This window comes from Macaca nemestrina, chromosome 8 (genome assembly GCF_043159975.1).
Source record: "Macaca nemestrina isolate mMacNem1 chromosome 8, mMacNem.hap1, whole genome shotgun sequence".
Lineage (NCBI taxonomy): Eukaryota > Metazoa > Chordata > Mammalia > Primates > Cercopithecidae > Macaca > Macaca nemestrina.
The window spans coordinates 119486909-119558997 of record NC_092132.1 but is presented as its reverse complement, the minus strand read 5'-3'; the positions used below and the strand labels follow the sequence as shown (position 1 = coordinate 119558997).

The following is a 72089-nucleotide window of genomic DNA, read 5'->3' as shown; positions in this document are numbered from 1 at the left end:
AGAATACCAGGAATCCCTGGAAACCAAAAGGAACAATAAAGTATTCCTGCCTAGAGCCTTCAGAGGGAGCGTAGTCCTACCAACAGTGATTTTGGAGTTCAGACCTAAAAAGTGTGAGAATAGAAATGTCCTCTGTCTCCAATTAGTAAGTGGTGGTTTGTTGGGGCAGCCCAAGGAACTCCCTACCTGCTGTAATAGAGATAGAAGCAAAATATGTGGGGAAACAGTGTAGAACCAAGCTCTCTGTGGGGCAATGTGGTTTTACAAGGGACATGATATCAGACCCAGAACTTTAAAAAAGAGTTAGTATTTTCCAGGTGAAGTTAGTTTAGGGCCAATCTACCATTTCATTCCTGTTGGCAGAGCTTAATTTGGTCATGCTGGTGATGTTTGGGAATGATAAGCTCACTATGCAGTTGACCTTTGAACAAAACAGATTTGAACTACAAGGGCCCACTTACACAGATTGTCTTCTTCTTCTGCCACTTCTGAAACAGCAAGACCATCCCCTCCCCTTCCTCCTCCTCCTCAGCCTACTCAACCTTCATCACAAGAATGAAGACCTTTATGATGATCCACTTCCAGTTAATAAATAGTAAATATATTTTCTCTACTTTATGATTTTCTTAATAGCATTCTGCTATTCTCTAGCTTACTTTACTGTAAGAATATAGGATATAATACATATATAAAATATGTGTCAATTGACTGTTCATGTAATCAATAAGGTTTCCAGTCAACAATAGACTATTAGTAGTTAAGTGTTTGAGGAGTCAAAAGTTATATGCAGATTTTTGACTGCACAGGGTGTGGGGTTCAGCAACCCTGACCTTGTTGTTGTTCAAGGATCAACTGTGGTTATCTTAAACTACGTAGAGTTCATTTTAAGGATAGACATGTAGATAAGTAAACAAGGATTTCAGCCATATGCACAGATTTCAAGGGAAGCCAGGCAAAGCAAAGCATCCAAGCTAAGAAGGAGCAGAAACAGTAGCAAAACTAGTCTCTGAGCTTGGACAAGTCAGTCGTTTGAATCCTAAACAGCTCTAGAAATATCTGCAGCAAAGCTTCTCAATTTTTATTCTCTTTACTATTAATTCAAATCTATCTCTATATCTGTCCACTTACTTTTCTGTTAACAATTTGATGATTCCCCTCCAGATTTCCTAACACAAACTCCAGGGAAAGAATCATATTGACTCACCTAGTAATCTACCAAGCCCTGTCAGAGGCTACCGTCCCTCCTATTCCACTTTTCAAAGCCTGTCAAAGATGACAAAGATGACAAACAAGTGGTAAGACTCTAGAAAAGGCTACAGTTGTGAAGGGCCTTAAATGTCTATCTGAACAATTTTAATTTTATTCTTTGTTTTGAGGTAATTAAAATATTCTTTCGTATGGGGAAATGCCATGATTAACTTTGCTTTTTAGGAAGACACCTATACAACTAAAAACTAAAATGCAATGAGACTCATGGTAAAGGTGTTAGCGAGAAGCTTTTCTAGTGTTCAAACCAGATGAGGGCTGAGATAGAACTGGAATCCAATGTTTTTCTGCCATCTACTCCTTAGTAGTTTGATGTAGAAAGCTGTCTAAAATATGAAGCACACAGATCTCTTGAGATTTTCTGCTTTGATCTTTGCTTTTTTATTTAGCTTCATTTAGCACCAGTGAATCACTGGAAAAGGGGATTTGATGACTTCAGGTTCGTAGATGGCGATGTACCATGCTTCCACACCGGAGGGAGGCAAAACCTCAAAACCTTGGCATTTCTATCCATGATTTTAACAGCTTGAGTTATATAAATGCTTTTTGCTGTAGAAGAAAAAAAAAAAAAGCCAGGCATCAACCAAAACACCTTCCACAAAATGACTAGGTAATAAAGATTAAGTATAGAGTAAATCCATTTCACTTTAGGTAAAAGACAACCCCAGATATTTATTATTGCTGTCTTTTTTAATGTTTTCCTTTTCTTTCTCTTTCAATTAAGATACAACTTTGAGTACTAAGCATTCCAATCGTGTCATTATCCAGACACTTTGGAGAGGGGAGGAGGGAGGGTTGGCAAGATTTATACATATACAGTGCACGCAGGTACAATAGGCACAGAGTAGAAAACAAAGGCTCGTGTCAACCAGTCATTTTCCATCTTACATTTCAAACTGTCATTTTAAACAAGCAAATACAAACATTCCTGAGCAATGAGAAGAAGCAAAGCAGGCTGTTATTATTATTTTTTTTTTGAAGGGGTTTCTTTTATTTGGTTCCACTTTTTATCTTTCAGTGAGTTTCCTAATAATGCCTTTGACAAGTAACATGTTTTTTCCATTTGCAATAAAACTCACTAAAGAACAGGCGGCTCTCCCTTCCTTTATCAGCTTCCTTTGTTGCTGCTGCCCCAGGAGGGTTTTTTTTTTTTTTTTTCTCCAAATAAGGCCTCAACCAAGAGGGAGATGTTTTATAATGAGTAATTACACCAAGATCATTTCATTAACCCTTTATTGTCCTCAAATCTGATTTAATCTGCTGAAAAAAAAAGAACATAATTGAAAATATAGGAAATCCATAACAATAAATGACAGAGCTGGAAGAGATATGCTTGCATGGTGTGTGATGGAAAAATGCACCTTCAGGGACACTGCCTGACCTTTTCAAGAAACCAGCAGTCATAAGTGCGTCCTAGAAGCACACTGAGTTTTCAAAGATACCAAATGAAGAAGAGAACAACATATTACAGTTAAATGCACTTACACTCCGTTTACACTGAGTATTATGTGCAGTTGGGAAGAGCATGGGCTCTGTAGTCAGATAGAAAGTGTGGATCTAAATTTCCCACCAGGCAAGATACCTAACCCATGATATATCTTCCTGAGATAATGGAGATTATGTTGGTTCCTAACTCATGGAAGATTGCAAAGAAGAAATGCAACACTGTATATAAAGCTCTAAGCATGAGGTCTGCTATATAGTAGTTCCCGGAAAAATGTTAGGTGTTCAAGATAAGGTAGACAACAGCATCTTTATACTCTACATTAAGTGACTGCCCTTGCACTAAAAGAATTTGTCATCTAATATAGAGCATAAAGAGTCCAGAGATATTACTGTTTTCTCTGATGAATTTGGTAGGTTGGTTTTAATTCTAGGTCTATTTGGAAGTGTTCATGTCCTCAATCACTCTTCAATTTGTTGTAATATCACACAATTATTCTTGGCCTCTGTTGTCTATCTAAAGCAGGAATATTTTATTACTATTGTCTGTACCATAAGTAAAAGAGATGACATAGAGCCCATCTAATCTTAGAATTAAATAACCAAGGAAAGATTTAGCAGTGTAGTATATTGAAAATACCTGTTCATAGTAGTAGTCAAATAAACTTGGATCCAGCATCTCATTTGTTTAGCAATCTTAATGTTGGTGCTTTCTCTTTGGGTTAGTTTTTTCATTTATGAAGTGGGGGTAGTAATATCTACATAATAGTTTTAATGAGAGGATGAAGTATAGAATTTTTTAGAATTTTATTTTGAAATAATATTAGACTTACTAGAGAGTTGTAAAAGTAACACAAATTTTCTTCATCCAGCTTCTCCTGATGTTAACACCTTCTATAGCCATACTACAATTACCAAAACCTGGAAGCTGGCATTGATATCATTCAAATTTAGAGATTGTTAACTAATGTATGTGTATTATACAAATTTCATCAATTTTCTCATTAATGTCCTTTTTTCTGGTCCAAGATACAATTCCAAATTTGGTAGTGCATTTAGTTTTCAAGTCTGTTTAGTGATTTCCAGTCTGTGGTAGTTTCTCAGTCTTTCTTTGTCATTCATGACCTTAACACTTTTGTCTTGTATAGTACTAACAATTTATCTTTTAGACTCTCCTTCCATTTGGACTTGGCTGATTTATTTTTATAATTAGGTTAAGATTACACATTTCTGTCAAGAATGCAGCCCAATGTGTAGCATTGTGATGATTGTGTGATGAGTCCTCCTCAGTACAACAAAGCAGTGAGAACATGATGTTATGGCTTGTTATTAGTGATATTAATTTTGATCACTTGATGAAGATAGGCCTGCCAGATTTTATCACTGTAAGGCAACCATTTATTCCTTGTAATGAATGTCTTATGGTGAGATATTTTGTGACCATACAAGTGTCCCTTTTCTCATACTTCTGTTTACTAATTTTATTATCTACCCATGATTCCTACCTGCAATCCATATGTGTTGATTACCTAATGGTCACTTGTTATTCATTATTCCTGCAAATTAATTGGAATTTTACTGTAAAGAAGAGCTATCTCTTTTTCCCTATCTATTTATTTAATTGTTTACTTCCATCAATATGGACTCATATATATCTATTTTATTGTATGGGTTATAATCTCTTTCCATCAGTGTATATTCTTTGCTTGACTCTTCCTAGATTTGACCATTGAGAGGTATGTCAAATTAGACTCTGAGTTGTTTGAACATGGTCCCATCATTTTCTGAGTAGTTGTTGACTTTCTGGAACCACAAAAATTCCATGCTTAACTTGTACTTTTCCTGCTCAACTTTGGAATCAACTATTTCTCCAAGGAGTCCTAGTTTCTTTATTGGGAAATTGCATTTAGAAATCAATATCTAGATGCTAGGTGAGCTGATGCCTACTAAGATATTATTGCTTTTAGGTGCTTGCAATAAATACTCTTAGGAAATATGTGTATAATACAAACACATACATATGCACATGCACATATACACATGGCTATATATATACACACACACACACATATACACACACATATGGTTATATGATTTCTCCAGCAATGAGTAAATTTCATTCATTCATTTTTTGATATGTTCTACAAGTCAAAGCTATAACAAAAGTTGTACTCAGCAAAGTATGACTCCTGCCAATCCTTTTATCCCATTTTCATTTACTCATCCTTTTTACCTTAATGTCATCTTCCCCACCTAGGTAAGTTATGTCATTAGTCTCTGGTTTATCTTTCCTGTATTTATTTTTGCATATATTATCAGGTATCAGGTATATGTATATTTTCTTGTATTCCTCTGTCTTAAGTAGAAGTAGCATACCGTAGATATTTATATGTGTTTTGATTTTTTTTACTTAACAATACATCCAAGAAATTCATCCATCTTACTTAATAAGATATCTTCTTATTTTTTTTTATTGCTTCATACTTCTCTATTGTGTGGCTATACTTTAGTTTATTCAAACACTCTTCTATGTATGGCACTTGGGTAGTTTCTAATATTTTGCATTTACAAAGAATGCTGCAGTGAATAACCTTGTGCCTATGTACTTTTGTATTGGTATAAGTATCATAACATTTTTAAAGTGTTGGTACATAGCAAAAGTAGTCACTAATCCTTCCAAATTTGTAGAGCGCCTAGGTTGATATCCAGAAGTGTTTGAGGTATCAGTGTTAGGAGGAGGTTATTATTGACTGTACATGTCTGGTATACAAAGAGGAAGAAAAAGCCTCTGACTGATAACGCTTGAAAATCAGGAGATGGTTGAAAGCACCAAGTGTATTGGGAAGAAAGAGCTGGACAAAACTTGACCTGACATAAGGGATCTGCACAGTCAGCTAATCAAGAAGTTTTGGAAGAGGAAAATCAGAGTCAGAAGAGAGGGCCTGAGGCCACCAGGAACAGGACTGTTTTCTTTTTTTTTTTTTTTTTTTGAGACGGAGTCTCGCTCTGTCGCCCAGGCTGGAGTGCAGTGGCCGGATCTCAGCTCACTGCAAGCCGCCTCCCGGGCTCACGCCATTCTCCTGCCTCAGCCTCCCAAGTAGCTGGGACCACAGGCGCCCGCCACCTCGCCCGGCTAGTTTTTTGTATTTTTTAGTAGAGACGGAGTTTCACCGGGTTAGCCAGGATGGTCTCGATCTCCTGACCTCATGATCCGCCCGTCTCGGCCTCCCAAAGTGCTGGGATTACAGGCTTGAGCCATCGCGCCCGGCCAGGATTGTTTTCAGTGCATGGAGAGCAACAGGATTGTTTTCAGTGTTAAAGATGTAACGAGGGAAGCAAATGACTCTCCTTGCAGAAAGCCTGGCAAGTGTGGCTACTTTTTAAAAAAATATAAATTTCTTCAAACTGTTATTAATGAAAATGTAGTAAACAGAGGCTATAGGAAGTAAATGACAGTTTTTTCTCAGTCTTACATTTCTTATAAATGCATGTAGGGTTTCCTGACCCACATCCCTCCATTTGAGAATTATTTCCTAAGACAATTTTCTAACTTTCATAACTTCAAATCAAAACATATTAAAAAGAACAATTTCTGATTGTGTGACTGTTCCTTTTAATTTTATCCTGGTTTGCCTGAAGTCAAAAAGTTATTAAGATTCTATTAATGTAGCAAAAGAAAACAGAAAATCGTTGAAATTATCTTTATGGTATTGTCTTTGTTCATTTTGTGTTTCTGTAAAGGAATACCACAGACTTTGTTCTTTCATAATCAGCATTAATCTCTGCATGAGGGTAGATCCCTCAGGACCTAAATGCCCATCAGGCCACACCTCCCAACACTGTTGCACTGGGGATGAAGTTTCCAGCACCTGAACTCTGGAGGACACATTTAAATCATAACAGGTATCTAAACATTCCTTCCACAAGGTGAAAGAGGTGTTGTGGTATCAAGAAATACATCCATCCTCCTTTTCCAAATTCCAAAATCACTGAGAGAAGGAGACACCAGAGAGATAGAGAACAAAATAGTAGCTTCATTACTACAAAACAGTGCAAATCTGGAGAAAGTGATGTAATATCTGTGATACACTGATCTTGTTCATGCTTCATTCCCATGACAGGAAAAACAGGAAAATCAAAGTTCACTTGTGAGGAACTGTCTATCAGAAAATGGAAGTTTCTTGTTGACAAGATCAGCCCCAAAGTGGAGAGCAGGAAGAGCAGAACCAAGAACACTCAAGCACTTCTTCCAAATTCATCAATTAAGAAAGTTACATCTCTTCCCATTGGGTAGGGGTGGTTATATGGTTATATATAGGAGGAGAGGCTAGAGTTCCTCTGTACACATAAGTTGACAGAAGGGAAATTTTTTTTTTTTTTTTTTTTTTTGAGATTGAGTCTTGCTCTGTCACCCAGGCTGGATGGAGTACAGGGGCACAATCACAACTCACTGCAGCTGCGAACTCCTGGCCTCAAGTGATGCTCCCACCTCAGCCTCCCAAAACACTGGGATTACAGGCATGAGCCACCGTACCCAGCCAGGATATAGTTGACTTTTTTTTATTTTTTAAATTTTTTTGAGATAGAGTTTTGCTCCTGTTGCCTAGGCTAGAGTGCAGTGATGTGATCTCGGCTCACTGCAACCTCTACGTCCCAGGTTCCAGCGATTCTCCTGCCGAAGCCTCCTGAGTAGCTGGGATTACAGGCATGTGCCACCATGCTCGACTAATTTTGTATTTTTAGTAGAGATTGGGTTTCACCATGTTGGTCAGGCTGGTCTTGAACCCCCAACTTCAGGTGATCTGCCAACCTCAGTCTCCTAAAGTGCTGGGATTACAGGTGTGAGCCACCACCCACCCTCACCATTGAGAACTCCCAACCTACACACTTCCAAAGATGAGATTGGAGAGCTACTTTAATACTCTGGATGCACTCATTTCCAAAGGCATACTTTCACCTTCTGATGTGGCCCTCTGTTAGCACCCTCAGGTTTATTGTATACATTTGGTGGATCAGGACATGCTAAGTCCTGACCTCAGAGGCATGCTTGGTGGCAAAATTCTTAGCAAGGGTGCTATTTAATGAAAATTAAGCACTCCAGAATCCTCCTGCTTCCGTCTCTCTCTCTTTTTTTTTTTTTTAATCTGACGCTGCTTTTACATCTGAATTAATTATTCTTCCAAAGCTCCTTGATTTGTTTGTATCATGCAGGGAGAGACAGGTAGGAGAGTTAATTAAATATCTTCTTGTCAGACAGCTGACGAAACCTTCAGTGACACTAGTCTTGGAGTGTGTTATGTATATATGTGTTTGTGTGTGGTTGTTCTTAACTTATTTTTCTGTGAAGAGATTGAAAGTCAGTAATGGTCTCCTTATTTATTTTAATGGCTGGGTGGACTTTGCTTTGAAAAAGATCAGACTACAGCAGCACAGAAGCCAAGTGGCAGTAGGGGTCTAACTGGGTGATTTATCGGACAGTGCTCATAAGCAACTAGGGCCGTGTCATAGTCAAAACCTCTTTCCTGGGCTTTGCACTACGTGGTACCTCAAGATCTATTTCACTGTATCCTTTGTGTTAATAGGGATGGACACAGCCCATTGCCTATAAGGATATAGGAGGTTGTTGGAGAGAACTGTGTTGCTGTAAGAAGAACAAGACTATTACGAGAGCAAATATCTGGGTGAGGAACAGGGAGTGAGTGATTGGGGTGCTCGCGGGCTTAAATATCATCTGGGAGAAGAGAGTACCATTTTTGGTAACAAAGAATAATTTCCAGGACTTTTGCATCTACAGTCACAGCTATTTTTTTTTTTATTTTAGACAGTTAGTTTGTTTATATATTCAAAAATAGTGTGTATCTTGTCGTTGAGGAGACAATAATTGGGAAGAAGAAACATTGGATTTAAGATTCTTTGAGATTATCTCTTCTATTATTTAAGCAAAAATCTCCTGTCCAAGGGAAGTAAAGCATGGTTTATTATAGGTAGCCAAGTATTTGATTATATGCTATACATAAGCTATGTGAATATGCTCCTTTTACAGAAGAATATAATTTATTTTTGCTTTTTTTTTTTTTTGAAAGAGAATCTCACTCTGTCACCCAGGCTGGAGTACAGTGGCCGGATCTTGGTTCACTGCAACCTCTGCCTCTCGGGTTCAAGCAATTCTCTTTCCTCAGCCTCCCAGATAGATGGGATTACAGGTGCCCACTACCACGCCCAGCTAATTTTTCTTTCCTGTTTTTTTTTTTTTTTAAATATATATTTTAGTAGAGACAGGGTTTCACCATGTTGCCCAAATTATTTTGAACTCCTGAACTCAGGCAATCTGCCTACCTCGGCCTCCCAAAGTGCTGGGATTACAGGTGTGAACCACTGTGCCCTGCCAACGGGTTGTTTTGTTGTTGTTATTGTGTTTGTTGTTGTTGTTGTTGTTATTTCGAGACAGAGTCTTACTCTGTCCCCCAGGCTGGAGTACAGTGGCGCGTTCTCCGCTCACTGTAACCTCTGCCTCCTGGGTTCAAGTGATTCTCCCGCCTCAGCCTCCTGAGTAGCTGGGATTACAGGTGCACACCATCACGCCTGGCTAATTTTTGTATTTTTAGTAGAGTCAGGGTTTCACCATGTTGGCCAGGCTGATCTTGAACTCCTGACCTCAGGTGATTCACCTGCCTTGGCCTACCAAAGTGCTGGAATTACAGGCATGAGTCACCGTGCCAGGCAATATAATTATTTAAAATAAGTTATTTATTTACTGTTTTCAAATCTAAGAAAAACTGCCTTGAATTTCTTAGTTTGAATGATGGGAAATATTTTTGCCACATAATGAAAGAAATAATAAAATTCTTTGGAGGGCCTTGGCTGCGTCACCTGGTCTCTGTTCCATCATTCTTGGATGGCAGCTTGGGGTTCATTTTCTATATGTCTTGAAAAATATTTGCCTATGCTTTAGCCTGAGTGGAATAGTCACCTAAAATCACCCTCAATCCCAGATCCTTTGTCAATTAAAGAATCACCTCAATCACAATGCTTTCCTTATTAATTGTAACTAGAAGTCATCTTCCCTTGACCTCTTCCAATCTGTGGCTCACCTTCACTTATAGTACTTCTTGCACTTGTCTTTCATACTTATTTAGGTGTATTCCCTATTTTCTTTACTACATATCTTTCTTAAGAGTAGGGACTATATCTTAAGTGCACTGTCACATAAATGTGAACATTAAACATAGTCTTGTTTTCCTGATGCATTTCTAATTGAAGGTAGGGGTAGAGAAAATAAAAAAAAAAGAAGCAAATAAAATAATAAGGTAAACATATTAACACTATAATCATTTTTAAAAGAAATAAAACAGTCATGTGGTAGAGAGTGACCAGGCAGTGGAGGTGGGGTGCATTGTTATGCATGAGGAGGTAGATAGTAGAGGAGTTGAATAATCAGAAAAAGCCTCTGGGATGTTCAAGCTGAGGCCTGAAGGAAAAGAAAGAACTGAAGATGCAAATATCTCTTACTAGAGTGTTTTATGGACAAGCAACAGAGAGCAAGTCTCTTTCTTAGATAGTTATGACCTTAGAAGGCACGGTAAAGAAAAAGTGGCTAGTATGTGGGTATGTGTTCTCGGTCAACATTAAGGGATGGATAGAAGTTGGGGAAACCATCATAAAGCTCTAGTGGGCTGTGAAAAGGAGCATCTTAAGCAGGTGGGTTTTATAGACTAAGTTTCATTGCTAAAGACCCTTCTGAATGTTGTGTAGAACAGGATTATAAGCGTGCCAGAATGGCAAGAGGAAGACCAGTTACAAGGAGGATGCATTAGTCCAGGTAAGAGTGAATGCATCTTGAATGAGGGTGGATTATATCATTTCACCCTGGGGTTGTTGAGGACAAAATATGTAGGCAATTAAATGAAACAAAGAGGAAGTCTTCCTGGAATGAGCATATGTCTTTATTTTGGCAACCTCTATTTGTAAATCAGGAAAATGTGGGGCAACATGAATTCCAATCCTTACCTAACCCAAACTCTAACCCTAACACAAGCTAACGGGATTATCAGGGGAAATTATACAGAGAAATGGCTTTATTCTCTTTTGGAAATTTTGATATAAGTTTGGTAAAGTTGTACTTTTTAAAGATGAACAAAGACTCTGGACTTCCTTCAGAGCAATAAATCTAAACTCTGTGTCTCAACTAGTATTCTTGCAAATGAGAGGTTCACCTCCTTCATTTGGATGAAGCAGAACTGAACCAAAGTGGGATTCTAAGTGGGCACAGTGTTAAGTAAATTAGGTCAAAATGTATAAGAATCAAGAAAATTTCTGTTTTTTATCCTATAATGTCCTTAATTATATCAGTTGTAGACTCTTAAAACGCCCATCTCATCTCAGTACTTCTGTAAAATCGATTTTTCTCTGATACCTGGAAATTTTGTGCCACCTAGAAAAATTATTTTCCTGTTTACCTACGAATTTTTCCTTCAAAAATGGAGTGATATCCTCAGGAAAGCACAGACTGGGTCTTATGATATCATTATACACTCAGTGCCAACAAAGTGATTCATATAGTTAGACTTCAGTAAGTATTTGGGGTGTTACTAATGACAAAATTGTTCACCATCCCTAAAATGACTATTCTGTGCCTTGACATGGGGACAAATTTCTTGATGAATACGTGCTTACTAGGTAATCTCTAGTCACACCCCAGGTCGGTAGTTCTTTTTATAGGATTGTAGAAAATTCTTCCTGCTCCTGATTCCAGATCCTTGTTGTTGATCTTGTTTACACTAAGCTTTCTTGACAACCTCTGCTCTGTCCAAGGGCAGTGACAGGTTGATATGCTAATAGCTGGTTTCTTCTTGTGTCTGCATTGCTCTTCATTGCGAAGAAGAAAGATGCCATGTCAGTAAAATACATTTTTATATCTTTTGCATTAGCCAGTGAGAATAAGATGAGCCAAGTCACTTAACTGCCTCAAAGCTGTGCTGTTCAGTGACCCTGACTGCTCCTTTAGCCTGGGCTGAATGTGAACAGTGACCCCAAGGTGAAAACTTTCATTGGCTCCTCCTAAATTCCTAACACTTCAATTCCCCTAGGATCTTGAATGTTTTGCTTTGCAAATAGAAATGTCGAAAGACCCATCTATAAATTTATATTTAGTGACCCAGTGAAAAATTCTGGCTAAGGATTTATTTACTTAGGGAATCGTTCTAAGCTGTGAATCAGCTGGAGGAGTGTGGATACCTGTGTGAAAGATGGCACTGGTTTCCTAAAAGGCCCTGCCCTCTGTCTTCTGTCTCACCTTGCTAGACATGCTGGGTAGTACCAAGAGCTGCAAGATAAGCAGCGTGGTTTACTCTGCCTTGGGACAGCATGATGAGAATCAGCTCAGAGACGGAGATTTTAAAAGATGTTTTATTAATGTGTCCCTTGACGGTTCATTTGCTAAGGGTTTACAAATGCTTTATCAATTTTTAATGGTCTTTATACCTGGATTTTAAAAAATCCTTAAAGTTGGGAAGGATATGGGCATTGAATAATTCACACTCACTGCTACTTCTACTAAACAAATGCCTTTTAACAGATAAAGTCAGGATAATCTGGAATAAGTTTGTTTATCTCTGGGTTTGTTTCCTTTTCATTCCTCGGTGAATGAAGATTGCACCTGGAAGAACAGGATACATCATCTAGTTATTAAAATTGGAACCTAGGAACCAGGACATTCATGGTTTCAAGCTAATGTTTCTCCTGACCTTGGATAACAGTTGGAAAGTCATTTAATAGGTCTCTCTTCTTGACATTTTCAGATTTCTCAGGCTCTATTCTGCTACTTATATCTAAATGAATTATTGAAGATGAATTTAGCCAGCCACCCATTAGTTTGCACTTTTCTCACTCTCCATAGATCATTTTTGGCCTGGCTTTTTTCTTGTAAAGATGCAAACTATGACTATCTCTGCATCCTGTACTCTCAGTAGATGCGTTTTCTGATTCCTCGATACTTCACACTTAGATTTTGTTGCTTTTAACCAAATGCAGTTTGAAATCAAAGGTCATTTTGCATTCCCTGAATGTGCACGCGTGTATAAATGTGTGGACGTTTCAAGGTCAAGAAACACAGTGAATTTTCAGACAGGCCAACTTCAAAATAGAAAGGAGTTAGAGTAGCAGAGCATTTAGAACGGGCAGCACTCAGTGAATCAAGGTGGAGCCTGTTGGTCAGAGTCCTTTTCTCTGAATTTTATGACATGGTTCTGAGACAATTAACCTGGCTATAGAGATTGGTCTACACAAGTACAGCTAGAAGGTCCTATACAATGAGTTTGTTCCAGGAGATTCAATTCTGATGAGAAAACATACCAATCTCAGATAGAAGGCAAGAATTTACAAAATAAAGCATGATGGTAAATTTTATGTGATAACTACTGGAACCAACGTGTACTCAGATTAAATATGTCTGTGTGTGTCTGTAAGGGTGTTTCTGGATGAGATTAATATTTGAATTAGTGATCTCCATAAGTAGATTGCCTTCCCCAATGTGAATGGCCATTATTTAACTCATTGAGGCCCCAAATAGAACAAAAGGCAAAGGAAGAAGGAATTACCCTCTTTTGTTTCTTGCCTGCCTGATTTAGATTAGACATTGATCTTCTTCTGCCCTTGAGTTAAGCTTTACACCATCAACACCCTTGGTTTCTAGATCTTTAGACTCAAACTAGAATTACACCCCTGGCTTTTCTGGATCTCTAGCTTCCAGATGACATCACTGGAACTTCAGCCTCCATAATCAGACAAACGTTTTCCTAAAAGAGTTTTTCTAAAAGAAAACTCTCTCTCTCTCTCTCTCTCTCTCTCTCCATATATATATACACATATATCCTATTGATTCTATTTCTCAGAACTCTGACTATATAGGAGTTGTTGCATTTTAGTTATTGGATGTTGTGATATAATAGGACTTCAACCAGTAGTTTAGAATACAAAGAATGAGGACTCAACACAGTGGGGTAGGGAAATAGAAGGGATTGGTATAGTGTCTGGTGGATACTATGGACTTAGATGGAATTTCTTCCAATGACCTGAAAGAATCTCAAGAAGACAGTTTCAGATATGTATACTTCAGTACCACACCCAAGGCAAGGCAGAAGCAGACCTATGGGTTAACTCAGATCCAGCAAAACAGACATGTTACATTGGACCTGAAATTCTTACACTCAGTACCCACTTCTTTCTGTCTTAGCACAAAAATTGCGCTCTTCTCTGATTCACCAGATCAAATTCCTCCTCATCTGGTGCTTGGCCTAAAACCGAAGTTGATCTATTTGTATTGATCCTTGGATTGCCAGTTGTATCTCTCAGAGATTTCATCTCTGCCTTCATTTCTCTGATACTATGCTAACTTTCTGATAACTCCTTCTCTTCAGAACTTCTTGAGAAATGTTTCCCAACATGCTGTGTGACTCAGAGAACTGTACAGTCAACATTGACTACTCTTTATTGTAAACTCCAACCTTACATTGCAGGACTAATCAATAATAAAACAAATGCTAAGATTCATAAGACATTGATTTTGAGCCTGCTGATGCCAGTTCTGTTCCTGTAGGGTTTATTCTGAGAGACCAAGTCTTCGTTAGCCTAGGTGTCAACAGGAAACTGATCAAACACTCAAATTAGGACATGTCAATAAGGATTCATTCCCAAAATATTACCTCCATAGATGGGGTAGGGAATCACAAGAAAGAGTTTGGTCATCCAGAGTTTATTTCTCATAAGCTCAAAAGTATGAGGTCAAAAAGGAGTGCATAAAACCAAAGAGGAAAAGAGTGCTATAGTATGTTGCTCATTTTGAGAAGAATAGTACTTCTGTGGAAGAACACAGTCACCCTGGGGTAGTCACAGGAAGGGAGTTAGAGGGCATAGAGAAAGAAGTACCCTGACCTCAATTCTCTTTTTTCTTTGATCTCTAACTAGGATCCATATTGGATGAACGTAACTGAAAGCTAGAGGATGTGGAAACCCAGTCATATAGTCCCCATGGGCTAGCATCCAACCTCACCACTCTCATCACGCCAACAGATGTGATTTCAGTCTGTGTTCCTGTCTGTGTTCCTGCCCAAATCTCATGTTGACTTGTAATCTTCAATGTCGGAGGAAGGGCCTGGTGGGAGGTGACTGGATCATGGGGGTGGATTTCCCCCTTGCTGTTCTCATGATAGTGAATGAGTTCTCATGAGATCTGATTGTTTAAAAGTGTGTAGCACCTCCCCCTTTTCTCTCTTTCTTCTGCACTGACTGTGTAAGATGTGACTGCTTCCCCTTCGTCTTCCACCATAATTGTAAGTTTCCTGAGACCTCCCCAGTCATGCTTCCTATACCTCCTGTGGAACTGTGAGCCAATTAAATATCTCTTCTTCATAAAATACTCAGTCTCAGGTATTTCTTTGTAGCAGTGTGAGAATAAACTGTTACCAAAAATTGACCAGAAGTGGAGTGTTGCTATAAAGGTACCTGAAAATTTGGAAGCAACTTCAGAACTGTGTAACAGGCAGAGGTTGGAGGGGTGTGGAGGGCTCAGAAGAAGACAAAAATGAGGGAAACTTTGGAACGTCCTAGAAACTTGTTAAGTTGTGTCCAAAATGCTCATAGTACTATGGACAATGAAGTCCAGTCTGAGGAGGTCTGAGATGGAAATGAAGAACTTGTTGGGAACACTTTTGCTTTATGTTACCAAAAACCTGGTGGCATTGTGCCACTGCTTAAGGGATCAGCGGAACTCTGAACTTGAGAAAGATGATTTAGGGTATCCAGTGGAAGAAATTTCTAAGCAGCAAAGCATTCAAGATGTGGTCTGGCTGCTTCTAAAACCTATGCTCATATGGGTGAACAAATAAATGACCTAAAACTGGAAGTTATATTTAGAAGGGAAGCAGAGTGTAAAAGTTTGGAAAATGTGCAGGCTGCTCATGTGGGAGAAAAGAAAAACCCCTTTTCAGGGGAGGAATTGAGGCAGGCTGCAGGAATTTGCACAACTGAATGAAAGTAAAGGAGCAATAATACCGAAGACAATGGGAAAAAGGCTATAAAGGCATTTCAGAGACTTTCAAAGCAGTCCCTCCCGTCACAGACCCGTAGGCCTAGAAGGGAAGAATGACTTTGTAGGCCAGGTCCAGGGCCCCATACAGTACCCTGTACAGCTTCAGGACACTTCTCCCTGCATCCCAGCTGCTCCAGCTCCATTCATGGCTCAAAGGGGCCCAGGTTTTCAGGTTGCTGCTCCAGAGGGTGCAAGCCCTAAGCCATGGTGGAATTAAGCCTGCAGGTAGGCAGAGTGCAAGAGTTGAGGCTTGGGAGCTTCTGCCTAGATATCAGAAGATGTATGGAAAACCCTGGATGTCCAGGCAGAAATCTGCTGCAGAGACAGAGCCCTCACGGAGAACATCTATTAGTTCAGTGCAGAGGGAAAATGTGGGGTTGCTGTCCCCACACAGAGTCCCCACTGGGTCACTGTCAAGTGGAGCTATGAGAAGTGGGCCACCATCCTCTATACCCCAGAATGGTAGATACACAGACAGCTTGCTGTATGCACCTGAAAAAGCCATAAGCACTCAATGCCAGCCAGCCCTTGAGAGCAGCCTTTGGGACTGAGCCCTGCAAAGCCACAGAGGCAAAGCTGGCTGAAGCCTTGAGAACCCAGCCCTTGCATCAGTATTGCCTGGATGTGAGACATTGAGTCAAGGGAGATTATTTTGGAACGTTAAGATTTAATTACTGCCCTACTGGGTTTCAGACTTGCACAGGGTCTGCATCCCATTTCTTTTAGCCAATTTCTCCCTTTTGGAATGGGAGTATTTACCCAATTCCTGTACTCCCGTTGTATCTTGGAAGTAACTAACTTGTTTTTTATTTTGGTTCATAGGTGGAAGGGACTTGCTTTGTCTCAGATGATACTTTGGACTGTGGACTTTTGAGTTAATGCTGGAAGGAGTTAAGAATTTGGGGCTGGGCACGGTGGATCACACCTGTAATGCCAAGGTGGGTGGATCATCTGAGGTTGGGAGTTCGAGACCAGCCTTACCAACATGGAGAAACCCCATCTCTACTAAAAAAAAAAAAAAAAAAAAAATTAGCTGAGTGTCATGGTGCATGCCTATAATACCAGCTACTCGGGAGGCTGAGGCAGGAGAATCACTTGAACCTGGAAGGCAGAGGTTGCAGTGAGCTGAGATAGCACCATTGCACAACAGCCTGGGCAATAAGAATGAAACTCCATCTCAAAAAAAAAAAAAAAAAAATAGAACTTGGGAGACTGTTGAGAAGGGATGATTGTATTTTGTAATGTGAGAAGGACATAAGATGTGGGATGTGCCAGGGGCAGAATGATATGGTTTGGATTTGTGTCCCCACCCAAATCTCATGTCGAATTTTAATTCCCAGTGTTTAAGGAGGGGTCTTGTGGGAGGTGATGAGATCATGGGGTGAACTACCTTCTTGCTGTCCTCATGATTGTGAGTGAGTTCTCATGAGATCTTGTTGTTTAAAAGTGTGTAGCACCTCCTTCTTTGCTCTCTTCCTTGTGCTCTGGTCATGTAAGAAATATCTGCTTCCCCTCTGCCTTCCATCATGATTGTAAATTTCCTGAGGCCTCCTGACCATGCTTCCTGCACATTCTGTGGAACTGTGAGCCAATTAAACCTCTCCTTTTTATAGATTACTCAGTCTCAGGTATTTCTTTACAGCATTGTGAGAACACACTAATACACTAACCCAACAAGATTGTTGAAGTGTTGATCTGGAGGGCAAAAGAAAGGGAGTCGACAAGTGTCCAAATCTATAGTTAGGACTCACAACTTAATCCTCCATGGATAACTTAATCCTCCATGGATAGAGCTAGAAAACATAGAGGCAGAGAAGAAAGCAGAAGCTGATATTAGCCACCCCTTACTCTGCACCAAATCATAACATGTGCAGTCAACAGAGTTGCTAAAAACTAAAATCAGTGTCTTTGATGCTCTGAATCAGGGGTCACCAAACTATAGCCTATGGGCAAAATCCAGCCCAGGTTTATTTTTCTAAATAAACCTTACTGGAACACAGTCGCATCTACTTGTTTACCTTTTGGCTTGTGGCTGTTTTCGTAATGCACTATTAGATGACTACAGAGACTGTATAACCAACAAAGCTGAACATACATGATCTCTTGACTGTTACGGAAAAGTTTGCTAACCCATGCTCTTCACTGATGCACAAAAGTAAATAATGTGAAGTTTCTCAAATTGTATCCAGGGGTAGTGGTGCTATGAAAGGGGTGGATGGTACTTCTGTGACTCATAGACAATATTTGCTTTATTTTCAAGCAAATACATTACAATGCCAGTCTATACATGTTTGATTCCACACTAGTCCTTCACTTTGCCTTTCTGGGGATTGTTTAAGTAGCGAGTAGGTTGGAAGATGCTATGGTTAAAATAGTATGGTATCCTGGCAGAAACCTACAACAATAACAACAAAAATAATAATAGCAATAATAAGCACACACAATGTTTCCTGTGTGCTAGGCTTTATTCTAAATGTGTTAACACTTTGGGAGGCCAAGATGGGCAGGTTACTTGAGCCCAGGAGTTTGAGACCAGCCTGGGCAACATGGTAAAACCCCATCTCTACAAAAAAAAAAAAAAAAAAAAAAAAAAAAAAAAAAAAATTCCAGATGTGGTGGCATACTCCTATGGTTCCAGCTACTCAGGAGGCTGAGGTGGGAGAATCACTTCAACCTGGGAGGTTAAGAATTCAGTGAGCCGAGATGGCACCACTGCACAGAGTGAGACCTTGTCTAAAAAAAAAAAAAAAATAAGTAAATGATTTAATATAGAGAGTAATTTCTCAAATCTTAAAATAACTTTATGAGTAGGTACTTTCATTGTCATCACTACTATTTTACAAATGATGGAATAGAGGCACAGACGAGTTATGCCATGGGCCCAAGATCATGAAGTGGGTGAGTGACAGCTGAAGTTCAAAGCCAGATAGTCTGGCTCCAGAGTCTCTGTTCCTAACCCCTATACAATGCTATTTTAATTTTTGAGGTCTATGGAATGGCTATGAAACAGTATGTTCTGATAACAAACATGCTTCAACAAATGCAAGTAGAATAGAGCAAATGAGAATTGCTATTTAAAAAGATCTTCATAATGAAATCAGAACCCAAACTATACCAATTACCCAAATTACTGATTTTAAAGATATATCTAGAGCTCACAGTTTCAAATTATAAAAATAAACTACTGATTTTTGGCGACATGGCAAGTCCTGCCTAATAAAGGCTTCTAAGAAGGAAAATTGGGGCTTTAACTTAGAGAAGATGCATAATTATTTTTTGTCATATTCCCTGTATTAATAAAAACATACAGTGGGGTAGAAATGTGTATATATGAATAAACGACTAAACTAGTGATTAACTATGTGAAGAGGGATATAGAAACCTCTTCTGGAAATTCACAAGTGTATCCTAAACCAATGCACTGGGCTAGTTCCTAACTCAATTTATGCAATATTCCTGACAGGTCTCTTTTGCTCCTTGTCTTATTTAGGTTGAAATAAATGGTAGACAAGCATCATTGTCCCTGCAGCATTCTCAAAAATGTCTATTACAATGCAGTTGCCAAACTTTTCTTTTCTGTATCGGATTTTAATAGGTTCGCCTCTTGTCATTGAGAAATCACTTTTGTTTAGAATTTTAAAGCACCTTTTATTCTTTCTCACACAAATATAATTAATACCTTTTGTTCTCATGCAACAGCATAAAATATAACTGTTTTTGCTGCTCTGAAATTACTAGTTTAGTAGTGAGAATAAATTATGTAACTTTAAAGTGCTTGCAATGGAAAAGAAAACGTTTTCTGGAGAAATTGAATTTTCATTTGTTTTTACTTCTGGGTCTTTAACATCCCCATTCCTGTTTCATCAGTGACTTGTAAAACAATGCTGGAAATGATTCCCTAAGTAGTGTTCCAGGCCCAGAAAGTACTTTATGTAAACCATCTTGGAAAGATCCATTCATTCTTTTATTCTTTCAATAAATATTTATTTAATGCTTAACCATAAACTAACTGCCCTGTTCAGCCCAAGTGACACAAAGATGAAAAGACATTGCCTTTTCCCTTGATGAGCTCACTGTATAGAAGGGAAGACAGATTTTTTTTTTTTTAAATAAAAGACATTATAATGAGAATTTGTTCAGATAGCTGGGAAAACTCACAGAACACAGCAATTTATTTGGTCAAAGGGAGTCAGGAGCTGCTTCACCAAGGAATCAACATTTAAAGGGGTCCAAATAAGGCCATTATACAACTTAACTTTTTTTGAAAATTATATACTTAAAATAAAGAAATGATTAAAAATTAAATTTTCAATTTTAAAAATCAAAAATATGTGTTTTAAAAAACACTGACCAAATAAATGGCACCCACATCTGTGACATTCACTGGAGAATGGAACTCAAGATTAAAGAGATCCATTTTAGCTAGCCAAGTACTTACAACTTTTTTAAAATTCTAACAACATTTTGTAAAAGTTGCTAGTTGAAATTAGATTTTCGCTCCAAATTAGCTTTATATTCTTTCTCTAACATGGACACAGAAAGATGTGGATCGGATCTCAGCTCTATTGTCTATCTTTCTGCCTAATTTATTTATTCCTAGGCTCACGACCTTAGGCTATTACAAAAGCTTTATGAAAAGTCCTAAAAACAAGAACTTTTTTCTACTTCTTTTTGAAAAGAATAGCAAGTTCTTAGCTATCGTTGGCACTTTGCTCTTCCAGATAAATTTAACAATCGTAGAATCCAGTTCATAAAAGACTTTTGGGAATTTTTTAGAATTGGTTTGAATATATAGATAAACTTGGGTAGCATTTATATTATCACAATATTCTTCTCCATAAAATAATATATATTTTGCATTTATTTTGATCTTTTAAAATATCCTTAGTACAGTTTTGTTTGTGTGTTTTTTGTTTTTTGAGACAGAGTCTCATTCTTGTCACCCAAGCTGGAGTGCAATGGCGCATTCTCGGCTCACTGCAACCTCTGTCTCCCAGGTTCGTGATTCTCCTGCCTCAGCCTCCCGAGTAGCCGGGATTACAGGCACTTGTCAACACACCTGGATAATTTTTGTATTTTTAGTAGAGATGAGGTTTCACCATTTTGGTCAGGCTGGTCTTGAACTCCAGACCTCTAGTGATCTACTCGCCTCAGCCTCCCAAATCCCCCTGCTGGGATTACAGGTGTGAGCCACCACTCCTGCCCCTTAGTACAGTTTCATAATTATTTTCTCTTCCCTATTCTCTGCTCAGTATTCTTAAAGTAATCTCAAGACAGCAGAGATTCTGCAACCACATCTACACACCTGATCTTCCAGAGCTCAGCTTTCTGCAAATGCCTGAATTCAGTTTGATTTTAACGTCTTTGGTTTTCTTCCAAAGCCTTTCCTGATAAATTCTATCTCACTATGATCACTTCCTTGCCCTTTTTCCTTCTTCATTTTTTTGCTTACCTCTAGTGTGCATTTGTTATGAGGCCTTTTCACCACCCTTGAGTCATTTCCTGTAACATATTTTGTCTCTCCCTAAGAGCCTATGCCGGTTTTCCACTTTGTTACTCCTCCACTGTGCTTAGTAAAGGCCTTGACATTAAATTAGGCTTGTGTTCAAAATTATTTATTAAAGGAATAAAAGGCTTCAACAAATGATCCTTTTATACAAAGAGTGTCTCATTTTCAGAGTCAGCCCCACTTCCTGATGGATCATGAGGACAGAAATTTCTCCCCTCCCACTGTTAGCCCCTCCTCCGGTCTTGTCAACGTGGCTTTCTTCACACTGAAGAAAAATAATCTATCACTTGGTATCAAACTATTTGCTTTTCAAACTGAATACCTCAGAATAATAAATTATAAAAGAAAGGCCATGAATCAAAAATGCCACCTGAACACATCCTCTATTTTTTTCTCAGTATAGCCCAAAATGACAGCTGCATTAGAATGAATCATCAGATAATCAACACAAAAGGCCTCATTTAAGTTCATTATTCACAGTGAGAGCCTGGCTTTGAGCCCTGATACACTTCAGAACTTTGGTTTACAAAGATAATAAAAACATTCAAAGATATGTCAAACTAACCTGACTGTTCCCATCTCTGTATAAATGAGATGATCCCTCCCCAAACCAGCTTCTGCCTCACCAGGGAGTCGCCCCCTCAGGACACATCCCCTACCGTAAACAACCTATTTTTCTTGGCTGGGCCACCATATAGGCAGCTCCCTCTGTGCCTCTGATGGAGCAACACTGCTTCTCACTCAGATGTTCTTTATTTACTCCTCTGTCAAAGCAAATATTGCACATTATTAAAAATTCCTATCCCACCCTACCTAAGGAGAAAAAGTAGAATTACTTGGCCATGTGTTCATCCAGCAAACACTATTGAAGGTCCAATCTGTCTGCAATAGTGTGCTTAGTGCTGAGGGAATACGGGGTGAACCAGATCATATCTCTGCCCATAGGCAACTTACACTGAAGATGACATGTAAGAGGAAGGGCAACTTTATATACAGGGATACTTTAAAAATGTCACCAATTATTTGGTGGCACAAAAGATGTCACCAATCAGCACAGGGGATGGCTGCCTGCCCTGTTCTTGAATAGACACTCAGAGCAGTTTGTACTCAGAGGGTAACAGAAAATACCATGGAAGCGAAGCAGTGAGAGAGCACGGTCTCTGTAGATAGGAGAACTGTTCTAGTTTCATCCCTACTACTAACTAGCTCAGTGACTGATGACAAGACCCTGCTGTGCTCAAGAACTCATATGCTCAAGTTTCCTCATGTAAAATGAGAGGATTTTAGACGATGATTTCTAACTTTATCTCCAGCTTTGATTTTTTATGATTCTGGGAAACTGCATTTTACCATTGACCACTTTAATGATAATGGAACCATTGGATGTTGCACTCCTTGCCATTCATTCTATGTTACATAAATCAAGGCTAGAAAGAATAAACTAGCAAATGCAAACTCTAAACCTTGGTAATGATTTAAGGCAGTAAAATTATAATCAGAGTCCATTAACTGAAATGCGAAGGTACAGCATTCATGGACTATGCAAAAGAACCAAAAATAATATAAAAGGTACAGACTTTGAATATATTTAATTACTTTTTAACAAAAGCATTAATTTCTACACGCATTATATACTTAATATACAGTATTTTCCCTGTTCTTTAAAAGATACTTGCTTGGAAAGATTAAAATACCAGTGATTAAAAATTTCTTCTTGATGCATGTCTATATTTTATAAAATATATATTTAATTTAGACATAAGACTAAACATTTTAAACTGTATTTATTTTTAAATATGTATTTTAGCATGGAATGATTTGAGTGGGTCTAATATCAGCCCACTGATAGTGAGTGATGCCTCCAAGTTCCTGGAATCACCATCATCAAGACAACTAACCAGTGAAACTCCAGCTATGATTCTCTCTTCATCCAGTCTCTGATACATGTGGAGTCTCTACCTTCAGGATCTGCCATCACCTCATAAGAGTGAGAAGTTCCCAGGCCATTATTTATGTCCAGGGTCCATCCAAGTCAAGGTGGCTGTAGAAACAAAATGTCCCTTCCCTTGCTCTCTGTTTTCTTACCATTCCCATTCATCCTTTACCCCATGATCATCTCCATATTGCTCTGAAACCCTCCCTCATCCTGGCCTCTCTGACTTCCTAAACTTTCTATGAAATTGCACCTCATGGACCAACAAACATCTCAGTCTTTAATTTCTTTTCTCATTGCCTTAACTGACACCTGCTGATCTTCAGAGGGTAATGATTCCTCTAGACTCTCTGAGATGGTGGCAGTTTATTTTCCCCAAGCTTATATCTTCAAACTAGAAATTGATCTAGATTTATCTTTGCTACTCATTGCTGCTTTCAGATCATCACCCCACCAATATAATCTTAAAAGTCTATCTCTCTAAAGCTCATGATATTCAGCCATATCCTTCTCTCCTGTCCTCTACTGTTATAATTTGCCATGCCTCTGATAACGTCTAATTCATGAATAGGTTCAATACCTGGAATGTGCTTTCTCCCTGCTCCAAACTCTGCTGTCATTTGGAACAGCATTAACATGAATTTCTGAGACTTAATCACATGTGTCTCAGCTTCTCACCTCATGTCCATGGACATCCTCTGGCATGGTTTGGCTACTTCATTATTTATCATTGTCTCACCTACGAAATCCCAATCTAAGCATCTCACTTCAGCCACAGCCTTTGTGTTATCCAGATGCTTCTTTTGCAACTACTACCACCACCCACCTTGACAAACTTTTTTTCCTGAATTATCCCAACTCTAAGAAAGACTTCTAGGTTCCATCTAATAGCTAATCTTCCCTTTGTACTCAGTAACAGAACATTTGAATGCTGTTTTGGTACATGGAAGTCTGGAATAAATACCAAAGATGTCAACATCTGTTTCAGCTAGTGGTGACCATGTGACTACATTGTGTGAAATTTCAGGAAGTATCATTGGAGAAAGAGCACCTGCTCTGCTCACTCCTTCCCCTTTCAAGCTTGTTAAAATTTAGACCTAACAACTGGAATTCAGAAACTCTTTTGCTTCATGATGTGAATGTGGAAAAAAGCCATACACAGCAAATGAACTAGATAGAACACTGGAGCACGACCAACATTGAAAGATAGAACATCCCCAAAGTCAGTGAATGTTCAGGGAGAGAAAACTTCTCTTTTTCTTAAGCTACTGTTATTGTTATCATAGATTGTTGTTGTGGTTTGGTTTGTTTTTTTGTTTGTTTGTTTTTTGGTTACTCACAGTTGAACCTTATGATAGCCAATATATCAATTATCCACTCCTCCATGCCTATCTCTTAGTAGCTCATTGATGTTGCTAGTTAGAGACAGACAACACAGAAGATGGCATGCATGGTAAATTTGTGATTCAATCTCAAATGATCTTTCGACACTACTCAAAAGTCCTACCACATTTCTGTTTACTCACTCTACCACCCACTACCTCTTAGACTATTTCTCCTCAAACTCTCCATTTAGTTTTCTCACCTTCCTGTTTTACCAAAAAAATACAATCCGTTAAACAGCATCTTCTTCATTTTCTTTTCTTTTTGGCTTTTTTTTTTTTTTTTTTTTTTTACCGAGTCTTGTTCTGTCCCCCAGCCTGGAGTGCAGCGGCACCATCTCGGCTCACTGCAAGCTCCGCCCTCCGGGTTCACACCATTCTCCTGCCTCAGCCTTCCGAGTACCTGGGACTACAGGCGCCTGCCACCACGCCCAGCTAATTTTTTTGTACTTTTTTTTTTTAGTAGAGACGGGGTTTCATCGTGTTGGCTAGGATGGTCTCTATCTCCTGACCTCGTGATCCACCCACTTCAGCCTCCCAAAGTGTTGAGATTACAGGCGTGAGCCACAGTGCCCGGCCTTCATTTTCAAGATACCAAACAAATAAATCCACGTTCTCTGTCACTCTTCTATACAAGCCTAACTTTATTCAGTTGATTTCTCAAGAACAATTTCACAATCAATTATTGCTTCTCTATTTTATAGTCAGCCTCTCAATCTCTAATAGATTTTTTTCCAATGTTTGTGTTGTTGTTGTTTTGAATATGATTACTGTTGCTGTTGTTTTACTCATTCAAATTTTTCTCCTTTTAAAAAAGAAAACATGCTCACTCAGCTTCTCATTTGTGTATCTATTCCTTTTTCTCTCTTCTCCTCTACATATTTCCTTCAGTTTGGAGTAAAGTTTCTCAAAGGAGCTACCTATTCTTACATTCTTTTATTTCTCACCTTTCTCTCACATATCTACACAATAAAAAAAGAATCTCATCTACCATGCCTCCGAATGAGCTCTTACTACTGATACCACGGGCTGTGTCTCACTGCAATCAACAAATATTCCTCAGTCCTCATTTTACTTGACTTCCTGGTAGCACTGGGTGTTGATAACCACTTTGCCTTTTTTGAAGCATTCTTTTCCCTTAGTTTTTCTAAAGCAACATTATCCTGTTTTCCTTTCTACATTTTTGGCAACTCCTCTTCTCTTTCCTTGTTTTTTTAAAATTCATCCATGAGGCATTAAAAATTGGAGTTGTTCAAGACTCAATCCTAATCTTTCTCTTTTCATTCCATATTTTCTTTCTAGGTAATATTATACAAAATCTTAGATAAATTTACCATCTAAATGCAGGTAGTTCATACAGTTGTATATCTAGCTAAGCTCTCCTTGGATTTCCAGAACACATTTGAGTTGATATATTCAATCACTTGAACATGGAACATGTTAAATGCTTTATAAGTATTAGCAATTATTTTTATTGTATGTACAACTGCACGGATGATGCCTTCTTTTGGATGTATCAGAGGTATCTCAAACTGTATGTTCAAAACAAATCACCTGTATGTTCTCTGCCACCAATACGGTTTTTCTCCAATGTTTCTGTTTCAGTGAGAGCTACCACCTACCATCGAGCTATACAAGTCAAAAACCTCATAGTCTTCTTTGATAATTGTTGTTTATTAATTTACCCATTAAAAAATATTTTAAATCCCTCTATCTTTATATCGGTCTTTAATTCCCCCATCTTCTTTTGCCTAAATTATGGCAACAGTGTCCTAACCATTTATCCCAAAAGCTCTTCTTCTTCTTGCAACTTTGCAGCTGGAGTGATCTTTTGAAAATTAAAATTAATTTGTGTCACTCTTCCTCATATCTTACACAATTAAAAATAGTTCCATGATCTTTGGATAACAGCAAGTGTCTCCTCATGGCCAGGAAGGCTTGTCATTGGCATTGACTTCTCCAGGTTCCTCTTGCCCTTTGCTGTTCTTCACAATCATTCTCACCCATGCCACTGACCTTCTTTTGGTTCATCGTAATTTTCACATTTCATCATAGCATAGACCTTTGCACATGTAATTTTCTCTACCTAGAAAATCTCCACTTCCTTACCTAGGTAATTACTATTTTGTTTAAGAAAGCATTCTATGTGCTTCTGTTCTAGGACAAAGTCCTTAGGGCTACCATAGTGCTGGGCACCTTTTACAGCTCCTGACATTATCACGAATTCATGTTTTTGTTTTTGTTTTGAGACAGAGTCTTACTCTGTTACCCAGGCTGGAGTGCAATGGTGCGATCTCGGGTCACTATAACCTCTGCCTCTCAGGTTCAAGTGATTCTCCTGCCTCAGCCTCCTGAGTAGCTGGGATTACAGGCATCCACCATCATATCTAGCTAATTTTTGTATTTTTAGTAGAGATGAGGTTTCACCATGTTGGCCAGGCTGTCTCAGACTCCTGACCTCAGGTGATCCGCCCTCCTTGACCTCCCAAAGTGTTGGGATTACAGGCGTGAGCCACAGCACCTGGCCACCAATTTCATGTTTTTTAATAAGATAAGTTGATTAACATGTATCTTTCCTAATAGTCAGGAAGCAAATGGGTTATTCATCTTTGTGCCTAGGTTGGAGCCAAGTTGCTTTGCATCTAGTTCATGTTCAGTAAATATATATTGAATGAATAAATGAATAACTGCCTAAGTTAATTTATCTCTTATAAATATCATCCACATAAATTTCAGCTATCCTCTTTTCTTTCATTTTTATGTTTTCCTCCAAGAAATCTTTTATAACCTGCTGAGGCTTTTAGATTTATTTTATTTGCTTTAAAACTAAACTTAAAATTGGATAATATTATTTTATAAAAGGCATAGAAGTATGAAAATATTTGATGGTTCATTACTTGAATTATATGTATGTGGACAGATGTTTTCTCTGTTTTCCTTTCTTCTACTTTTTTCTTTTCCTTCTCAACATCAAAACCACTTTTTCTTGAAAGAAAAAATAACTCCCAATGGAGAGTCAAAGAATATATGTGTAAGGAGAATGAGAAGGGCCATCAGGAGCCTTGAAATGTTGGCAGGTAGCCAGATATTTGTCAGATTCCATGGAAAGGATCTTCAGGTACTAAAATGAATGAAGTGCACCTACTAGTATTGCTCCTGTCCAGTGTCTTATCCAGGTCTAGTTTCAGAAAGTAGTATAGTACTAACTAAAGTCTAGCAAAAGAGAGCACAATTCTTAGTTATCTAGCACTGAATGAACCAAGAATTAACACTGCTGGGGAGCATTGCAGATGGCAATTCTTATATAAGATTAATTGCCACATGAGGGGTAAAAACAATAAGTGCTGATTTTGGATGAGAAACATTCATTAAGGGCTCAGGGATACCATAAGGTTTTGTGGATGAAAGACACTACTAGATCTGGGCCTTGATGCATAGAGCTTTGTTAGGTCGAGAGAATTAGAAAGAACATTCTAAACAGAATCAGCAGAGAGAAACACTGGTCTGAAGAAGCATATTTTTAAGCAGCCATTAAGTGGCCAAGTCTGACTCGGAATTTGAGAATTTACATAAGAGATAGTTGAAGATCTAAATATAGAGATTGTGTTGTTGATAAAGAAAATCTATTAAGCATTTGACTAAGTGTATTTTAGGGATATGAACGTAGTCAAAGTTATTGTCAAAAGAATAAAGCAGCCAAATAATGCAAACAGAACAGGGAGCATTTGACCACATATTTTTCTAATCTATGCTGAATAAATTGTGAAAGGAAAAGGAAACTTATATTTATTGAGTACTTACTATGTATTCCATCACACTAGATATTTTACATACACTATGCCATTTTATTTTTTAAAAATACTTTAAAATTATCAGGTATTAACACTGTTTTACAAAAAGCAAATCAGTACTTAGGTTTAAGTTGTAAAATATTACATATGTAGTAAGAGCAGACTGAAGATTTAAAACTAGGTGTGTAGGATTATAAAACCTGTATTCTTCTGTTTTATGACATTTTGCAATAGAAATGTAAAAAGTGAGGCAGGAAATGTATTATAAAATGTAATATAGAAAAGTATGTTAAATGTTGAGTAATCTGAAATGAAAGTAGAGTTGATAGATAATTTTTAAGTGATGTTTTGAGTCTTCAGAGAAAGAAATATTCAATTAAGGAGTTATATCTAATGGTTTTGGCCATATATCCCTCTAATGTCCAGCTCTGTGATACGAACTGAATCACCAGGTATTGACTTAGCCCTGTCTTGGGTATAGGTCTCTTAAGCTGTCTCTTGACTGGAATCAGAATTGGTAGTCCTAAAATTTAACATTGAGCTGGAACTTTTGCTGCTATTGCTCTGATCTTTTGCCTCTAAACTTGTGCTTCATTTCTAAAACAATTTTTTGCTTCGTGTCCCAGTTCTAGTAACTTGAGTCTTCTTATGATGTGAGCCCAACCCCTTGCTCTAATTTCTCGCAGGAGTCTCATGTTTTCCTAAATCAGCAATTTTACTTCCTTCTCCTTTTGCCCTTTCAGGATCAGATATCCTGCACTAAACCCAAACAAGTAGGCTCTCATCTTTCCATGTGCTGACAGTCCTTGCTGTCCACCTTACCGTTAGCAGTTTTGTATTCCTAAGAAAGCTCATCTACTATATTATTTCCATTAGCATCTCACATATTTAACTAGCTCCATCTTAAACAACATTAAACAAACAAAAACTCTCTCATCTCCACCTCATATATCACTCTTTTTTTTTTTTTTTTTTTTTTTTTTTTTACTTTTCTTTGCAGCAAAAAGTTTTTAGACATAATAAAAATCTACAGCTCAAATTTTGATATAAAATGATTGGCACTTTGATTCAGTTCTCTGACCAACCTACAGTCTCAAGATGGGGTAGGTTAAAGTTCTTTACTTTGGAATGAAGAATAAGAAGAGTGTTTAGGCTGAGGAATGGCAGGATTGAATTTGGATTGCAGGGAGTAGACACTAAATCCCTAGAATTTTTCCAGCACAATTTCAGTCACTCTAATATCAGGAGACATCACAATCACTGCAGATGTCATGGGAGTCCAGACGGCCACAGGATCCAGAATCATCCCCGTCTATATTTGAACGAGAGTGGACAACTGTTATGTGGTTGCAAATTACAGCCAGAACTTGGAGGAATGTGGATCACACAGCTGGACCCTTACAACTACCAGCATGATTGCTGCACAGGTAATTTTATTAACCTTGAAATAACAGCCCTCCACATTTTATACAATTGCAATTTTTGGACCAAGTTCATTGGATTATGGTAGGGTTTCTTGAAACCATGCTCTGTTTCCATTACTCTTTCACCATCTATAATCTGGTTTAACTCTCTCTCACTTCACTGAAACTGCTTTTGTTAAGGTCACTGATGATAACCATAGTGCTAAATTGAATGTACAAATTATTTGTCTTTATCTTACTTGACCTGCATTCAATATACTTGACCACATTCTCTTATTTCTAATACACTCTTCTCTTGGCTTCCATGACAACATGCTCTGTTTGTTTTCTTCTTTCCTCTAAGGCCATTCTTTCTTAAGTTTCTTTGACTTCTCAGCCTCTTTCGTCTGACCTCTAAACGTTAGAGCCTCACAGGGTTCTATTCTAAATACTTTTCTTTGCCTACATCATCTCATTTACTTCTATGAATTTAAATAGCATATCTATGCTAATTATTCTTACATTTATCTTTCTGTTACAGAATTCTCTTTTGAGTCTTAAGGTTGTATAGCCAGTAGCCATCCACACTTAATTTTTCTCATAGACACCTCAAGTTTTATTAAAACAAAGTTTTGTTACAATCAATCTTGTTTTCCCACTCTTTTCCCTACCTAATCCCAGAAATATCCCCTATTTCTAAATTTTTCATCTCAGCTTTCTCAAGGGTGTTAGATCTAGAAACTAAGGGTCAACTTTGATTCTTTTCTCTCCCTTTGCCCTCTATTTAACACATGTGCATATCCTGTTAATTACATGTGCATGTAATATTTCAAAATCATCCACATCCTTTATTTCCAAAATCATCCCCTTAGACCACCATCATCTCTTATCCGAAATAATGCAATAGACAACAGACTGGTCTTTCAGTGACTCATTCCCCTCCAATCTTTTCTTCACATGTTAGCAAAAGAGAGCCTCTTAAGAAATAAATTAAATAACAATGTCACTCCCTTGCATGAAACCCCTCAGTGGCTTCCCTTTCAACTCAGAAGATAACCCAATTTCCTGAGCCCTCCCTGCAGGATATTGACTCAGAACTGGGCCACTAGCCTCATTTTTCACTGAATGCTAGCTCCACAGGCCTTCTCTAAAGTCCTCTGACATACAAGATCTTTGTCATCTCAGAAACTTTGAATTTGTCATTCTTTCTCTATAGGATCATTTTCCTCTCTTCACTTTGCTGTAGGTTTCAGCATAAATGTCAGCTCTTCCAAAAAAAAAAAAAAAAGGTTTGGATAATCTTAATTAAAATTGATTTCTTTTTCAGCTGGTCCTGGTGAAGTTAACAAATAAATAAATAATAAAATTAGTTTCTCCAGAGATTTTATATCTCATGCCTTTATGTTTCCTTCTTAATACTAAGCATATATGTTAAGTGTTTATATGGCTTATTTATTCGAAGGCATAGACTAAAACTGCTGTCTATAACTGTGTCCTTAACATTACCACAATGGCTGATACATAGTAGATATTGAATAAATACCTGTTATATCAATGAATTGCAAAAAAAAAAAAACAGCTATTATATAGGGAAAAATGTAGGAAGGAATACTATTAGAGAGAAAGAAGGAGGAGATCCCTCAAACCAGGAAATTTTGATGTATGGTGTTTTCTTTAGAGTATACAAGAAGAATCAGACCTACAGTTAGGAGATAATCTAGAAAAGTTAGAAAGTTACAATCACATTTAAGAGGCTATGTCCATCTTATTTTCTCTATAAAACTAAACAAGAGCAAGGATTATGTAATCTCACTGGTCTGTAGAGGACTTGATCATTACATACCAAATCTTTGCTTATTTCTTTCTGGGAGATATTATGGTGAGAATGGTTAGATAAAATTATTTTGAGTGTTAGGTGTCAGTAGTCATGTGACTTTACCAAAGTTATGTAACATCTTCAACGCTGAAAAAGGTCTAATTCATTCTTTAGGGGTGATAATAGCATCTGTTTCATGGTCATATTGTAAAAAATTAATGAAGTAGCATGTATAAGTATATTTAACACAGTGTCTGGCATGTGTTAAGCACTTAATAAGTGTTACATGTTAGCCACTATTATTCTATTTATAGTATAAGCCACACTTATGAATTAATCTAGCTTTTCCCTAGGTGACAGGCACAGCCTCAGCTAAGGTCTACTCTATCTCAACTCTCCCTTTGTCAAACCACAGGAACATCAAACTGTAGCATGTGTCAGAGTCATCACATGGGGAGATGGTTTAAAATGAGCATTCTTGGCCGGGCACGGTGGCTCACCCCTGTAATCCCAGTACATTGGGAGGTTGAGGTGGGTGGATCATCTGAGGTCAGGAGTTCCAGATCATCCTGACCAATATGGCAAAACTCCATCTCTACTCAAAATACAAAAATTAGCCAGGTGTGGTGGTGGACACCTGTAATCCCAGCTATTCGGGAGGATGAGGCAGGAAGATTGCTTGAGACTGGGAGACGGAGGTTGCAGTGAGCCAGGATCGCACCACTGCACTCCAGCCTGGGAGACAGAGCAAGACTCCATAAAAAAAAAAAAAAAAAAAAAAAGACAAGTGCATTCATGAGATGCACCCCAGAGATTCTTTCATACTAAGTTTGGGGTAAGATCCAGAAATAAGTGCTTATACAAAATATTCCAGGCTATTCTTCAGGAAGAAGCTGTTCTGGGACCTCATTTGGGGATAAGCTGACATGGAATAGATAGTTCTATTTTCTCCTTTTAGACGGCTAGTATTGTGGAGTTGAAAAGATATATTGTTTGCCAGTTGAAGTTGAAAGCAAGCAAATAGGGAGGAGATTTCTTAAAGAAAAACTTTAAATGTATGAAAAGAGGACTTGAGAGGGCCATGAGACAGGGAAGTCCACTAGGGAAACTCACTGAACATCTGAGCACTAGAGCTTTCTCAAAACAAACCTTAATACTTTTTTTCTATTTCAGTTTTTGATTATGCATTGGTCTTTTTGCTGATATTTGTTTAGTGGGAAATAAGTATTTAATACACCAGTAGCATCACCTTGAACACAAAGAACAATCTCTCCATGTTGAAAGGCAGCCCAAGGGATCCTTAGTTCATTTGTTGAGGCTGAGCGTGTTTGTAGGGTTCTTCATCCTAGTGGGAGCAACAGTTACATGAATCATGAATACGCTGTGCTGCAAATGAATCTTGAAAACATGAGAGATGTCTATTTAATTGCACTAGCATTACTATCTATATTTTGCCCTTCCTTTTTCTGTACTACTGGGTGGCTACAGCGAAGTAAATGACAATGGTAAACATAACAATTACATATTAAACATAACATTAACCAAGTTAAAAATATCTCATAGTGATATACCAATTTTTACAAATACAAAACATAACGTTCATTACACAACAGCCTTTAAATCATGCCTTTTGAGGTATGAATCAGTGTATTCTCTCCTCAAGTTCATTTACTTCTAATTTATTCACAGACAGACTTGCTTTTATCTTATGGGTTGAATGACATTTTTTTTCTGAATTGACTTTATTTAACAACAACAACAACAACAACAACAACAGCAACAACAAAAAAGATCAGATTTGGTGAGCATTTCTCCATATGTTTAGATGTCAAATATGACACCTAAATTTGAAAGCAAAGTAATATAGGAAACTCTTTGTTCTCCAGCTTTCTTAAGGAAGAGATGTGCCTATTGATACTTCTTTAGTTGTCTATGATCACAAAGATGTTTGAGGGTGACACAAACAACCCATCAAATTTTAACCTTCCACTTTTAATATGAATTTCTGCCACCTCTTTTGAGAGTAATGAATACTTTCTTTTTAAGTGCAATGGAATATGCATCTTCAATAAAGATCAAGGTTTCTTTGTTCTATTTACATCAAATCTTACCTCAAAATTTTTGCCATTTAGCTGCCAGCGTAATTGCAGATGATATGCTGTGTCTGGATGCCACAGAATCAAAAATGATTAGAAGTAATTGCTAGCTATCCTAACTTTCCTTGCTAGAAAGTTGCAATAAACTGACCAGAGGGCACTCAGGTGAAGGTACCTTAGGAAAGGAGGTATCCCCTTATTGCCTGCAGCAACTACAGTAGGATTCAAGTCCCTCAAATACATATCCTCAAATTATCTTCCTTGCTTCCTCACTACTGATGTTTCCTATGGACCTGATGACTCACAATGAATCAGCCTAACCTGTCCCAGAATGTACTGAGTCACTGAGTCTATAGAGGTACATCTAACCAAGGTTATAATAATGTAATTGCTTATTTGATGAATTGTTTTTTGTTCCATCATGTTCCAAGTATTATGCTAAGCACTGGAGATAGAGGGATGAGTAAGACATCTGTGATAACTACTGCATGAACTTTCAGTCTAGTAGAAATGAGACATAATTAAACAATCAATGATAATAAATTCTGATAACTACTACTTAGCAAGTATATAAGGAACAATTAGAAAAGTTAAAAGGGCAACTCCTCTTATCTAGTCATTAGAAATGGCATTCTAAGGGCGGTGGGGCTTAGATTGAAGCTGGCTTGAGGAACTGAGAAAAGAAAAAAGTAATGTAACTTCAGGGTAAGAAAAAAAACACATGTTCAACTGCCATGAAATAAGGAAGTATAGAACATTTGAATGTCAAAATGAATACAACATGATAAAGTGTAAAATATAAGAGTTCATGGAGCTTGGTAAGAGAATACAGAGTTAGGTATAACATAGATTATGAGAGAAATACTCCCACAAAGTTTCAGTTGCATTCCAAGAGCAATGCAAAGCTGTAGGAGGGTTTTAAATAGGAATAATCAAATTATCATTTTCTAACTGTTAAAATGTTCACCCTGAAAACAACATAGTGGGTGACCTGTAAGAGAACAAGACTAAATCTGAGAGGCTTGCTAGGGATTGATGCCATTAACCAAACGAGAGCCAAAGAGATCCCTGAAAAGGATGACAGCAAGTGAGTACTAGAGAAAATGAATGCATTTGAATGGTACTTTGTCATTGAGTGCAACAAAATGACAATTTCATGTAGAACAATAAAGATTCTGTGCCTACACGTATGTTTATTGCGGCACTATTCACAATAGCAAAGACTTGGAATCAACCCAAATGTCCATCAGTCACAGACTGGATTAAGAAAATGTGGCACATATACACCATGGAATACTATGCAGCCATCAAAAAGGATGAGTTTGTGTCCTTTGTAGGGACATGGATGCAGCTGGAAACCATCATTCTTAGCAAACTATCACAAGAACAGAAAACCAAACACCGCATGTTCTCACTCATAGGTGGGAACTGAACAATGAGATCACTTGGACTCGGGAAGGGGAACATCCCACACCGGGGCCTATCATGGGGAGGGGGGAGGGGGGAGGGGGGAGGGATTGCATTGGGAGTTATACCTGATGTAAATGACGAGTTGATGGGTGCTGACGAGTTGATGGGTGCAGCACAGCAACATGGCACAAGTATACATATGTAACAAACCTGCACGTTATGCACATGTACCCTAGAACTTAAAGTATAATAATAATAAAAAAAAAGAAAGAAAAAAAGAAAAATAAATAAATAAATAAAAGGATGAGAATAAAAAAAAAAAAGATTCTGTGCCTTATAGGTGAATGGCTTAGTCCATTAAAGTTAGAATGGTCATAGAATCTTCAGCCAACCAGGCATTGTGGCAGGGAGGTAAGTGCCATCCCTACTTGCACTTGTACTTCCACTCCTCTGTCCCCACTTCTTTCTCCTCTTCTCTCTGCCATTGCCTCAAAGTGGCCTAGACTGGTGCATGCCCCATCTGCATTAGAGGCAATGAGACAACAAATTTATTAGGACAAAATGAAAGGGTCATGAGAATTTAGGGTACTTTTAAAAGACTTGTTGAATTAGTTGACTCAAAATTGAATAAGGAAAAGAAATCTAGGAGAAGGCTGAGAGACAAGGGGTAGAAGCATGTAGTGAGCTTAAAATCCTGCTATGACTAAAGAACAGGTAGACTGACAGCAGTAACTAAGCAAGACAGAGATGGCTAACTCCATAAGTTCAAAAACAGCTCTTCATAAGGTACAAGACATGACCAGGAAAAGAAAGGCAAAAAGGAGTAAAGAGAAACACCAGCCAGGTAGGCAGGATGGTTCACACTTTAAGACAGTTAAAAAGAGAAAAGCATAAAAAATCTTTCAATCAAAGAGTATTACCTGACATGGGAGCCCCCAAAAGTGAAATCCAAAACCTACAGAAAACTTTCTATTTTTAGGCTTAATTTTGATGAAGAATGCACAGCCATGTAGAAATGTGATTGGACAAAATGTGATCTAAGGGTGGTAGCTGAGGGGAGGGGAACCCAGCAAGGCCTCTCTGTTCAGATTCTCCTTGGCCTCTCTGTGTACCATTTCTCCTCCCAGATAGTGGGCGGGACTCTGAAATGAGGGTCCTTCTCAAGGGAGGAGGGAGAAGGGAGAAAGTGACCTTTCTAAGTTGTATGGGTTGCTTTGGGGGAAGCAGTTCTCTTTTCTGCAACCTGCCTTAAGGAAGAGGAATTGTGGTTTCCACGACTGCCTTCAGTGGAAGAAAGAGGAGTGGAATTCAGGAAGGCAGGAAAAGGTCAGAATGACCTTGTTTCTGAGGCCCTTCCAATGTCCTTGTCTTCAAAATGCTCAATATGAACAAACACCATTCTTTAGGATGTCATGTTCTGAGCCTCAACATTCCCCTGAATGAAACTTACCCAAAAATCTTACAGTCAAGAAATTGGGATGCTGTTGTGTCTCATAAGCCATTGAACCAGTCTCTCAGTCCTGAGAGAGCTAAGTCAAGTTCGACAGTTAACAGCACTTGTGTCTCACTTTAGGAGGTGGTGTGGCAGATGGGCTTCTACCAAAGTCAGGCCTGTATATAGTTTGAACAATTGGGTATTTCATGAGAAGCATTTCTATGAAAAAAAAAAAGAAAGAAAGAAAGAAAGAAAAGGTTAATAGTTAGAACAAACTATGAACTCAGTTTTGGGGTCTAGAGGGCAACCAGTTAAGATTTCTATATGTTAGGCTCAAAGCATTCTTAGTCAGAGTGAGGATAGGCAGTGATATTCTGACAGAGTTTTCTGATTTGCAATTTGTTTCTGGTGTCCCAGTAAACATTCTGAGTAGTTCATATAGCAACAAGCACAAAAGCTGTTCAATATAAGTGGTTGTAGTGATTTCTTGGAAGTCTGTATCAGTCATTTAGCTTCAGTTTGTGGGACTTCAGGAAGAAGGCAGTCTTAATTTCAATGGCCAAGCTAGAAGGGTTAGAGAAAAATTACAAATATTAGTTTAAAGGATCATAGCCAGATATAAGAGGAAACTGGAAGAATTTAAGATCCAGTCCAGATTTCAGGTGGATAACAAATCCTCAGAAATAATGAGCTAGAATCTAATAATCAGTGTACTGTAGTTTTTTTAATGTAATTTTTCTCTCTACAATTACCTCCATTTCTGCCAAAGATAATCAAAGTGACATTAATTTGTTTGCAAAATAAGTCTAAACTCATTAAACTTTGTCTGATCATTTATATAAGTACAGCAAGAATAGTGATTGACCACACAGGATCTCTTTAAGTTTGCTTTGGTGAAAATTTTCATAAGGAATTTCAGATTAAACTTTTAAGAAGCCTCTCAAGGATAAGAAGTCAAGCCAAAAACTGATCATCAAACTATTTCATACTGCAGCTGACTAGGAATACTTTTTAAAAAGAATCAAAACAATAACTGAATTACAAATATTTAAAACGACTATGGTTGAAAATCTGATGAGTTCATCAAGTTGATGGTGCAACTTATGAGGAAATTTGGTTATTTTCATGGCATATAATAACATTTTAACATAATTACCAAAATTATGATTGATAACATATCAGATTCCCAGGAATTTTATATAAACTTTGAAACACTCATATCAATGGCAGGCATCACTTATTTGGCAATGCTTCTCACATAATTTAACATATAAATAAGCCAAATTCATTTACTATTGCTCTTGTACAAGGTGAGGCACACATCCTTTCAGTTTTTCAGTAGCAAAACTGGGAAATTCCAAAGTTAATTCAAGGTCAAAAGACTAAATTTAGAATTGGATTAAGGGAAGTTTGTCAAAAATGTAAATAAGTTTAAACAATTGAATAGGGTCTTCTTGTTTATCTGTTTAATCGAAGCAACAACAAAATATTTTAAAGGCAAAAACAGAAGGTCACGTAGTTGCAAAAAACAACTTACCTCTTTTAACATTAAGAAGACTCACTTTTCTTAAGTAATCAAAGGCCTAATAAAAGACAACAATAATTACAAAAAAATCTTAATAAAACATATAATATTTGTTTCCTAAGCAACAGCTTGTAAAAAAAGAAAACTAAATTTTCAGACCAATATTCTGTTTTAACAGACTAAGTTTGACTTCTGCATCTGTGTAATATTAATACTAAAGCTAATTTTTAATGAAATCTTTTAAATAAATTCATTCAATCTCAGTAAGTTTTAATCACACAATATAAGATTTACACAAACCTTTTATAACCTTTTTTCATATGCTTAGCTTTGTATTTTGAAGAAAAACTAATTCCACATACTTCTCCTTATCAAATACACCTTACTTTTCTCACATACATAATTGTTTCCCTTATAATTTCTAGTAATGTAGTCACATTACTTAATTATAATACTGAACTTAGTTATCTTTACTTCTAGTGAAATCTAGCAAGCATTTTGAACTGTATTACATCTGCATTCACTATTTTATAATTTTTAAAAACTCACTTTATCTCAATTTTTATTAATAGAACCAAATGTATTTAGCTTCCCTATACCATGTGAAAAGAAGAGATGCCAACATATATAAACTTAAATTTATGCTTAGCAATTTATGTTTCATTATTTTAACTTACTTAGAAATGACCCCGATAATGAGTATCTGTTAATTTCACTTAACGGATAAAAAATATTTGGTTTTAAGTTACCAAATATATTTTTGAAACAATTTTTAAATAGATACTGTGTAAAATATTGTCCTCCAGCTGGTAGAAATCAGAGTGTGTTCTCACTGGTCACAAAGTCAAACTCTCAGGACACAAAATGAGACAAGAAAGAAAAAGCTGTCCCTGAGAGGGAAAGGACCAATAAGAAATGGGTATCCCCAAACCAAAACCAGATTTACAAAAGACTCATGATCCAAACAAATGATTTTCTCAAGCTAACCTGAATTTAGAAGGGGAGGGATAAAGAGAAATGTTTACTTTCTATTCTCAACCAGGCACTACAGTCCGAGATCCAGGAGAGCTGACCTTAGTACAAAGTTCTTACCTTTTCTTGCCTGGCTATTTGTCAGTTGTTCCAGATTCCCATCTGCAGGCTCTAGAGCAAGTCAGTTGTCTCAGCCACCCTGGGTTGTGTGCCAAAACTGCAGGTTAGAAAGATGTGATCCCTTTCCTCACCCATCATAAGTGTCACAGCCAGCAGGTATATTACAAAAGACAGGCTCTCAAGAGAAAAGCATAACAAATTTATTTAAGCAAAATTTTATGTGACACGAGAGCTTTCAGAAATGAATACCCATAGACCCAAGCAAAACTGCCTAGCAGTGATGTAAAAATGTGATTGGAAAAATCAATGTGACCTAATGGTAACAGATGGAGGTAGTGGGGAACCCCACCAAGGCCTGTCTGTTCAGATTCTTCTTGGCTGCTATATGTAGCATTCTTTCCTCCTGGGTACAGGGCAGGACCTCTCTAGAATGACAGATTCAAGGGAGAATGGAGAAGGAAGAGAATGGCCTTTCTAGGTTTATGATTTCCTTTGGAGGAAAAGGTTCTAGTCTCTTTGACCTAACTTGGGGAAGAGGGACTCTGGTTTCTATAACTGGCTTCGGAGAGAATGAGGGGTCAGAGATAGGAGGGCAAGAGAAAGTCAGAGAGGTCTCAGCCCTTCTAATCTCTTTTCATTTTAAATATTTAGCAGGCCAGAGCACCATACTTTGGGTATTGTGCCATGAGCCCCAACATATTAATATCTCTTGATAGATTTTCTGCCAAGATCGAGGGAGACACAGATTTTGGCTTACATGCCAACTTTTATCAATTGATCGTCACTCCCTAGAGTACTGCTTTAACAAGGACTGTTGAGATTTCTTCCAGGCACTGCAGAGAAGAGCATCTTAATGGCCTTAGGACCCATGTCATTGGTTCAGGATTTTGGCATGATGCTAATTGTCAAACATACTTGCCCTTTAGAGCTTTTAAACCTATGTTAAAGTGACAATCCTAGTGTCCTCAGTAGAGATATTGGGCTACTTTACCATTTTGAATGTTGTATCTACATTCCAGTTCTCACTAATCTTTCATCTGTGGAAATTCTAAGAGATAATATTGCCTAAAATGTATGATCTAGATTATCAATTACTGTCTATTGCTCTGGATTTATCTTCCTCTACTGACTAGATTGTTAAGCAATGTGAAAGCAAGAATCTTCTTTCCCCAGTTATTAACTATGTGACTTCAGTCAGCATAATTGTATCTGTCAACTATTGCTACATAAAAAATACCCCAAAACTCAGTGATATGCACCAGTAAACACTGTTTATTATGCTCAAAAGTCTTTTGGTAAATTGGGGTGAGTCTGTTTCAAATTGCAGATCTGCAGATTCCTTAGATTGTCTCAGTTACCAAGGATTCCAGAGACAGTCACCTAAGGCAGCTCTGCTCAAAATATCTCCAATTCTTTGTGGACAAATGAGCTGCCAATGTCACAATGTTTTTGTAGCAATGGCAAAAACACAGAAAGATGGCTCTAATGGAGAAGCACATTTCAAGTCTCAGATTGAATCATGTTTTACAACACCTTTTGGCTAAATCAAGTCCGTGGCCCAGCCCACTGTCATCAATGAAGTAGGAAAATAAACCACCCACAGTAGAACACAGAAAGGGTGACTATTTGCTGAATCCAAACCCCAATAGGATTCATTTCCTGCAAAGTAAAAGTAGTGATAACATGCAGAACTCTGAGGTTGCTTTGTGACAAGTGGAAAGAAAATGCTTGACATACATTGGCATTCAGTAAGTATTTGTTGGCTTATTGAATTTCTCTTTCTACCCTCACACTATATACGATGTGTGACATGCAGTTGGATTTTAGTGATTTACTAGACTTTGATTCAGAAATGATTTCCAGATTTTATCTCTGTTTCAGGTTGTAACCTTAGGCAAATTCAGAAATGCTTCACTTGATTTAATCAGGCAGTTAGGTTCTATATCTCCAACATACTGTTATCAGAGAATACTTTGGGTTTCTGTAAAATATATAAGTTTCACCAAGTATTCAAATATCATAACTTCTAATCATACCTTAGCAATAATTGTGTGGAAAATGTCACCTATTAAATTACTAATTTTCTTTTATTTTAAGTACAAACTACTTTCCACTAGTGAAATTAATCTTTCCATCATTCAGACACCAATTCTTGTACCACATAAAAGTCTCAAACTCAAAACCTTTGGTTTTGAAGCTTTATTTTCTTTGAAGCTTTATAAATATAAATAAGTTCTCATGAAGTATTAATACATCCTCTCCAGGCCACAAAAAAATGAGTCATAATAAATAAAATATAATATCTTTAAATCTATAAAAGAATGCATTTTAAAAGGAATTATCAGAAAACTAAGTTACCAGTAATTTATCACTTAATATTTTCCAAAAAGAAATGCTTTGCCTGACATCTTAGTCACCTATGATAAAGGAGAGTGCAGTGTGATAGATATCAGTTTCTCTAAGTAAAAATCACCTTCCAGGAGACTTTATTTAGAGAAGTAACAAGAAGGCAAGAATTTTCACTCTGTAGAATGACTGCTGTTTACAATAGAACCTGTCAATATTTTTTAATGTTGCATTTCCTAAAACCTGGGACAGGTTTGTTGACTATATTAGGATATTAATAAATATTTGTTCTGTCATCCCACTGTATTTTCACATTTTTCTCAGTATATATATATATCCATTTTGTTTGAGGGAAAATAACAGTAAATAGTAATATTCATAATGTATACATCAGACACTCTTCTAAATGTATTACTTATAATTTCTAACTACTTTAAGGGGGATATACTATTATTATCTTCATTTTACAGATGAGAGTATTCAGATACACAAAGGGCAAGTAGCCTACTGAAGTCACAAAACTAGTAAGTGTCAATAACCAGGATTAAAACTCAGGCTTTCCGGATTCCAATCTATGCTCCTAACCATTATGTTACCAAGCTAACTTGGAAAATGCATATATTTTTAGAATGGCACCACAGCATGTTGAGTAAGAACATAAGTTTTAGAATGAAAACGTCTCCATTAAAACCCTTTTTCTGCTCTTTATTAGCCCTGCAACCTTGGGCAATGTTCTTAACATCTCTAAAACTCTGTTTTGTGTGTGTGTGTGTCAATGAAAGTATATTTACTTCAAAGGATTATTAATGGTGTAAGAATGTATTTAGCAGTGTATTGGCATATAATAAACTAGAATTATTAACACTATTTAGTCTAACTATCCTGAGAAATTAAAATGGCTTGCCCAAGGTCATACATCTAGTTATGGAAAAGTGAAGTCTGAACTATGGATTTCTTCATTCAAAGTTCAGTGCTTTACACTTGCAATGGCCACCCCACAAGGATTTCTTACATTCCTTGACAAGGCGAGATGATACAGAAAGGAAACACACCGCCTTAAAATGTGGTGATAAATCATAAAGTGTGGTTAGGTTTACAAATTCATTGCAACACTTCGATCACTGCTTGCAGTTATCATGGTCTATTGCTTAATAGACCAGAAAGGGTAAGTAACAGAATATTTACAAAAGTCAGATTTCTTCATGCGGGGGGCGGGGGTGGGGGGGAGGTTCCATTCAAATTTGAGGCCTCAGTTAAATTTACATCATCAATATCTACATCATTTAGCAAATACTTCTTTATTTCCAGCTCTAAATCCTAATCTTTATCATTAATCACTTAAGAATTCCAGGTATCTGGCCGGGCGCGGTGGCTCACGCCTGTAATCCCAACACTTTGGGAGGCCGAGGCGGGCGGATCACGAGGTCAGGAGACCGAGACCATCCTGGCTAACACGGTGAAACCCCGTCTCTACTAAAAATACAAAAAAATTTAGCCAGGCGTGGTGGCGGGTGCCTGTAGTCCCAGCTACTCGGGAGACTTAGGCAGGAGAACGGCGTGAACCCGGGAGGCGGAGCTTGCAGTGAGCAGAGACCACGCCACTGCACTCCAGGCTGGGCGACAGAGTGAGACTCCATCTCCAAAAAAAAAAAAAGAAGCCCATGCGTCTTTAGATTTTTTTTGTATCTCAGCATTTATCTGCCAGTTTCTTGCTTAGCATAGTTTATATCAAGGATTTTAAAAAATGTACTTGTTACCAAAACATGACTTTTTTTTTTATCCTCCCTAGTTTTAATAGGAGTCAATATATGTATAAGGGGCATATTTTATTTGCCTGGCATTTGGGCTTTTTCAAAAGCTATTTATAGGCATTAGAGCACATAAACTATTTTGTGTCCTTGTTACAATTTGCATTACTAAAATTATGTATTTTGCATTTAATTTTTAGGAAGTCAATTAATTCAGCACACTCAAAGTAGCTTTAGACATCTCTGTGGTTTGCCCAGAATTATTCCAGAAATACCCTAAACACTGCTTTTTAAAGTCATATTTTTGACAATCTCCCTGCCCCCACCAATGCTTTCTGCAAATATTTTCTGTACATTCTCCAAGTCAGATTTGATTTAGCCCCACAGCTTTATAAATGTCCCTGAAACACATGGGGTATAACTGTAATCGATGACTCAGCATGTTTCCATCACATCAGAATCCAATTTCCAGTGGCACCACTTACTGTTTATTGTGCTGAGATCAATAGTTGAAAGAACCCTTAACCCAGACGCCTGCCCCACTACCCAACACGTATTCATAATATCAGTCTATAAATTCAATAGAAATATTAGGTTACAGGGGCATCCATGCTCGGAATAGCAAGATTTCTCGAGTTTTTGGAGTATGCTTCAAACAAGTTGCTCTTCTGACTCACCAAAGTCTTTCAGAATGAAAGTGCACCACAAAGCAGGACTCTCTGAACCACTAGAATTGTGTGTAGCTGAGTACATGGGCAAGGTGAGTTCTGAGGTATTTTTAGGACATAAAAAAGCTCCTGCTTTCCCATCTATTAGGTTGGTGCAAAAGTAAGTGTGGTTTTTGCCATTTGAAAGTAATAGCAAAAACCACAATTACTCTTTTTTTTTTTTTTTTTTTGAGACAGAGTCTCACTCTGTCGCCCAGGCTGGAGTGCAGTGAAGCAATCTCGGCTCACTGCAAGCTCTGCCTCCCGGGTTCTCGCCATTCTCCTGCCTCAGCCTCCCTAGTAGCTGGGACTACAGGCGCCCACCACCATACCCGGCTAATTTTTTTTTTTTTTTTTTTTTGTATTTTTAGTAGAGACGGGGTTTCACCGTGTTCGCTAGGATGGTCTGGATCTCCTGACCTCATGATCCGCCCGCTTTGGCCTCCCAAAGTGCTAGGATTACCGGCATGAGGCACCGCTCCGGCCTACTTTTGCACCAACCTAATATTTAGTTGACTTAAGAACTGACATTCTTGTATGTGTGAATGTTTCCTATTTGTCCACCCTTTTCAAATCACTTGTTGAGATTCCCTTTTCTTCTGGGTCATAATGGGAGTCTGCAGCACAGCTGTGCAGGGGATTGCCCCAAATTGAATATTGAATGTAGATTCAGAGCTACTAATTTGCTTGAAACCGCTTTTCTTTCCTTCTTCCTGTGTGTGTGTGTGTGTGTGTGTGTGTGTGTGTGTGTGTGTGCGCTTGTTTTTAAAGAGACAGAGTAGTCTTGCTCTGTCACCCACACTGGACTACAGTGGCACAGTCTTGGCCCACTGCAGCCTCAAATTCCTGGGCTCCAGCAATCCTCCTGCCTCAGCCTCTCCAAGTGCTGGGATTACAAGTTCGAACCACCACGCCCTATCATTGTTCTTGTATTCCTTATATATTTGTGGCAAATGCAGCTGCAAATATTTTTTAGGCCCCATGTCACATCTAAACCCTAGAAAAATGTTAAACTGGACAAGATGTATTTCATGGAAACTTTCAAAACACACAAAGCTTGGAAGCAAGCACTTTTTTTTTCTTTTATCTTTTTTTGAAATGAAGTCTCACTCTGTTACCCAGGCTGGAGTGCAGTGGCACTGAATCAGTAGCTCTGAGTCTATATTCAATTTGGTGCAATCTTCTGCACAATCTCGGCTTACTGCAAGCTCTGCCTCCTGGATTCAAGCAATTCTCCTGCCTCAGCCTCCCGAGGAGCTGGGACTACAGGCGTGTGCCAGCAGGCCCGGCTAATTTTTGTATTTTTAGTAGAGATGGGGTTTCACCATGTTGGATAGGCTGATCTCGAACTCCTGACCTATGATCCACCTGCCACAGCCTCCCGAAGTGCTGGGATTACAGGCATGAGGCACTGGAAGTACTTTTGAACCTTTGGTTTCTTACAATAAGAGAAGCAACTTTACATAAATTTCCCCAGTGGATTTTAATGTTTTCTGACTTAAATTGTTTTAAAAAAGTAAAATAAAGCAGGCAATATTTTCTTTGTATGCTTTGCTCAAGCTAGTTCACTGGTTACTGAGCTAAATCCAATGTGTTACCCCTCAACCCCACAGGCTGTGAAGAGATTTTTTACTGAATTTTATCCCAACTAAGATTTCACCCAAAGACTTTATTGTTTTAAAGCAGGAAAATTAGTTTGAGGAAAGAGCAATCTTTTGTTTACCAAAAAGATTCAATGAGCCATTTTGATTTTAGATTTCAAAATGTGACTAGACAAGGGAAATAAGACCAGGGAAAGCTAAAGCACTATGCATAATAAAATAAAGGGAAAAAATTTTATTTTTTCCTAGGCATTGCTGGAAAGAGAGGATGAAAAAACCTATAAACGGGGAGAAGACACGAAAACTAGTGAGAGGAGGCGGGGTTAGCCCTGCACAAAGACCAGGAATCTGAAGGGCTAAGACAACCAGGAGATGGAGGTGAGGATGCCTGAGGATTTCATGAGAAAAGGCATGGTAATGCTAGATTTCAAGTTGTTGACTCTATGATGACTGTGTGCAGTCCCATTCATTACTCTTGATCTTCATCAAAAAGTCTGCTACACACGTGTGAGTGACATTTTTAAAAGTCAAGAAACCTTAAGCACCTGGCTGGGCACGCTAGGTCACGTCTATCATCCCAACACTTTGAGAGACCGAGGCAGGTGGATCCAGAGGTCAGGAGTTCGAGACCAGCCTGGCCAAGATGGTGAAACCCTGTCTCTACTAAAAATACAAAAAATTATCCTAGCATAGTGGTACACGCCTGTAATACCAGCTACTTGGGAGTCTGAGGCTGGAGAATCTCATTTGTACCCAGGTGGCGGAGGTTGCAGTGAGCCAAGATTGTGCCACTGCACCCTACTCTAGCCTGGGCGACAGAGCAAGACTCCGTTTCCAAAAAAAAAAGAAACTTTAAGCACCCAAAATGTAGCTTTGAGAAGAGCTAAGGGGTGTGGAACAGAGAAGATGAGTCAAAATTAAACAAGGATGAATCAGAAACAAGAGATAAGAGAAAAAAATTGGGAAAGAAACTGTAAACCCTTCCAAAATACCTGGTATCCCAAAGGAAAAGGACATGAGATTGTAGGTTTTCTTCCATAGACGGTAGCATGAGAGTCCAAACGAACTTATTTGCTTTATATCAAAGCAAAGTTTGCATAGGTTAATGAGCCTGGGGACACGTGGGCCATCGCATGATCATACAAGGATGTTTACAGATGAGAGACAGAATTTAAGGATGAAAATACAACAAATAGAATTACTTTTGGCCAGGTGTGGTGGCTCACGCCTGTAATCCTAGCACTTTGAGAAATCAAGGCAGCAGGGACACTTGAGGCCAGCCTGGGCAACAAAGCAAGACATTGTCTCTATGAAAAATTAAAATATTAGACGGTCATGGTGGTGCATGCCTATATTCCCAGCTATTTAGGAGGCCAAGGCAGGAGGATCACTTGAGCTCAAGAATTAGAGTTTGTCGTGAGCTATGATTGCACCGCTGCACTCCAGCCTATGTGACAGAGGGAGGCGCTGCAAAAAAAAAAAAAAAAAAAAAAAAGAATGGCTTTCCTTTCTCTTTCCTTACTGTTTCTTATGTTCCGCCTGTGCCACCAAATTTTTGGCTTCTCTTAACCCTGATATTTCCAAGCTTCAAGTCCTGGAAATGAAAGGAAGAGGAAGAGTCTTAATGGGGGCTGGCAGATTAGATTAAACTTGCAGCTGCAGTTGCCCTTCCCTCACCCCTTTGTCCCCTGCCCATCTCACTATATATACATCCACATCACACATCTACAGACTTCTACATCTTCCAACTCAATTTTTTTAATTTAAAGAATTTTATGTATCGGACTTGAAGTGGGTCTTGCCATGGTATTAAGACAATCGAAGCAAATTTAAGAATCGATGCCCTGAGACGGAATAGAAACAATTCAAGAATGGCAAGGCAGGATGCTGATCAGTGTCTTGAGAGCCTAAAGGCAGTTCCTGCTCCTCTAAGCATAGGGTAGGATTATGGGACTGAAGAAGGTGACAGTCTTCCGCTTTACTTATATGAGTCCATGGCTTGCCTTTGTTTCCTCAAATTTGAGAAGTGATCAGTTTTACTAATAATGTTCCAGGGAAATGTACACATGAACTGAAAGTTGCTTCTGTAAAGCCATCTCTAAAGCACAGTCAGAGTTACTCATTTAAATCAATGTTATGACCAGGAAGGTGGAGCGATGCCTCGTGGTTTACTTCCATTTGGAAAACATATGGTTCAAGTTATACTTCTGCCCACAACAACTACCTTACTTGGCATGCAGAAAGATGTTTTAGAATGTATACAGAGAATGTGGAGACCAAACAGATTCCACTATTGACTTATTGTGAAATTTTGGGCAAATTTACCTAACATGTCTGAAACTCCTTTTCCTCATTTGAAAAACAACAGATTAATCATAATCAAGAATGATTTGTGATAGTTCAAATATATTATTTTCAAAGTGCCTTTTAACAAACAAACACATCAATGGTTTAGCATGCCAGTTAGATTTCTTTCTAGATAGCATCTGGCTAGATTCCTCATGCTGCTGCCTCTCCCATCCTAGCAAACCGTGGCTTCTGCCATTTGAAATCAGTGGCTATGCCAAACAGCTTCATAGGCTAAATGTATTTTGAATGCTCAGAGTCAGAAGTCCTGCTTCTGACTGCATTGAGAGAGATTTTTGGCTCTGCTTGATTGTGGAAATTATGCTTGGAAGAATGGAAAGACTCGAAGCCAGTGTATCCACCAAGCAAATGCCACAAATGACCATCTCTTTTAAAAACAGTTAAAAGCTGTATTTTCTAAGGAAATACACACACACATACACACATAGCACCACCACCATCGATCACCACCACAAAGCATTAGCCATTTGCTTCCAAATGCCAAATTAAACTATTTACATTTTACTCTTATTGTTGCTTTCTTATCATGTTTTTCTACAGGAGCCAAATACATCTAATTTCCTTCCTAACCCACACAGACCCTCACCTCTTCTTTCATGACTCTGAAAGGACAGCAGCTAACCTCACTGAGTACTTGCTAAGTGTTGGACTTTCTCGGTTCTCAAAACCACATTGTGATACTTTACAATGATTGGTAATTTATAAGTACAGAGAAGTTAAGTAACACTTGCAAGGTTCTATGGATGGCAAAAGATAAATACTTTCCCAGTCTGTCTGACACCAGAGTCCAGGCCATTAATCATCATTCCATCTTGCCTTCCAAGTTCTTTACCACCAAAATATTTTGACAGTAGTTAACATTATTTAGTATACTTCTGATACTGGTGAGCTAGGGAAGGTCCCCAGACACCAGTAGGACCTTGATCCAAGCCAGTGTCCAGGCTCTTGACACCACAGTGAGAAAGCATTCAAGGACAACTTGGAAAATAGCGAAAGTACAGAGATTTATTGCAAAGCAAAAAGTACATACTCAAGAAAAGGGAGTGTAGGTGTACTCAAGAGAGAGTTGGGCAGTGGCGCCTGGGGCTTCTAGATTTATGGGTTTCTTTAACCAAGGGGTAAATTACTCAAGAAGATTCCTGGAAAAGGGTGGAGATTCTCGGAACTGTGTTGTCACCCATTTTTACACCAAATAAAAATGTTCCCAGAGCTGTCATGGCACGGGTGGGTGTGTGATCTAGGATGTTAATGAGTGGATAATGAGGTCCTGGGTGAAAATCTAGGTTAAGTCCAGGGCCATGTTGCATCCAGTGTTTTTAGCCAGATTGGTCCATGTCAGGCCTCTGAGCCCAAGCCAAGCCATCACATCCCCTGTGACTTGCATGTATATGCCCAGATGGCCTGAAGTAACTAAAGAATCACCAAAGAAGTGAAAATGCCCTGCCCCTGTCTTAACTGATGACATTCCACCACAAAAGAAGTGAAATGGCCTGTCCTTGCCCTAAGTGATGACATTACCTTGTGAAATTCCTTTTCCTGGCTCATCCTGGCTCAAAAAGCTCCCCCACTGAGCACCTTGTGACTCCCACTCCTGCCTGCCAGAGAACAACCCCCCTTTGACTGTAATTTTCCTTTACCTACCCAAATCCTATAAAACGGCCCCACCCTTATCTCCCTTCGCTGACTCTCTTTTCTGACTCAGCCCACCTGCACCCAGGTGATTAAAAAGCTTTATTGCTCACACAAAGCCTGTTTGGTGGTCTCTTCACATGGTTGCACATGACAGTCCACACCCTGGTTTTCATGGTTTTATCAGCCTCTAGCTTGTGCAGTTATTTCAACAGTTTTTTCTTTTCTTTTTTTCTAATCATGTAAAACTGTTGCCTGGATTTGTCCGTTATTCTACGACCACCATATATTATTTCTGTCTCACTTCTAGGTGACAGGCCCTGTTCTAAATTCTTCATTTCACTATCTCTTTAAAACCATACCCTGAGTTTGAAATTGTTTTTATCATTCTCAATTTTCAGATGAGGACACTGAGGCACAATTAAGGAATAACTTGTCAAAGATCACAGTGCTATTAGTGGTGAGAAAGAATGCAGATCCAAATCCTCCAACTCTGTATCCCCTATGTGCCCCACACCCTGCCCCCGCGGCCACACTGAAGACAGAGAACCACAGCAACCTGGTCGCACACTACCTTTTCAACCCTCACTGTCACCACACTAGATGCTGGGCCGCTACTCCTGGAATGCTCTACTCACTCCATGCTGTCTCCATTCCTGGGGTTTTCCCCTCCCTCCCTCCCTCTCTTCTCTGTGCTCACGTGGAGAAACTCCATCCTTCAGAGTCTCCAATGTCACTCACTCCCTGTGGACTTCCCTTCCCACCTCCCTGTCCTTCCCTAGACAATGTGTAATTATTTCCACAGCACCAGGATCAGGTTTCTATTGTGCAGTTTGCATGTTATGTCACAGCTAATTGTTTACTGTTCTGTCTCTTCTTCCAGATTAAGAACTCCTCAAAGAAGAAATGTCATTTTATTCATCTGTGTTCTCTAATGTCGAACAAAGTGAATGGCATATAAGAGATACACATTTAATTATATACTGAATTGAATTGGATACAACTCCTTTAGCTGTCCATTTGATTTCAACCCAATAAGGATAACAACAAAATAAAATCAGAAACTCTTTCACCTAGTATAGGACTTATATAATAAAAGATTTTAGTCAATGAATTCACAGCTTTGGTCTTGATTCGGAATAGTTTATTTTATGATTTTTGTTTCTGTGAGGGGATTCTAGTTTAGTAAAAATACCTGTTTGATGTGTCAGGCTAGTACGGGTGAATGTAGAGGACTTGAGCCTGTGGTTTGGTTGGGTTCTATTCTCTGACATTGCTCTATCTCTCATTTCCTTTCCTTTAATGGTTGATTTCTAAGCCTTTTATAAATTACTTTTGGCTATTAGTTAATTTTATCAATTTTCCTTGAAAGTATCATGTGTTTTGATTAAGTTACCAATTTTAGAACCATCTACTATAAAATCTTATTTTAGGCTTTTCTGTACAATGTTAACGTTATTTTCTTCATCTGTTCCAAATTTTCACTCTTAATATTGTTTAGTTGTATTATAAGATGTAAACAGAGATCAAACGTGATGTTTGATGTGTGAAAATCTAACTCAATATACTGATCCTGCAGCAATCTCTCAAATTGACGTCCCTTTAAAGAATAGGGGGTAGGGATAGGGAGGCGGTCCTGCCCTAGCAACAAGCACTTATGCAGGTCAGATGGAGCAACAGTGCCCATTTTATGGAATTTTGCTGTAAGGGTATTGCTTGCATATATTGATCTAAACACCTTGATATTCCCTGTAGCATTTTGTGCCTCACAGTTTCCTTGACTTCTACCTCTCTGTCTCTCTCCCCGGATGTTAACCCACTTTTCACCATCTAATCCGTGTTCCCATTAAGGCTGTGATTATATATGCTACTTGCACCGCATTAAATTGTACCAGTTAAATCCTTTGACTCTCCAAAGCTGTCCAAATCTAGATCATCTCATCTGTGCATGGGTCTTTATCTTTGACTTAATATTTCATCCTGAGGGTATGACAATACAGGAGTGATGATGCAGTCACAATTTTTCCTTCAGTAACAATTACTGGAATATAATATACCTGGCTTCCATTCTATAAGTTGTTCATAGTAAGGGCTATAAACTTAGGGAAATGATCAATATGATCAATGAAGTATGTGAATCAGTATAAACTGTGCAACTCTTTTACTATGCAAACTCTTGTGCTCAACCTTTGACTTACTGAATGGGGATCTCTGAAAATAGAATCCCAGGAATGAGTATTTTTCATATACTAGGTGATACTAATTACCACTGTTGGGTTAGAACAACCATTCAGTTTTGATATCTCAAATGTTCCTTTCAGGGGTAGAACATTTCCCTATCCAAGGTGTTTATCTCCTAAGAATTTTGGAGAAGCAGACAGAAATATTAAAAACCAGAATTCATATTAATCTACAACAAATTAATTTTTTTCTAGAATGTACATGCTCTTTAACCTTGTTTCAGCATATTGTTTCAGGAAATTAACATGACCAAGTTTGCATTTTTATTAAAAACAAGAAATGCAGAATTTGAGTCAGCTGGAAGAGTAACACCAAAAATAATTCCTTATTCTGACTAATTGTTGCATTGCTTTCTCCAAATCATCAGAACCCAACGTCAATTGTCATTAATGGTAATTAATGGCACATTTTATGACTTCTGAATAACTTATTTTACCTAAAAGAAACCAATGGGATTGCACCTCACATCATGCCTTATACATTAAATCACTGTTGTCCCAAAACAAGGTAATCCACAATTTGAAGCATAAAAATTCTGAACAGAAAAACCACTGGTGCAAACAGAGCTGCTTACTGGAAGGTGGAAAGGAAATGTTAAAAGGGAAGGAGAATAATTAATTTGCAATTTAGCAATTTAGGAGGGAAAGTTGCATCAAGTCATTGACTTCTGCTTAATGGTGTGGGGTTTTTTGCAATTAATACTAAAGTTGAAAATTATTTTCCTCCTGTAAAAAGACAAGGAAGTTTGTATAATATCTTCAACCATCACATCCCAGAGCAAAGCAGAGAGAGAGCTGTCATTTAATGATAACGAGCACCTGCAACAGTCATTTTGTAGTGAGGGCATTGAAAGAAACAAAGCTTCTGACATAAAATAAGAAATCAGAAGAGAGATAAGTAGGGCTATGAGTTTATAATTGATGAAGCATGGCTATCCTGAAATTCTGATTTTTTTTTTTCAATTGCAGATTGAGAATTCTCTGCATTTATTTTAAAAGCCACAGTCATGGCTTTTATATTTTGCTAAAATGTACTTTAGCAAAAATAAAGACAGCACAGATAATTGACAAATGAAACTGAACCAGAATAAGGTCTAGAATGGACTAAAACAAAGAGAATTCATTACAAATGCCCCTGACTAAAGATTTCACCAGTCATTAATAAGCAAGATTTCAGGCCAGGCATGGTGGCTCACTCCTGTAATCCCAACACTTTCAGAGGCCAAGGCAGGGGGATCACTTGAGGTCAAGAGTTTGAGACCAGCCTAGCCAACATGATGAAACCCCGTCTCTGTCAAAAATACAAAAATTAACCAGGTGTGGTGGTGCATGCCTGTAATCTCAGCTACTTGGGAGGCCAAGGCAGAAGAATCACTTGAACCCAAGAGGCAGAGGTTGCAGTGAGCTGAGATCATGCCACTGCACTCCAGCCTAGGTGACAGAGGGAGACTCTGTCTCAAAAAAAATAAAATAAAATAAATAAAAAATCAACATTTCACATTAATGCTGCTCACTATATATAGTTTGTATTTATGTTCTTTTACATGTTTAATTTTAAGTAAACTGAATATAACTAATTTCATGATGTGATTTCAATCATATTTTCTTATCAATTTTGTTGTTATCTATTTGCATTGTGAATAAAGGAAACACTTTCCAGAATCATGCTGAAGCACTGCCTTGTGTTGCTTTGTGTTTTTTGTGTTATGTTTTCTTTCTGGGAGGTTAAGTTCTCTAAGAGGGTAAAATCTTAAATAAAGAATAAAGTCAGGTTTCTTGCTGTAAATTTGTTCTGTTTTGCCCTCCTTTCCCGTTCCTCTTTCCCTCTTTAATTCTCTCCTCTCATTCCTTCCTTCCTTCTTTCATGGCTTCTTTCTTCTCTTCCGTCCTTTACCACTTTCTATGTCCTTCCATTTCTAACATAAGTATCTCTTGAGTAGCAAGCACAGTGTGTATTTTACTGCTTTAGTTTCCTCTGTGCCTAATGAAAAATGTCCAAAAAGTATCATTCACAGTGGGTTCCTGCTACAAAGCCCTGTCTCCCAGGCCTGAATGATGTTCTACGGTGCATAACTTTGCTGAGTTGGACACACACGGCAGCTCTAAGATAACAGGATATGGCGACTATGCTGTCTGGTGAACTGAAGTGAGTCAGCTGCAAGTAAGAAGGGTGAAAAAACACTTTAAGGATGTACCGATGCGTGGAGATGAGCAATCCAGCCAGCAGGAGCTCCTTGGTAAGAGCAGAAGCAGAGAGAATGGCCTGATGTTCACAAATTACAAACTAACTAACTGTGGGCTGAATATGAGTCTATATTTATGAGTTTTATAAGTCTGATACTGAAACTCCACAGGACCGATTTTTTTGTTCCTAAGATAGAATGCTCTCCTAATTGTCACCCTCTCTAGCAATAACTGCATCCTGATAAGTCCTGAAAATATTTAAAAGAAAGGTCAGGTTGAAAGATAGCTACACAGCTAACTATATATTACCAAAGGGTCCTAAGAAGATGTATGAACGTAATGTTTCAGAAATATCAAGACACAGCAGATTAATCCTATTAAAAGTGACCTTGTTTCTTATTTGTCGTGTAGGATACATCGTGCTATACTTGACCATGAAACTGTTGTGTATGTGTGTGTGTGTTATATATATGTGTGTGTGTGTGTAACATATATATATATTTCTCTCTCTCTCTCTCTCACACACACACACACCTCTATGTTCTTTCTTTCTTTTTGATGCCAAAACCCAGAAATGAAGTACGGGAGGAACTGACATAGAAGACTGGGAATCATGGCCAAGTACTCTGAAATGCAGACAGAATAGTGGACTCTCCATTGCCATATACCTGTAGAATACCACTGTAGGAGATGAGAAAGCCTCTGGCAAAGACGAGCCATAAGGGATAGAGGCACAGGCTTTAGCCATTAGTTTTCAGCTTCAAACTCATAGTGCCACATTTTCAAGTACATTGAAAACCCAGCAGTTAAAGTAGCTACTTTAAAGGAAAGAAAAGTGATGCATTGGAAGTTAAGATCATTATCACTGCACATTAATTTTTTTATAAATCTCTTTCTTCAAGACATTGAGAACTCACTTTTCATAATGATTCAATAAATATAAACTGAAGAAAAAATTCCACCAGAATCCCAGAAGCAGAAATAACATTACAATGCTAATACAGTCAGTAGGAGGCCACAGTAATCCAGATTATCATACATAACTGTCTTATGGAAACTAATTTGACTTTTATTGTGCTGCTAAATGAAATTATTACATGATCTATAGATTATTGAGCCCTGTGGCAATGCCGGGGAGTGAGGCACTGAGCTGCATCTTTTACTTTGATGGTTGCAAGGTTTTTAAAGCACTTTACACATTAAGAGTGAGTAAAGAAGACTATAATACTCAGAAACAACACAGCTACTAAATAAATTATTACTTGCCAGAAACCATAACGATGGCAGGAAGAATGCAGCAAGAAAAGCATTTCCTCATTAACCATGTGCATCCAATGAAGACAAGGTATTGAAAAGAACTTTCATGTGAGGGTTAGATAATGATGAAGACACAGTTTTCCCTCCGACAGGCATGCCTAGAACAATGCCCCCAGCTGTTCCCTAAGCAATCCCCCTAATGCACACTGAATATTGTGGGAGCTTTGTTTTTTGTTTGTTTGCTTGCTTGTTGTTATTTGTTTTTTGTTTGTTTGTTTTTCGAGACAGAGGGAGTCTCACTCTGTCACCAGGCTGGAGTGCAGTGGCGTGATCTTGGCTCACAGCAACCTCGGCCTCCTGGGTTCAAGCAATTCTTGTCCCTCAGCCTCCCGCCTGAGTAGCTGGGATTACAGGTGCCTGCCACCACACCTGGCTAATTTTTTGTATTTTAGTAGAGACAAAGTTTCACCAAGTTGGCCAAGCTGGTCTCGAACTCATGACCTCAAGTGATCCGCCCACCTCAGCCTCCCAAAGTGCTGGAATTAGAGGTGTGAGCTGCCATGCCCAGCCCCTTCTAGGAGCTTTGCTATGTTACTTCATGGCGTTGGAAATAATGCACTGAACATCCAAATCCTACGGCTTTGAAACTATTGGAAATGGTGCAATCTGGTTAAGGATGTGGTTCGTTTAAGACAGTCCAGGTTGGGTACAGTGGCTCATGCCTCTAATCTTAGCATTTTGAGAGGCCAAGGCAGGAGGCTCACTTGAGCCCAGGAGTTTGAGACCAGCCTGAGCACCATAGTGAAATCTTATTTCTACAAAAAATTAAAATTAAAAAATTGGGTGTGGTAGTGCACGCCTATAGTCCTAGTTACATGAGGGGATGAGGTGAATAACTTGAGCCCAGGAGGTCAAGACTGTAGTGAAATGTGTTCACACCACTGCACTCCAAGCTGGGTGACAGTGTGATGAGACCTTGTCTCAAAAAAAGGAAGAAAAAGAAAACTTCCAGGGTCAAAAGAAGGACATATGTTTGGAGATAATTGTTTTCATTACAGAAGTTAGGTTTAAACATTATAAGGAACACATTTCTTGTTACAGAAATTGTCATCTGAATCATAATTAATATGTTAACAGCAATGATTCATATTAGTAGTAACAGCTAAAATTTCATGTCATTTTGGAGGTCCTCTTTAGACTTCCCACCTCCCAAGTAGAGTTAGCTCCCTCCGTTCCACTGTAATACCCACTGTGCTTTCAATCATTACTGGAACATTTGTCACCATTACTGCAGATCAGTATACATGTCTTTCTCCTATGTTGAAAGCTCTGGTAGTTTGGGGTCTGTGCTATTGGATTATTCTGCTCTATCTTCCAGCTGGGTACACCAACCTACCAGTCACTCATGCCCATTTATTGAAGATTTTATTATTTGATCACAATCCTCCTCACTACTCCAAGCTGTGAAATCATCCAGGGTGGCTTCAATATCATTGCATATCCTGGATTTATCAGTCTTTGGTGATCTCATCTTCAATGAGTTTTTCACTCTAGTTTTGCTATCTGTTCCCGTAGACACAGCCAGGACCTGGTCACTTACTGAAATTGTTCCCTGTCAAAAATTTCAAATTTAAAAGTATTAATCTATAACTACATCTTTCCCTCCTTCTAGCTATTTTTTCAGTTCTTCCTGATGTCTTTCAGCTCATCAAGTTTTCTTGTACATTAAACCCTTTATCTTCTCCTAGACCTCCAGTTTCTACTTTGTCACTTTCCCCATCATCCAGCTGAGGTCCTACAGTCCGTTTGGCAAGATCTTTTGCTCACTGCTGTTCATCACTTTTTTCAGCCAAACACCAACCGTGAAAGACCCCTGCTATCTTCTTTCTCCACAACTACTCCCTATAGCCAAGTACTACTTGGTACAGAAGGGCAAACTGCTTCCGTGAAGACACAATCATCAACTTCTAATGGGCTCCCCATATGTCTCAACTTAACTCATTCTCCCACTTTCACAACAACTATTTCACACTTTCTTCACTGTCCTCAGAATTCCAAGCCACCTGCACTTCTCTCATGCTGTTAGTTGATTGTTTTCTATTTTATCAGAGCAATAGAAACAACCAGACAAAAGTCTTTACCCTCACAGTAACAACTATTGCACTGTCTGTTTCTGCACTATTCCATCATTATTTTCTGATAAAATAGAGATATTATTTATTTACTTGCCTAAGACTAGACATTTCATTTACCTGTTCATTGGATCCCACCTGCTCACCACTTCTTAAAATCCCTGAAACTTTGAATATTAATGTCTTTTTATCTTCTGGATATTTCATTGCTTCCTTAAGTCAAATCTTCCCTCTGATATTGAAACATGTTGATATACACCTTATATTCATAAAAACTCTTCCTGGATCCCAATAACACTCAAGCCTCATCCTCCATTTCCTCTCTGTCAAAGCCAAACTTTTAATCTCAATGTCTCCATCCTCAATCTTTTACTCAGACAAAAATCTAGTGTGTTTCCTAATCATTGCAAAGAAAAGACTATTATTAGAGTATTCAAGGAAATCATGTTGATTGACCTCTCAGCAGAATTTGATAGAGTTAACCCCTTTCTTCTTCTTGATATGTTCTTCCATTGGCCTCTGGAACTCTTTCATCCTAGTTTTCTTCCTGCCTCCCTGGTCAATCTCTCTATGCTTCTTGGAAAATTCCTTCTCTACACAGGCATTGAATATTTTATTTTCTTAAAGTTCAGATTCTCACCCTCCTTTCCCTCTACAATATTGGTTAGGGATTCTATTCCAATCCATACTTTTAGCATTATTATCATACCAATGATTCAGCAAAGGCCTCTCTTCTTGAGTTCCAGATTTATGTGTATAACTGTCCACCAATACTTCTGCCTACTTCCTCAAATATCTTCAAATATGACAAAATCAAAAGCAATTGCATGATTATCTATCCATGTACAGGATAAAACAACCAATTTCTCCTTCAGTGCCTTTTATCTAGTAGAATAGCATCATCATTCACCCAGTTATATAAATCAGAAACTCTCTTCCTCGGCCTACATTTCTCTTTCATTCTCGAGGCCCATCAAAGACTTTTTACTGCGAATATCTGTTGAATTTCATTCCTTCTTTCCGTCTTTATGGTTGCTAACCTAACCCAAGCTGCCAACCTGTCCTACCTGAAGACCTATAGTAGTTCATTATGAGGTCTCCCCAAATCTACTATAATTCATTCTCCAATATCATGGTAAATTGATTATTTCAAAATACAAATATGATTATGTCCTCCCTACCTCACCCCTGTCTAAAACTCTTTAGTGTTCTCTATTCCTCTAAAGATAAGAAAACAGAAAGTACTTGTATTAGTTCATTTTCATGCTGCTGATAAAGACATACCCGAGACTGGGCAATTTACAAAAGAAAGAGGCTTAATTGGACATATAGTTCCATGTGGCTGGGGAAGCCTCATAATCATGACAGAAGGCAAGGAGGAGCAAGTCACATCTTATGTGGATGGCAGCAGGCAAAAAAAAGAGCTTGTGCAGAAAATCTCCCATTTTTAAAACCATCAGATCTCGTGAGAGTTATTTATTATCACAAGAACAGCATGGGAAAGACCTGCCCCCATGATTCAATTACTTCCCACCGGGTCCCTCCCACAACACGTGGAAATTCAAGATGAGATTTGGGTGGAGACACAGCCAAACCATATCAGTACTCAAGACATTGTTTGGTCAAGCTCCTGCCTGCCTTGGAAGCCCTACTTGACATCTTCTTTGCCTAGCCCTGTCACACTCACTCTGCTGCAGTTCCCCAAATGTGCCATGTTTCCTTCTGCAACAGGATCTTGACAGATGCAGTTCCCTGTGTCTGCATATTTGTCCTCTCTTTGTTGTTGAATAAACTCATAATCACCCTGATCTCTACTCATGTCACTTCCTGAGATGAACTTTTCTTCTCCTAGAATATTCCTTTCCTTCCAAGCCCCAATCTCATTTCCACATATACAGAGTATCATTACTTAATTTGGTCCATTCCTATCTCATATGACTGAATGTTCCATGAGACCTGGGGAGAGTGTATTTAGTACTTGCCCTTTATAAGAACTCAATAAATATTACTGATTGAATAGACATATGGAAGTATGGATGGATAGGGAAATTTAAAGTGCATTACATGTTCAAAATGTGAGCAATAAACTAAGATACAGTATCTATATATTTTATTTTTCATGTTTATTGTATTTTAATCAAGCTAAATCTATTACTGAACTTTTAATCTCTTATTTTTTTCTAATTAAGAAAAAAATTGAATTCTTTAACTTTTTTTATGAGAGTCCTAGACTTTTTATATTAAAATCATTATTTTAGAATAACCTCCCATCTCCCAAACCACCTACTTTACAATTCAAAATTCTCATAATATTCTACAGCAGGCAAGAAATATTATTTGGTCTAATGAAAATAACTTCCTTTTACTCAAATGTTTGGTATTCAATAATAACCATACAGTTAAAAAGGGAATTGAGATAATCTATTTTAATTCACTTTAATACATATTTATCACACATCTACAATTTGTCACAGTGTTTGTGAGAATATGAAAATGAACAGGACAAGGCCAGGCATGGTCGTGGCTCAGGCTTGTAATCCTGGCACTTTGGGAGGTCAAGGGGAGCAGATAACTTGAGCCCAGGAGTTCAAGACCAGCCTGGCCAACATGACAACCCAGTCTCTACTAACAACAGAAAATGAACAGGACAGATATTTAACCTGCTGGTATGAAGTTGCTAACAGAAAAGCTGGTAGTCTAATCATTTTATTGTAACATTTAATTATCTGTTGTTTGAGTTTCCAGGCCTTTCAAAACACTTTACTGAATAACTGAATAATACTGACCGAGAGTGGTCCCTTAATAGGACAATCTACACTCACAATAATTATTTTAATAAATTAGGGAGCACTCTGCCAAAGGAGACAAATGATAATATATGACCAGAGGAAGATAAACATGATTTTAATGAATGTTTTTAATCATCATTCACTCTTCATAATAACCTTTAGCTTAAAGACTGTATCAGAGTCACAAAATGAAAAAAAATAATAATTGACATCATAACGAACCCCAGGGGAAAAGACAGAAAATATAGATAATATCAATAATACCCTAAGCATGGGTATTGTTTAAAATTTAATATGTTTAAGCATATTAAATTTTGGCAAGAGTAATACATTAAGAAACGAATGCTTTTAAAAATATCGATATCAGAAAATTCAAAATAAATACAATACCTATTGAATGAGACTCTCTCTCCTGACACCTGCTTCTTGAACACCACATTCCTTGAAGGAATGATTCCCCATCTCCGAGTTGGCTTCCATTATTACTTTAAATATTGATTGATAATTTGCTCTGAGCTAGAAAAGCACTGAGCTAAGAACTTTCTACAAATAATTTCACGTAACCCTATAGGAAACTTATGAGCTAGGCACCGTTGCTATTCCATTTCACTGATGAAGGAAACTGTGGTGCAGATAAATTAAATAACTTTTTCAGGGTCACATGGTTAGTAAGTGGTAGAGCGAGGATTTAAAACCGTATTGTGTGACCCCAGTGCTCTTACCTGACTATAATATATTGGTATACTGTTGTCCCTCGGTATTTGTAGAGGATGGGTGCTAGGACTCCCCTTGGATACCAAAATCCATGAATGCACAAGTCCCTGATACAAAATAGTGTAATATTTATATATAACTTATGCACATCCTCTCATATACTTTAAGTCATCTCTAGATTACTTATAATACCTAATACAATGTAAATGCTTGCTAAATAGATGTTGTACTATATTCTTTAGGGGTAATGATAAGAAAAAATGTCTGTACATATTAAGTCCAAATGCAACTATTTTTTTTTTCTTTTTCAATCCACTGTTGGTTGAATGGATGCAGACCTATGAACAGGAAGGAATGACTGCACTTTCCTCCAATAAAATCTCCTAATAAATGAGTTTAAATTCACATAAGTGAAACAGGCACCAATTTGAGAAGGATGGTGTGTAATTTAGAAATCAAACAATGATCAATATACAACTCCAAAATATTGTAGGAATCATCACCTTTCTGCCTTGCAGTGAAAAGAGAAAAGTCATTTAGATAAGATCAAAACTGACCATCTGTGCTTTGTTTCATTTATTTTGTTTTACTTGGTTTTATTTTGAGAAAAGGTCTCTCTCTGTCACCCAGGCTGGAGTGCAGTGGTGCAATCATGTTTCACTGCAGCCTCTTACTCCTAGGCTTAAGCAATCCTCCCACTTCAGCTTCCTGAATAGCTGGGACCACAGGCACACACCATCATGCTCATCGAATTTTAAAACTTTTGTAGAAATAGGGTTCCACTGTTGTCCAGGCTTGTTTTGAACTCCTGGGCTCAAGTGATCCTCCCACCTTGACCTCCCAAAGTGCTGGGATTACAGGCATGAGATAGGGCCAGGGACAGTGTCTCCCGCCTATGATCTGTAGACCGCATGCCTCCAATTGGGTTTTAGTAATTTTTTTTCTACTTTTTCCTTTCCAAAATTTGTAACTAAATTTCTGATCAAACTTTGTAGGCCTTCACTGTTTTGTTTTGTTTTTATAAAAAGTATTGTTGCCTTTTACGGTAAATCTGAAATTGATCTCTCAAGCTAGGGGCAGGGAAAGAATGTTGAGTAGAGGGAGCCACATAGGACTGAGAACTATAAAACAGAGCAAATTACAGCCAAGAGAGTGTGATCTGTAACTGCTTGGTCATAGGTACATTAAAGGGCAAATTCACATGTTCACAGAAAGTGCTTTCATCACTCAAAGGGGCACTTCTGAAAACGACGACTCGCTGGAAATGAGAATGAGGAAGGTGAGGCTGAGGTCATCTGCTACAGTTACCTGCTTACTCATTTTAGCTACAGTGGGAAATGCTGAGGTTTTCAAATCAAACAATCTTGTCTTTCCCTTTATATTTCTCTTTGGTCAACAAGGAACTTTGTTTTGTATGTGTCAGGCATGAAGGAGAATGTTAACTCAAGATTAATCTACCTAAAATACTAAGACATCTAGTGTGCTCTTGTTAACTACTTGCTCGTTTTTGACAAAACACACAAACATATACACAAATACATACACATATACAAACACACAGAGTGTTCACAGATGTGCTTTTCACTTCAGTTGTCTGGATTTGGTAGTTGGAAACTGCAGCACGAGGGAGGAGGTGAGAGAGGAACACATATGGGGTTTACAATGCAGCATGTGTACAGCTTCATTGTAGACATTCAACCTCCTCCTTCTCAATATTTACTATCAAATGTCCTTCATTTACCTCCCTTTGGGGCACTTTGACAGCACGCAACTCCCGGACTCATCACATCGCAACATTCTTCTCTTCTTATTCTTTTCACTTCCCTCTCTTCTTTTTTCCTTTCCCTTCCCTCCTTCTCAGGGGCAAAATGCTAAAACAAACAAAAACAGGAAGGAAGGAAGGAAGGAAGGAAGGAAGGAAGGAAGGAAGGAAGGAAGGAAGGAAGGAAGGAAGGAAGGAAGGAAGGAAGGAAGGAAGAAGGGAGAGAGGAAAGAAGGGAGGGAGGAAGGAAGAGAGAAAGGGAGAGTGGGAGGGAAGAAAGAAAGGAGGGAGGGAAGAAAGAAAGGATGGAGGGAAGAAAAGAAAAAAGGCTGAGAGAGAAATAGAGAAAGGAAGGAAGGAAGGAAAGAAGGAAGGAAGAAAAAGAGAAAGAAAAAGAAAGAAAGAAGGAAAGAAAGAAAGAAAGAGAGAGAAAGAAAGAAAGGAAGGAGGAAGGGAGGGAGGGGGGAAAGAAAGGAAGAGAGAAAGATAAAAGGAAAGAATGAAAGAAGGAAAGAAAAAGCTAGTGAGCATGCAGGAGAAAGAAAGGAAGTGAGAGGCCAAATAGGTAGACAATGGCCAAACCATATATAAAAACAGAATTTTCACCCACAACCTACAGAAGTCAGAAATCTGCTAAGAATACTCACCCCCATACCTACAATAACCAGCCCAAGAAGCTGGCCTGCTACAGGTCAGACTTGTAGGAATCGAAAATGCTATCTCTATTAACGATCCAGGAAGCTAAACAATAACTTTCAGAAGAACAGACCCAAAATTGCCTGTGCTTGATTAATAGCTGACCACTCCCCCAATTTTTAACCCTACTTCAAATTTAGGATCAACCAGGAAAAGCCAAATATGCCCCCCTAATCCCATAGGATGCCTTTTTTCTAGTCAGCCCACCCGCAGGTTCCCCATGCCAACAGCCTCCAATCTGGGTACACCTGAAGCCTTCCCTCCTTTCCACTATGAAGCTTCCCCATTCCTCTGCCTGCCTTTGAGTATCTGCCAAAATGCAAGTGATAGTGATTGACTTCCTTAGCTACAGCAAGCTCAGAATACATAGCCTTTGTTCTCATTTGGTTGATCTTCATCTATTTTCACAGAAGAAAGAAAACAAGAAAGAGAAAAGAAAAAAAATCTCATTACTAATTGGTATCTTGGTACTCTGTTTTCATTTTCTACATATCCAATAAATAGTATTAATAATTTCTTGAGGGCATGGGTTCTTATATATGCACATACATACATTTGCATTCCCAGACATTCCTAGTTAAAGGTCATTAATATAGTAGATAATGAATAATACTTTATTTAAATTATTAATTACACTATGATATTTTGTTTCATTTAATAATTCTTTTGACTTACATATCAAAAGAACCTTATATATGAATTTAATGCAACATCCATCTCAAATTGGGGAGCTAAATTGTACAAATGTAAAATTGCATCTTATAAATTCCCAACTGTGGGAGACCATAATATGCCACCCCAAATGTTCTTGAGCTGAAAACAACTAAGAAGATGCAGATGCTGGAAGCTCTCTGCCTTACCTCTATCTACTTAAAATCAGGATATAAATTTATTTTAAAAAAAAATCCTGCCTCCCCTCTACCAGGAATAATAAAGGTTAACAACTTTAGACCCCTGTCATGTGGAGATAATACCAGAGGAAGCTACATTAGCCAGATTTACTAACCAGCTTTCATCTGCCAGTTATTTGCCTTCCCCCAAGTTCCACCCTTAGATACTTTTCTTGTCATTTCTCTAAACATTTATCATTCTTTGTTGAAGATGCTGTATAAATAAGCTGAAATTCAAAGTCACCTCTTTGAGAACTTCTCATTCCCTAGTTCTCTCCCATGTATATATGAAACATATGTGTTAATAAACTTCTTTTGGGTTTTTTTTTCTTGTTAATCTGTCTTTTGTAACAGGGGTCCATTCCAACCAAGAATCTGTGGGATTATTCTTTCTTTAGCTAATCAGTAACCTTATAAGACTTCTGACTGCTGCTTGTGTCCCTACTACATTATGCTGTTTTTCATACTTAAAACAAGTTCTGAATGTACATATAAATTATATTAATGCATGTATCTATCTCTCATACATATGTATCAATAAATTATTTTATAAATTTGCAAAAAATTATACTTCAATGTACACATTTGATATGGAAAGTAATATCGTGGATATTATTGTTACGAGGTCTTTGGGGGTGTTGCTTTTCTGGCCGGAAGCCTCTCTGGCCAATGGCGCCTTTGTCTGAGTTCTTATCCTTCATTCAGGAAGAATGAGGTATGCAGACTAGTGGAGAGTGAGCAAGAGAAAAAGAAGCTTTATTGAGTGTTATAACAGCTCAGAGGAGGCCCACAGTGGATAGTGGGTAGCTCCTCTCCATAGGCAGGTTGTCCTGTCAGGTGTTCAGCTCTCAGCAGAGAGGAGGCCCTGGAGTGGGGGCCTCCCCTCCAGGCAGATCATCCATAGGAGCATTCAGCTCTCAGAAGAGAGGGTAGCTCCTCTCTGCAGTTGGTCAACCCAACAGTCTGCAGCTTTCGGCAGAAAGGAAGACCTGAAGAAGTCTGCTTTGCCTTGGTTGAGTCCAGGGATTTTCTTCCCTTCAGAGGGAAGTACAGATTGATTAGTCCGTGAGCAACCATGAGTGGGCCAAAGAAAATGCACCATGAGTTTCTCCTCTGGTAGGCAAGACTGGAAGCCCAGTCCCCAGGCTTCAGGCCCTCCCTGGCCTGAAGGTGGGGCTTCACCATGGCAGCCCCCTTCCACCCAGGAGCGAATCTGCCTCCCACAGCTTCATGGCACTCAGGCTGTTTATGACAAGGGGAGCCTGCAGGCTGCATCCCCTCGGTTTCTCTCTCATGCTTCTAGGGGTCAAAGTCCGGAAGTGGCAGGAAGCTGGCATGTCACCATTGCCCTGAGCATGCCCACTACGACAGCACCCAGGCACAGCCCCAACTTTGCTCCACAATCAGAGCAGGTCCTGGGAGCAGGGAAAGGCCAGGCAGTGGAAGCAGGCACTTCTGAAGTCTTTGGAGAGCACGTGAAACTTCCTGGGCCCCGAGCACAGAGATGTCTGGGTCCCCACCAGGGATGGGTACCTGCAGCTGCAACTAGGGAGCTCCTGCCCAACCAATTCAGAAGGGGCGAGGCTTCCCCTTGCCTGGCTCTCGCCAGTGCTGGGAACGTGCAGCCCCGACCTTGCCTCTGAGATTGGAGAGGGCACTTGGAGCAAGGAGAAACCAGATACTGGGAGCAAGCACTACCAAGCCTGCAGTGAGACGAAGGGTTCCTTTCCAGGGCCCCAAGAGCACAGAGACAACCGGTCTGGAGTGCAACATGGCAGTTGCAGTGGCACCTGGGGAGGGCAGGGCTCCTGCTTGCTCTGTGGAGTGTATAGCCCCAGCCACATCTCCCTGCTGTAGCTGGTGTCTTGGCAGCGGCCACTATAGATGGGTCACTGCTGCCATCATTATGATCTATTTAAAATGGTGTCTGTTTTGGGGGCAAAGTAGTTAAACTCCCTTTTCACCCGAAACTCTTCTGAAGTAAAAATAGTGATGCTGATATTAATAATAAAGCTTGTATAGTTAGAAAGTATTAAAAGGAAATAAAACCATTATAAGACTGAGAATAAAAAGAAGTGGCAGGGGTTCATTGTTAGACAAGAGATTTTGACCCATTTCTAGAAGACAGAAAGCCAATAAGACCAATGTAGAGAATTGTGGAGGATGTCAATGAGTATTTATGGAGGTTATATGTCTTTATATTTATTATATTAAAATGGATTTTTAAAATGTAAATATCATTTATTCACTTAAAAATAAAAATAAATTCACTGAATTAAGACAAAGAGCAATTTTATGAAAAATAAATATATTTTCAAAAAAAATGAGAGAGATACATTGATTTTCATTCTTGCAAATATCTTTTATGTCTGATTTAGTAGAAGCCAACTGAATTCTCATATTTGTTTGCTGCATTAGATCCGCTTGAACCTGGGAGGTGGAGGTTGCAGTGAGCTGAGATAGTGCCACTGCATTCCAGCCTAGCAACAGGGTGAGACTCCATCTCAAAAAAAAAAAAAGTGTACTGGCTTATCTTGTAACATGCTCTTTTACTCATAAATTATGATATCACATATACCTGATTTATTTAGAAAATATTGGCACAGAGAATTATGCATTATTTTCCACATGTTGACCCATTTAATTACATAATAATAATTATCACGTTTATAAAAATGATCAGCAACCTGACCAGAAAAGTCTTTTAGAATCTGAAGATGTCAAGCTGTGGTGATAGATACAAGTTTTCTAATATCCTAATTTTCATTTGAAACTCAAATTTTATCAATGGAAACCTATTATTTTCCTTGAAGTGACAGATTCACTTTGTTTATTTTTGAGAAAAAGCCTGCAAAATATCCAAATCTATTTAATCTTCGTGAGTCTGTTGCTATCGCAGAAAAGTAACAAGAGGTAAAGGGTGGCTTTAAGACCACTGTCTTTCTCCTATGATACTGAGATACTAAGAAGCACTTCCTAAAGTTGATGGAACATGAAACAGGAGTTCAGGAATATTATTTATATTTGTACACATAACTATAAGTAAAATTAAACACTAAAACTAAATCTGATTTTTTTTTTTTTTTCTGAGACAGGATCTTGGTATCACTGTTGCCTAGGCTAGTCTTGAACTTTACCTAGCTGTTGGACATATTTTTTAAAATAGGGCAGAGCAAAAAGAAAAAAAAAAAGTAGGTAAGAGTTCCTATCTCTTACAATAGAGCTGTGTGGTCTAAAGTTGGTGCATCCCAAAATGAAGTTATTATTGTTATGTAAGTTACTTTGCGTTAAGGTGACCATCAACTGTAGAATTGAAAACAGAAACAGCAGAAATCAATAGGGCTAGTAATGGGAACAGGAGCAAGAAACTTTAGTTATTAATTTAATTCTGTTCTATACTGCTTGCTTTAAAATAAAAAATTCAAGCTTTTCCAATATGATGTATGGTGTAATAGTTTGGTTTTACGAAATGGTGTGGTCTAATTTGAAACTATATATTATTATAAAAATATTGAATTATAGTATTTAATGTTATAAAATTAAGTGATTGTAATATTTAAATATTTAATTCATATGAATAACATTTTATATAAATTATTATAATATTAAATATAATGGAGGTAATAAATGGGTGATTATAAAAGTCTGAAATGGAGACACCTTTTGAGGCTCTTACATGCATGGGTTCTTTATAAAGCTTTCTTGCAAACAGAATTGTAAGTTAACAAAACAAGCAAATTGATAACATGTGTGCTGAAGTGGTTTGTGGTAAAAAGTAGTTGATTGTGAGAGGTGAAGCCATCTGGACTGCCTGCCCCAAGTAGGGACTTGGAGAATTTTTCTGTTTTACAAGAGGATTGTAAAATGCACCAATCAGCGTTCTGTAGCTACCTAGAGGTTAGTAAAATGGAGTAATCAACACTCTGTAAAATGGACCAATCAGCAGGACATGGGTGGGGACAAGTAAAGGAATAAAAGCTGGTCACCCCCAGCCAGCAGGGGCAACCCACTCGGGTCCCCCTCCACGCTGTGGAAGCTTTGTGCTTTTGCTCTTCACAGTAAATCTTGCTGCTGCTCACTTTTGGGTCCGTGCCATCTTTGAGAGCTGTAACACTCACCACAAAGGTCTGCAGCTTCTTTCTTGAAGTCAGCAAGACCACAAATCCACCAGAAGGAAGAAACTCTGAACACATCTGAAGGAGCAAACTCCAGACAAACCACCTTTAACAGCTGTAACACTCACCACAAAAGTCCACAGCTTCATTTTTGAAGTCAGCGAGACCACGAACCCACTGGAAGGAGCAAACCCCAGACACAATTCTATAATTTGATTCTGTAGTTTGAAATGCATCAAAGAAAGTAGGTGGATTGATGGATAATTAGAAGAATGGACTGGTGGGTAGTATTAAATAAAACCATTAGAATAAAAGATTAATTTTAAAACCTAAGTAGAAAGTATGTGTGTATTCGCCCTACTGTCTTTTTAATATCTCTTCTACTTAAAACTTTTTGTAATAAAATAGGATTTTTTTTTAAATTTGCAGACAAAACAAAGTGAAGTAAAAAATCACATAAAAACCTCTATGCTTTCCTGTCCTTGCTTTTGATAGATCCTGAGTTTATGTCAGCCATGAGGTCTCTTTTCAACAGAAAGTTCAAAATCTGTTCCTGTTAGTATGACAAAGAGGCAATTCTAATTCTGAGCAGAGATGTGAGAGGAAGGAAAATTGTGCTTTCAGACTGGCTCGCCATTCCTGTGGCCACTTCGATACAGACACTAATGGAAGAGTTTCATTTTAGCAATTTGCCTTAGCAGTTCTTACAATTTGTCTCCAAAATTGATTTGAGGACTAAACACTATAAAATTCTTGGCCTTGGGAATAAATATTTAATTTTTCTATAAAATGCAAACATACCTATTTGACCTTTATTGTTATTATTGTTGTTTTTGTGAGAAACTTTAAAATTTAAGAATTGCCTATAAGAGGATTACCAAGAGACATCTCAGGGTCTCAGGATTAGAGGTGGGAGTGGGGATTAACATAAAAGAATAAGTTGGTTTCATCAAGAAAAAATAGATTATTCAGAAATTCTGAAGAGCATCACATAGATTCACTTTGTGAATCCCCTCTGGTTTCAATTCCTCATCTTCACTCTCAATGCTGAGAGACCCTGCACAGACCATTTCATCAAGAATAAGTACAACTCCCCTATCTGCTGTCTCTAATATTTCAGAAACACTAAATGAGAAGAAAGGAAATGAAGGTATCATAATAATTTCCAAGTACTATCTTCCATATTTTAGGTTCTAATATTTAGTGGTTCTTTCTTAGAAGTCTACTATACCTGCCTAAGAACTTTCTATATCTTTTCTTTTATCCTACTTAATCTGGCCATCTATTATTACAAAGTGAGGAGGGAAAAGCAGGTTCCATGTGTACCACAGTTTTATTAAGTTTTATTAAGTTCAGCATTCTTTTCAACCACGGAGCGAGACCACAGTAGAAACTCTAGCAAAACATCTGCATTTATTCAGGCAATTGGGTTCAGGGAGATTTGTTTTTGCTTTTTTTTTTTTTTTCCCTGCTTTTTTCATAAATAAAAAGTTTCTTACTCATTATGAATTATGTTGTTGCTTTTGTTTTGTAACAGATATAAAGTTAGAAAACATCTTAGTAGCTCTTCACCTTTGCCCGTAGTATTCTCTACTTAGAAATGGAGACATAGAAGTTTTATCTCCTAAGTTAAAAATAACAATGTAGGAAATGCAAGGGTGAATTCAGCAGCAAGAAACTGCTAATTGGCAAGTTTGAGTTTGCTTAGGCAGTGTTAAGGGAGAAGATACATATTTTGAGTAACACAAGAGAGACTCTTTGCAAACACTTCACTTCACTTCAGATTATGTGGTGTTAAAGCAGAGTGACTCAGTGTCAGGACTAAAGGATCTTAGAAGCTAATAGCTTGCCTGTACCCAAAGCACCCCACAAGCCTGTGTAAATCTCCTCAATTAACCTCCATTTAAAAAAAATAGATAAGTAAACAAAAATAATCCACTGAGCAGAATCTCCAGAGCATCATGGAAACAAATGCAATACGTCATTTTTCTTCCACAAGAACAGAGGAGGGAGAGCAAGGGGGAAATGGAGAAGGTTTACACATGAGTGTGGACAGGGAGGTGTCTAAGGATGTTGAGGCAATAAGTCATATTAACTCACATTAATAACCATATTTATGTTTCAATCATAGACCTAACCAATCACACAACTTCATAATCTAAGTCCCATCACATCCCTGTTGAAGGTGTAATGCCTGGTGTTTACTTTTCATCCTGTTATAGGATAGGTTGGATTGAAAATCCAGGGAGCAAAAATTTCTTGTAGATTTTGTCTTACACTCTAATTAATGAAGCCATCCTCACAAGGTTAATAAGAATTCTGGACAGGAATATAATTATAATTAAGCAGTCCTTCAACCCACTTCCTTGTAACCAAAAGTCACCTAACACTAGTTACTGATCATTTGCATTTCCTTTGTTTCTACAGATAGGATTTCTCATGTTAGGATCATAAGGCTTTGGTTTAAGAGTTGCTTAAGCAGATCTTGACTTCAAGCAGAATAACTGACACTAACCAATTTGAAGACCCCTACAGAGAAAGCAAATCAGCATAAGAATTCCCTTTCTTTGTCTCCCTGTCTCATGACTTCAGTATAGCCTCTTGACCAATCAACAATCTCCACACTTTAGTCCATTTCAAAACCCTTAAGAACCCTAACTCTAAGCTCCTCAGGGAGACTGATTTGAGGTTTCCTCCTGTCTCCTCATTCAACAGCCCTATTATTAAATTTCTTTCTCTTCTGCAACTTGTTACCATGTATTGACTTGCCATGAGCACAAATCTATTACATTTACACTAAAATCACTTTATTTCACATAGTTTCTCAGATTTTGGTATCTACCAGATGGAAGAAACCAGATTCTCTGAGGCTTAATGCATAACTCCAGCACATTTTGAAAGTCCTAACTTTCTGAACAGGACCTCAGGAGACCTGGGTTGTACTCTTAACTGTGACTTTTACTATCCCATTTATCTTGAGTAAAGTTTTTAACCTTCCTAGAGTCTTAGTTCCAACATTGGAAACTCAATAGCGGACTACAAAGTTCTATCTTGTACCTTCAGTAAGGGTGTTATAAAGGAGCTGGAGGGAGGATGATGGTGATGATGGTGATTGCTAACATTGATAAGGCATTTGCTACATTTGAGGACTATGCTAAATAGCTTCAAATAACATTTTACTTTATTCTCACAGATCTCCTGTAATGAGTGATCTAAGATTTATCTTACATTGTGGAGGAGAGAGTATATTTCAGCATGTTCACTAATTCTTGCAAAGCAAATATTTTTTACCCACCTTCCTCCCCCAGGATTTCTAGAGATGTCAAAAAAGTTTGGTGTATGTGAAAATTCTTTAGAAATGGTAAAGCAAATGCAAATGTGAATTACTATTTGGCTCACCAGTCAGCACTGTCTGCAAAATTTCAGGCAAGTTACCTTCCTTTTTCCCTGGTACATTTTAATCTTAATTTCATTCACTCTATAGTCATTTATATTGTTTAACTATCTTTTTAAGTTTCATTTTAAATTTCATCTTATTGTAATAGAAACTCAACCATTGTTTACTATTCAACTCAGCCATTGTTTACTATTCAAACTTTAGTATCTTTATTTTCAAATTATAAGTAAATTGTCACAGATTATTTTTCATTATAATGGTGTTGGTTTTTTAACAATGAAAATAATTATCATTACAAGTGGTCATGTTGTGTTCACTTGCTTGAGGTGC

The 72089-nt window shown here is 38.1% G+C and overlaps 1 long non-coding RNA gene across 1 annotated transcript; it reads left to right on the top strand.

Moving 5' to 3' along the window:
- The first annotated feature begins 29412 nt into the window (after positions 1-29412).
- LOC105476603 (uncharacterized) lies at positions 29413-53176 on the top strand. The gene is made up of 3 exons (XR_984157.3): positions 29413-29835; positions 45837-45965; positions 50467-53176. It is a non-coding gene; the product is annotated as an uncharacterized lncRNA (long non-coding RNA).
- The last annotated feature ends 18913 nt before the right edge of the window (positions 53177-72089 follow it).